At 43.1% G+C, this 66,074-nt stretch overlaps 2 protein-coding genes and 1 long non-coding RNA gene across 3 annotated transcripts in view; all 3 read right to left on the reverse strand.

The window, feature by feature from the left end:
• The window catches only part of PRKACA (protein kinase cAMP-activated catalytic subunit alpha), a 78,129-nt gene extending 66,555 nt beyond the window's left edge, over positions 1–11,574 (reverse strand). Inside the window, exon 1 of the mRNA XM_042449053.1 lies at positions 11,514–11,574. Within this exon, the coding sequence (XP_042304987.1) occupies positions 11,514–11,559 (46 nt within the window). The 5' untranslated portion in view covers positions 11,560–11,574. The remainder of the gene's footprint in view (positions 1–11,513) is intronic.
• On the reverse strand, positions 7,618–11,503 carry LOC121921260. The gene is made up of 2 exons (XR_006101884.1): positions 11,298–11,503; positions 7,618–10,205 (listed from the first exon to the last, which is right to left on the reverse strand). It is a non-coding gene; the product is annotated as an uncharacterized LOC121921260 (long non-coding RNA).
• A 25,014-nt stretch (positions 11,575–36,588) lies between the features above and the next one.
• ASF1B (anti-silencing function 1B histone chaperone) lies at positions 36,589–50,677 on the reverse strand. Its single transcript, XM_042449056.1, has 4 exons — positions 50,505–50,677; positions 41,767–41,882; positions 39,558–39,734; positions 36,589–37,618 (listed from the first exon to the last, which is right to left on the reverse strand). Exons 1-4 carry the CDS (start codon positions 50,611–50,613, stop codon positions 37,421–37,423), a joined length of 600 nt encoding a protein of 199 aa, XP_042304990.1. The 5' UTR covers positions 50,614–50,677; the 3' UTR covers positions 36,589–37,420.
• Between the last annotated feature and the right edge of the window lie 15,397 nt (positions 50,678–66,074).

A 66,074-nucleotide genomic window follows, 5' to 3' on the forward strand; every position in this document is an offset into this window, starting at 1 on the left:
CTATTTTGTTTTAACCAATGCTGTGAGCTGCCTTGAGAGAAAAGCAAGATATTCAATAAAGAAATAATGGATTACAGTACATTTTATTTAACAAATTCACCCTGGAGGGTAAACGGAAACAACTGACTTGCCCGGCTTCCAAGTTACCTTTATGACCACTGACTTGAATCTGAATCTCTTACAACAAAATGCCACCACTAGACCATCGTAATTAAAAAGGATCAAAAAAGAGATTCTGTGATGTGATAAGCTGTATGGTGTGTTTACCTTAAGTGATCTGGAATTTTAGATGGCCCTTGTGCATCCCTTCAGTCTTCAGATGCATTTCCCTATACAGTACATACAGGGAAGTACATAACCAGAAGGGCAACTTCAAAAGCTGTTTTTCTTGAGGGATGGGGCACTGTCATAAGAAAGCATAAATTAGAAGGCCTTTGGGGCATGGTCAAATGACTCAGTAGTTCACAGAAGATGGGTTTCAAGTAGGAGGTTTTTTTGAGGTACTTCTTCACAAGTTGAATTTCTTTTAATGGCCAAAGAAATTTCTTTCAAGAATGGTTTTGATATAAACCATTCCTCTAACAAAGTAGAGCAGGAACTAATTGACTCATGTGCTACTTTATCAGGAAAGGTTATAGCTGCAACTATGCAGACTATCACCTTCCTCAGAGGCTACCAACTATGCTAGTATCCAAGGCTTATACACTGCTCCCTCGGGTTACGAAATTAATTCGTTCCGCGGCCGCTTTCGTAACCCGAAAAGCCTTCGTAAGCCGAATTGCCATAGGCGCTAATGGGGAAAAGCCGCGTTTCGTGCGAAAAAGCGCCGAAAAGCACCAAAAAATTTTTCCGTAACCCGAAAAACATTCGTAACCCGGAACAATTATTTCCAATGGGATTTTTTCGTATCCCAGAAATTTCGTAACCTGGGTATTTCGTATCCCGAGGTACCACTGTAGTTGCCTACTTGACACTGAGACATAGCAGCCACTGGGTTTTTGACTGCTTATCTGGTGACTAAAGTAATTGCAGCATTTCAAAAAGTGTTGTAGTGCTATACATTGAGCATTTTACTCCTCATAGAATCATAGAATTGTAGAGTTGGAAGAGACCACAAGGGCCATCCCGTCCAATGCCCTGCAATGCATGAACTCTCAATCAAAGCATCCCCAATAGATGGTCATCTAGCCTCTGCTTAAAGACCTCCAGAGAAGGAGACTCCAATACACTCCAAGGGAGTGTGTTCCACTGTCGAACAGCCCTTACTGTCAGGAAGTTCATCCTTATGTTGAGGTGGAATCTCTTTTCCTGGAGCTTGCATCCATTGTTCTGGGTCCTGTTCTCTGGAGCAGCAGAAAACAAGCTTGCTCCCTCCTCAATATCACATCCCTTCAAATATTTAAACAGGGCTACCATATCACATCTTAACCTTCTTTTCTCTAGGCAGGGATGTAGCTAGGGTTTTAGGAAGGGAGGGGGGTCCAGTCTAAGTGCCACCATTATAATGGGGCTTGAGTGCGGCAGCACAGCAGCACACACCATTCATTTTTCTAATGAAAGGGGGGGGTCCGGACTCCAAGAACCCCCCCCCCCTTGGCTACTGTAACAGAAATTTCCACCACACTACGTCCCTGCTCCAGGCTAAACATCCCCAGCTCCCTAAGTTGTTCCTCACAGGGTATGGTTTCCAGACCCTTTACCATTTTAGTCACCCTCTTTTGGACATGCTCCAGTTTCTCAATGTCCTTTTTGAATTGTGGTGCCCAGAACTGGTCACAATATTCCAGGTGGGGCCTGACCAAAGCGGAATACAGTGGCACTATTACTTCTCTTGACACTATACTTTTATTGATGCAGCCTAAAATTGCATTGGCCATTTTAGCTGCTGCATTGCACTGTTGACTCATGTTCAACTTGTGGTCTACTTGGACTCCCAGATCCCTTTCACATGTAGTCTCATTCAGCCAGGTGTACCCCATCCTATATCTGTGCATTTCATTTTTCCACCCTAAGTGCAGTCCCTTACATTTCTTCGTGTTGAATTTCTAATCTATTCAGGTCATTTTGAATTTTGATCATTTCCTCTGGAGTATTAGCTATTCCTCCTAATTTGGTGTCATCTGCAAATTTGATGAGTATGCCCCCAATTCTGTCATCCAAGTCATTGATAAAGATATTGAATAACACTGGGCCCAGGACAGAGCCCTGTGGGACCCCACTGGTCACTTCCCTCCAGGATGAAAAGGAGCCATTGTTGAGCACCCTTTGGGTTCAGCCGGTCAACCAATTACAAATCCATGTAACAGTTGCCTTGTCTAACCCACATTTCACAAACTTGTTTGCAAGAATGTCATGGGAAACATTGTCAAAGGCCTTACTGAAATCAAGATACTGTATACCATATCCACAGCATTCCCTTCATCTACCAAGCTGGTAATTTTATCAAAGAAAGAGTTAAGATTTGTCTGGCATGACTTCTTTCTCTGAAACCCGTGTTGACTTTTTGTGATTATAGCATTGCTTTCTAGATCTTCACAGACTCTCTGCTTAATGATCTGCTCTAGAATCTTTCCTGGTATAGATGTCAGAGTAACTGGACGATAATTGTTGGGATCCCCTTTCCCCCCCTTTCTGAAGATGGGGACAACGTTTGCCTTCCTCCAGTCTGCTGGGACTTCTCCTGTTCTCCAGTTCTCAAAGATTATTGCCAATGGTTACAATATTACATTTGCCAGTTCTTTTAATACTCTTGGATGTAGTTCATCTGGTCCTGGAGATTTATATTTGTTTAGATTAACCAGTTATTCCTGCACTATCTCTTTACTTATTCTGTACTGAAATTCCCCTATTCTGTCCTCTGCTCCATTATCCTCAGGTTGAGCACCCTTTTCCTTTTCTGAGAAGGCTGAGGCAAAGAAGGGCTGGTTACAAACCGGCATTTGGGACGTCCAGAGGACGTCCCATTTTAAAAAAGGGGCATCTCTTCTAGACGCCCCTGGGCCTAATACGGACTCCGTCCGTACAAGATGGCGCCGGCCCTTCTACATGGCCAGCGCCATCTTTGCGTATCGGACGCTGAGCGTCCGTACGCGTCGCGTCCTTTGTGACATAGCAAGTGCGCCCCTGGCGCCTTGCTACTCGCAAACGCGACTCTAAAAGAAGCTCCATTTTGGAGCTTCTTTTTCGGTCCGCAGGGGAGCCGCGCCGTGTGGCGGCTCCGGCTCCCCCACGGACTAACCGGCGGCGGCGGCAGACCACCGCAAAGCGGCGGTTTGTATCCCGCCAAGGTGTTGAGTAATTATGCCTTTTCTCTGTCTTCTGTTAGCATTTTGCCATCTTCTCCATGCAGTGGCCCTACCATTTCCTTCTTCTTTCTTCTGCTGTGGACATATCCAAAAAAGCCCTTTTTATTCTTTTTAACCTCTCTAGCAAGCCTGAGTTCATTCTGCGCTTTAGCTTTTCTGACTTTACCCCTACACCTGCCTGCTATTTCTTTGAATTCCTTTTTTGTGATTCCCCCCTTTTTCCATTTCTTATACTGTACTGCACATGTTCCATTTAAAACTTACCTCAGTTGAGAGTTTCTTAGTCATCCATCCTGGTTTATTGAGACACCTCCCATTTTTCTTTCTCACTGGAACTGTTGTCCTACATTTCTCCCTATTGAAATTCAAGTTCTGGTCCAGTTCTCTAATTTGTTAAGGTAATTTTGAATTCTGATCCTGTCCTCTGGGGTATTAGCTCCCTCTTCTAATTTGGTGTCATGTGATAAACATGTCCTCTATTCTATCGTACAAATCACTGATAAAGATGTTGAATAGCAGTGGGGCCAGGACAGAACCCTGCGGCACCCCACTGGTCACTTCTCTCCAGGATGAGGAGGTGCCATTGTTTAGAACCCTTTGGGTTTGGTTGGCCAACCAAGTACAAATCTACCTATCTGCCGCATTGTCTAGCCCACATTTTACGAGCTTTTTTCAAGGGTGTCATGGGAGACCTTGTCAAAAGGCCTTACTGAAATCAAGATATGCTACAACCACAGCAATGCCTTCATCCACCCAGCTTGTGGCTTCATAAAAAAAGAAGGGGGGGGTTAGGGGCCGTGCACACCAGCCATAAAGGCCAGCCTGGGGGCGGAGCCAGAGCATCCACATGATGCATGCCCCAACCCCGCCTCAAGGTGGTGTGATGTCACACGCTGCTCCACATGGTGCGTGGCATCATGGTGCTGGGTCCACATGACACAGCACCAAAGGAGCACCTTAAAGTCATGGCGCCACGACTATCGTGCCTTTTTCAGAGCACAAAAAGGAACCGCTTTTTGCATCTTTTTGCACCCTGGAAAGGCCAAATTGGGGCCTCAGCGTGTGGTTGCATGACCACAATCTGTCGCAGCTGAAGGCAGCTACAGGCCACCCCTTAGAAGCAGGCTGCACAGCCCCTGTCTGGCATGACTTGTTTTAGAGAAATCCATGTTGAGTTTTAGTGATCATGGCATTCCTTTTGCAGTGTGTGCAACAGTCTATTTCATTATCTGCTTTGGAATTTTTGCTGGTATTGATGTCAGGCTGACTGGCTGGTAATTATTTGGGTCCTCTTTTTTCCCCCTTTATTGAAGATGGGGACATTTGCCCTTGTCCAGTCTGCTAGGACCTTTCCTGTTCTCAAAGGAATTCTAAGATTATTGAAAGTGGTTTTGAGATTACTTTTGTTAGTTCTTTTAATATCTTTGAATGTCGTTCATCTGGACCTGGAGACTTGAATTTGTGAATATCCAGGTATTCCTGTAACTTTACCTATTCTGTGATGCATTTCCCCTACTGCATCATCTGCTCCATTTTCCCAGGCTGAGCTCTGCCTCTCAGAGAAGATGGAGGTAAAGCTGTTGAGTAGTTCTGCCTTTTCTCTCTTAGTATTTCACCATCTTCTCTACACAACAGCCCTACTATTTCCAAATTGTCAGGCTGACTAGGTGGTAATTATTTTCAAAAATTTCAAAAAAAATAATAATCCCATTTTTGAAATTGGAGACTACATTTGTCCTCCTCACTTTGATTTTCAATATTACTCTGATTTCCTATCTTGCCAGCTTCTTAACTTCTTTCATGATAATAACCTTCCTGAGGATCTGTAATCGACATACCACTACAGTGGTACCCCGGGTTACGAAATTAATTCGTTCCGCGGTTAATTTCGTAACCCGAAATACCTTCGTAAGCCGAATTCCCATAGGCGCTAATGGAAAAATAGCTCTCTGCTGCCCTCCGGTGGCGGAAAATAGCGCCGCGGTTTTTTCGTAACCCGAAGAAACCTTCGTAAGCCGAAGCAATAAATCCCTATGGGATTTTTTCGTATCCCGAAAAATTCTTAACCCGGCGCATTCGTATCCCGGGGTACCACTGTACTCTCTTTTTCTTGTCTGCATCTTCTGAGAAAATTTCTTACTTGAAAATGTACAGCATTCCAAATATTTTCTCCAGTTTCAGGGAATTGTGTGTGTGTTGTGTTGTAATTCCTACTTGATGTGGATATACGTTGTTTCTTATAATTGCTGATTTTATAGTTTGTTTTATTGTAATTTTAATGTTGTAAACTACCTTAACATTTTCAAGACACAGTATATACTTTAAGAACATCTTTAGCCAAGATAACCATTGACCATGGTGGATGGGGACTATACAACTGCAGTCCAGTACACTCAGACAATACTCAACTGTCAACTACTGTACTAAATCGTATTAACTATATCAGGAGGTATGTATCCAATTACCACTTTGATTCACAATTGTTATTAAAGATTTAGTGGAGTTCACAAAAACGTTTATATTTGTACTGAGACAGTTATGGTCTGGGTTTTCTTGACCATTCTATTTTCCAGAAAATTCCATACTTGGTTTTTTACAGAGAACATTCTGGCAGCCAAAAACCACAGGCACCTGGATGTCCCATTTAATAATAATAATATTGAAACAGTGCTTCCATTAATTGCTGAAAAAGCTTCACAAGCATTATCTGTCCTCAATTGTTTAATTACAGCCATGCTCAATATAATTGAGTTCTGTTTGCCTTTTTAATGCTGCCAAAAATTACAGTGTGTGGGGAGGGGGAGAGACAGGGCAGGAAGAGGACTAATCAGGAGGGGGGGGGAATAGCAGCATAGATCCTTTGTGGGTCAGATGGCATATCTGCTGGAAATTTACAAAATAGCAAAAGAAGTACTGTACAGGTCTAACACTGTTTCCTCTATCACTACTCTTCAGATGCAAAAGCAGACAGCCTGGACATGTCCTATATTAGATATATATTGGGAGATCAACAGACAGAGAGGCAGGTTGGGTGTGTTCCCTGACAGGGCCAGAGCCTAAGCTCCAATTTTGCAGTTTTACATTTACATTTATACTATTTGCATGCCCAATTACCAACTGGATTTATCTCTGCAGTGTTTTGACCCACTGAATATATTTGTTCCATGGCAGTACGCAAAAGCTTCCAAGTCATTTCACCTAACCGAAGAGAGCCTGCACACTGTCATTTGAAGCAGTAACTTTAGAAATATTTCATATTCACAATCTGTAAATATATCTTTGGTTGCAAAGTTAGAAAACAGCTATTAGACCATTAAGACTAAATAACGTGCTTATGTGTACAGTAAATACAAACATGAGACTACAGCCCTGAAGGACATGCAGAATTCAATCACAATTACCCAAGTCAGGAGCCCTGGTGGCACAGTAGTTAAATGCCAATACTGCAGTGGTTAAGTCATCATTAAAAGGAAAGTGTTCACTCTTACTTTTCCACCTCTTGATCTAATAAACTCAGTGCCTGAACAATGTGAACACAATGGAATGGTGGACTATGCAAGTTCATAAACAAATAGAGTAACTTAACAGAACTGTTCAACTTCATGATTCCACACAAATGCATTTGTGTGAAGCTGTGCATGGTGCAGCATTTGGATTTATTTAAAAACTTAAAAAATATATGAATATTTCAGCATTTCATAATAATAGCATTAAAAAGCTGTACTTTACCTTTCAAACATTAAAGAACTAGTGTTTGAATTGACAGGATATCTAAGCCCCATAAAACCATCAACTAAAACTGTTCCTGTTTCTAATCATGTTGCCTTATTGCAGGGGTAGGCAACCTTTTTGAGCCGGGGGCCGGGTTGCTGTCCCTCAGACAATTGGGGGGCCGAAGCCAAAAAATTAAAAAATTTAAAAAATTTAAATATATAAATAAACCAGGACAAATGTAGGACAAAAATTTCAAATGGAAGACACTTTTTTTAAAAAAATGGAGGACACATGAAAAAATTTGCTGATTTTTTTAAAAAATGTTAATATAAATGCATGTTTCTGAGGCTTCTATAGACAATTGTCCCCCAAAGGCCCAGGTAGCAATCGGCGGCAAGACTGGGCTGGGGCCGGTCCCAAGGCCTTGCCGGGCCGCATCCGGCCCGCGGGCCGCAGGTTGCCTACCCCTGCCTTATTGCTTCTCACTTACCTATGCTTCCCCTCAGCAGAAAGTACCAAATTCCATAAAGATCCAAATATCACCAAGTAGAAAAAATACAACTGTGTTTATACAAGAAAATCATAACTGCACACATTATTAATTTCTGCAATTTATTTCCTTAAAAACAGTTGAATTCTCTTGCTATGGCAATAATATACTGTTTTGAAGTGCAGAAAAGGAATATTAATCAGGTCCTTGATGTTCAGGGAGCCCACAATATTGGCTCATGTTAATATTGGTCTGTCTTCTCTAAATTCCCAGATGTCATTCACAACTGTGATTTCAAATAAAGTGATGACTAAAACAGCAAATACTAAATACTGTGAGTCCTTCAGTACCACAGTAATAAATGGCTCTAGCCCCCGTGACATATCAAGTGGGCATGTCCAGTGGTGGTTGCTCTCTGGTTGATTGGATGTATTGTGGCTTATTAATTTTGCATTAGGAAAATATTTGATATTTGTATGTGTTTATGTATTTTTAAACTTTATTCCTGTAATTTGGAACTTAACCTGTGGTTATTTTGTGCTCGTGGTATAGCAAACAAACAAACAAACAAACAACCAAAAAACCACAACCAAAAACATATTTCAGGAATGGAAAGACAAATAAAATCCATTATTCAATGTTCAGAGTACCTTGCTGCTTTATCTATCCACAAATGTGCTCTTTCTAGATTCCATCTTCAAGAAGGTGCTTATATGGCTGTTCCATTGACAATATCCTAACAATCCTATGTATTTCCCTCCCTTTGCTTTCTTTTTCTCTTCCCACTTATTTTTTTTATATTTGCAAATAAAAAAATCAATAATACTTTTAAAATATATAAATAAGATAATGATAACTTATAAGACAGTGATAAAAGCAGCAAGTGGTAAACATGTTCTCTGCCTTGCCCATTACTCTTCTACATCAAGAATGAGGAATGTGTGGCCTTCCAGATATTACTAGATTGCAACTCCTATCTGCTCTAGCCAGCACAGCCAGTGACGAATGATGAAGAAGCTGCAGTCTAACATTTGCTTCACTAAACATCCTCCATCCCTGTTGCACAGAAAATTTTCAAAAGGGGCTATTTTAGTTTGAGTAGAACCAATGGGATGTTATTCACAAGGTAAAATAAGCCAGGAAAGAGTTTAATTGGGATTCCTGGACTCTGCTTACAATTCTGCAATGACATGCTGAAGCAAGAGCTAATATCCATAAGGCACTGAGAGCTCAGAAAGGGTTACCATATTGCTTCCTTTGTTCCAGGAGTCATAGAGGATAAAATGTCTCAGGTGCCAAGCCACAGCTTTAAAGTTTCCACATTCACTTACAATATGTTCTTCTTCTCGCTTTGAAGAACTATTGAAAAATGATAGACAATTCTATGTTTGAAAGCACAACACTGGCATCTAGGAAGCCTGGGCTGAATGTTCTGCTGTACTGTAGTCTTCTTGTTCCATCACATACACATTATTTATTACAATCATTTAGTCACTATGGGGTGAAACAGATGGGCAGAAGGGGTGGCTTGAAACAGACAGACTGAGGCCACAGCGAACACACACCACAGCCCCAATCCACCATGAAGCCAGCCAAAAAAGGAGTGGCAAAGATTCAATCCTTTTTTGGTGGGGAGAAGGTGACTTTTCCTGCCATGCTGCAGCCCCATTGTGGCTTCAAGGTGCTCTGGCGGCATGTGGCGTATAAATGGCGTGCCACCGGAGCGGCTTGAAGGCATCCACATTTGGGCAGGTACCTGACTTTTGGGCAGCTTCAGGGCAGCATGGGAGAGTGCAGTATATAAATGCCACACTCCCAAGCCACCTGGACAGCAGCTTTAAAGGGCCATCTGTTCCGGCCCTTCGTTCTTTCTTAAAAAAAGAAAATGGGCACCCTAGCCCAAGTCCAGCATGAAGAATGCTGGAATAGTCTACACACCAAGATATCAGGTGTTCCAAAGAGATCCAGTAGAGAGGCTAAAGAAATGTGACTTGAATCATCTAAGGTGTTTGCAGACAAGTGGCTTTTAGTGCCACCAGTCAAAAGGCATTGCATGCCTTTCTCATCTTTCCTGAACATGCTTTCTATAGTAAGAAAAAAAAAGTAGTAGTGGCACAAAAATGCGAGAGGGCTAAAAATGGGGCACATCACTGTTTGAAACCATCCTGTACAAGATCCTATGAATGAAGCAAGGAGATTACATCATAAAAGCTTCATCTGGAAGAACACACAATGGACAAGAAGGCATTCTGTATGCCCACTGCTTAGACACAACAAATCTAGCAAAACCCAGATTGACAAGAGGCCTGTATGATAAAAACACCTCAAGGAAACAAAAAAGAACTAATGGGGGGAGGGAAAGGAAAATGAGTTTTAAATAGTTTTCATGGAGTCCCATTCCAGTGACATCTGGCTGTCCTGCAAGTCTGCTGAAGCTACAAGTTCTTTCCTTCCGCTCCTGGCAAAGCAGTCCAAGCAGAACTCTCTACCTTCCATCTAGGTAAACTACATTCGGATAGTCTGCTTTGTTGCTAGTACTTCCATCTGAGGATCACTCTCCTGCCTGACCAAATTGCTGTTCCGTTCTGCAGCTTCCTTTGCGGCTGTGAATTATATCCATCTGCCTCTCCTGCAATAAGTATCCTTCATTTGCATTTTAAGAGGGACGGCTGTCTAGACGAACCTGTCATACCTGCCTAAAAGCAATAGCAAATGTGTTAGGATCAGTACATACATCTTTACCAGGCACAGTGAACTTAACAAACTCAAACAAAACAGCACATCCTACTGTTGATATTTAAATGTGTTTGAAATGCTACTGCAGGATAGTTACATATCAAATACAAACATTATAAAAGTTATAATGCCATGTTGGCTATACAGCAAAATACAATAACATCTAAAAGCCCTAAAACAACAATACCTTCATTGGCCAACCAAAATGCACAAAATACAAGCTGCAAGTTTTTGAAGTTGTTTTGTGGATTTTGGATGTTATTAACAGGAATGACCAGAGGAGACAGCTCCATTTAGAAAATCCAGGAGCAAAGGGGAAATAAGAGGCAACCTACCTGTGACTTATCCATTTTATATACCCCCCCCCCCCATGTATGACTACACAAGACACAAGTGGATCCAAGCAGACAAAGTCAAGGAAATTATCTAGGTAGGGAAGATAATACTGTTGGGAGAATATTCAGGAGAATAATATGCATGTGTGTGTTATTCATTATTATTATTATTGAGTGTATTACAGTATTCCTATTATCCATCTCACCACTGGGTGCCTTGGGAGTTTATTATTCATATAGAAATGTGTGTGTCTGTGTTTGTGTGTGTGCCAGTGCAACATATATAGATAGATATAGATAGATATATGGATGTAACATTCAAGGAAATGATCTGGGTAGGGAAGGAAAATACTGTGGGGAGAATATTAGGGAGTATATATTTATATATCCACACACACAGGCACACAATATATTGTTAATGTTGTTGTTGTTATTGTCTCTCTCCATCCCTCCACTGTGGTGCCTTGGGAGTTTATTACAACAACCGCAGCAACAATGCGCTACATAACATACATTACACAGAGAGAGAGAGAGAGAGATGCGCCCGGTGTGTGCCTAAACAAGGCCCACGTGGACCCAGGAGGCGAAGCATCCAAGGGAAGGCTCTTGAAAGGAGCATATGTTATGCCTCTCCCTCTCCCTCCGCTGGGGCCTCGGGAGTTCACTCTCCTAATAAATAAGGTACGGGTAAATAAATGTAATATATATTTACGTTACTTGCTATTGTTGTTAATATTTGTGAGGTAGCGGAGAGCGGGGCGGGAACTCCCAAGGCACCCAGGGCAGGAACGGAGGGAGGGTCCGGCTGGCGAGGCCAAGGCGAGGCTGCTGCTGCTGCTGCTGCTGCCGCCTCCGCTGCGCCTGGGCCCGAGAGCGTCCCCTCCCTCTGCCTGCCTGCCTGCCTGGGCTCCTTCTTCCCCGGCCCTCACTCACCGCTCTCGATCTCGCCGCCCTTCTTGGCCGTGGCGGCGTTGCCCATGGCCAGGCGGGGCCGGGCTGGGGCTGGGCCCGCGGGGAGGGGGCGCTCTGCCCGCCCGCTCGCTCGCTCGCTCGGTCCAGGCTCCGGCACAGGCTCCGCCGGGGCCCAGCCAGGCCCGATCCCCCCGCCCCTCCCCTGCCAGGCCCGGGCCACGCTCCGCCCACTTTCCGACACAGAGGCGGCGGCGCCTCGCACTCTATTGGCCCCCGCACACCGCTCTCCCACTCTCATTGGCTGCGGCTCAGCAGCGCGGTTGATGATTGGTTCTCTCGCAGTGACGACTTCCTCATATACGCGCCTCGCTCCGTCCCCTCCTTGCGTAAGAGCGTCGTGTACGTTCCTAGCGCCTCCTCCGATTGGCTAGCGGGGGTTATCTTCCCACTGGTTGGCTGGGGTGGAAGATGGAGGGGTTCAGCAGGGATCTATATTTAGAACGCTGCGATTGTCCGCGTTCCAAAGAATGTCCATTGTGAAATGGGCGGGGCTCCGGGTCGGAGAGGGAGGGGGCGTTGTGACGGGGGCCGAGAAGGGACATAAAGGCGGTGCGCACATTAAGGGAGCCTTCAGTGTCCTCTCCTGACCAGGAAGTCCCTGTTGCTTGTGGCTTTTGGCGGTGGTCTCGCCTGCTTCAGTGGCTTGAGAGTCGGACAGGGGCTGCATCCACACTGGAGAAATAACCTAGTTTGGCACCGCTTTAACTTGTCTGGTCCCCACAACATACTCCAACTCCCAGAATAACACTAGTGAATTAGTGAATAATACTAATGATACCAATAATACTAATATGCATCTGAGGGAGTAGACCTTTAGCCTAGGGACGCTCCTGCTGCCAGCTTCTTTCCTTCAGGGAGCCTCAGAGGTGCCACAAGAACTCCCTACAATACAGACTAAGAGGGCTGTAGCTTTGGATGTTAAACCAAACCACTGATAGCCCTTGCGGCGCAGTGGTTTCAGCGCTGGACTGTTAGGACTCGGGAGGCCATGGAAAGCCCCTCGAGGAAGCCACTCTCTCGGCCTCAGGGAAGGCAAGGGCAACCCCTCTGAACAAATCTTGCACAACCAAAAGGGAGGCTGGCTGCCTGGGGCTCAAGGCGCAAACACTCCTCGCCTTCCTGTTCTTCATACAAAGGACATGCGATTTGGAGAGAAGGCCTCCCTCCTTGGGAATTCACGCCCGCGTCACAACCACCCAGCCGGCATCCCAAAGTCCCCAGTGCTGACTGAGAAGCGGGAAGCAGGTGGGTGTGGCTAAACACGTCCTCCTTTTCCCGGACGTGTCCTACATTCCAACGCCTGCTTCTGTCCAAGAGGGATTCCAAAATGCCCTCCACTTTGAGCACGACGTGGGTTTACATCTATGGGAGTGTTTGGAGCTTTTATTCGCTCATGTCCCAATTCATTTAATCCTGTTTTAATGATGTGTCACTTTTCTGTGTTTTTAATGGTCTTCTTTTTTAAACGTTGTGAAGCCATTCTCGAGTCCCAGTTCAAATAAAGATGATGGTGATGTCGTCCTCCATTCATCTTGGATATTAGGACATCTGCTCAGCTTGGGCATCTGTGCTCCCCTTTCTGCCAATGCCAGCCTTGTGGAGCAAAGGATCCAGAGGATGATGTTGTTTTTCTCCAAGCAAGATGACTAGATTTCTCTAAGTCTGGCTCAAGCCGGAGGGAAGGGTTCCCAGATTACATAACATGGGGCTCTTATGTAAGGAGATGTGTGGAGGACGGAGGGAGGCATTTTGTGGCATAAACAAACGCTATAGCTCTATGAGGGATTGTGCTGAGCACCTTATGTAAACCATGTAAAGATTGTGTTGGAGAGCCCAGGCCCCACTCTCTTTGTATGCTAAGCCACAGATGGCCCTCCCTCAGCACACAGCCATTGCTAGGGACACCAGGCAAAAAGGATGAGCCAAGTTGTTGTGGGTGCCTTCAGGTCCTTTCTGACTTATGGTGACCCTATCATGGGGTTTTCATGGCATGTTTCTTCAGGGAGAGATTGTCATTACCATCCTCTGAGGCTGAGAAAGTGTGACTTGCCCAAGGTCGCCCAGTGGGTTTGCATGGCTGAGCTGGGATTTGAACCCTGGTCTCCAAAGTCATAGTCCAGTGCTCAAACCACTACACCACTGGGCCCCAAACTATGTCCCTTAAGAGATTTTGGACTTCAGCTCCCAGAATCCCAGACTATTGGCCAACATGGCTGAGGCTTTTGGGAGATGAAGTCCAAAATCTCTTAAAGGGCACAGTTTGGGGACCACTGCACTACACCATGGTGGCTCTCAAATGCTAATGTTTATTGTATGTATCATCTTTTCAAGGGCGTCCTAAAGTTTCCCACACTTGGGCCACACAGTTATTGAGAGCAATCAAAATATCACGATGGAGTGCATTTTGTAAATTCTCTACAGCTTTTTATAAGGGAGCAGGGATAGGTGTGTTGTGTGCCTTCCAAGCCATTTCTGACTTACGGCAACCCTAACGCAAACATATCATGGGGGTTTCGTGGCAAGATTTGTTCAGGGGAGGTTTGGCATTGCCTTCCCTTGAGAGTAGAGAGAGTGTGACTTGCCCAAGGTCACCCAGTGGGTTTCATGGCTGAATGAGAATCAAACTTTCCAGAATTGTAGTCCAATGCTCAAATCACTATGGACTTTATCGCACGTAGGTCCATGTGCTTCCATCCCAAAAATGGTTAAAGTGGTGGCATCCCTCAAAAGTAAGCCCATTTGCTATTGGTTATTACACAGAGAGCACAACAAGGGGTTAAAAGCACATTAAAGTGGGTCCAATGCGGATTTGGCTATCAAAAGGAGACAAAAATCCCCACTGCCAGCGTAGAAATACCTTTTCTGAGCATGCTCAAAACTGTCATTTCCACAAGTGCTTCCCCACATGCTCCAGGGAGAGGAGGGGATCTGGAGGGGGAGATCCTCTTTGCTACAGAAGCCCCAAAAGGTGTTTCCCTTTGCAAACTCCAAAACCACACACACACACACACACACACAGGGTCCATAAGCCTGCCTGATTCCATGCCCTCCTTTTTCAGGACATGTCCTCCATTTCTCCCTCCTGTCCAGTAGGACTTCCAAAATGCCCTCTCGCTGCTTTCTCCCAGCAGCTCTTCCCTTAATTAGAGGAGGAAAAGTAGCCTGGGAGCCTAAAGAGGGGAGTGTGTGTGTATCCCTAAGGGATGAGAGCATTCTCCCTCAAGTCATCTGAGGCTTGCGTTCCACACGGCTGGCATAACACGAAGGGAGTCAATTTGCAGACAAAATGGACACGTAAATCCAATAATTTTGTGAATTTACTCATTTCCTGATTGACCTCCCATTCTCCCTAGATTCGTTCAGATTGGGTGCAGCGTCATGTGAAAAGCAGCTGTGAATTTACCCCTAAGCCCTGGATGACCCTGTATTGCCACCCCTTTAAACTTCCAATTTTGCCCTGTGTGATAGCGTCCTTTGCCACTCTGGCTTTCTAGTTTGCAGTTATCTGTCCTCAAAGTAGCTTTGACTTGTGATGGCCCTAAAAATGATAGACTTTCAGAGAGACCCTGTTATGATTAGACCTGGCCAAGTCTGGAAGATTCAGGGCTATAGTTTCCTTGATGTGTATGCATATATGTATGTGTTACCTGTGGATTTATGAGATTCATATGGTTTTCTTAGGCACAAGGAAGACTCAGAAGTTGTTTTGCCTGTTCCTTCCTTTGAAATAAAGCCTACATCACCTGGCTGTTTGTTTGTTTGTTTGTTTGCAGTCTCTCATCCAAGTACCAACCAAGACTGACCTTGCTCAACTTCCAAGATCAGATGAGATCTTGTGCTCTTAGGGTATTTATCCCTGTAGTGCAGTCACCCTTTTCCTCTACTGCCTGGCACTCTCCAAGCATTATTGTCTTTTTCCAGTGAGTCACATCATCTTATGATATGTTCAAGGTACAACAGCCTAATTTTAGTCATCATGGCTTTGAGTGAGAGTTCAGGCTTGATTTACATTTGTGTGGTTTTGGTACTGGAACTCTTTTCCACTACCACATTTCAAATGAACTGTTTTCCCCAGTCAGTCGTCTTCACTAACCTTTTTTCATATCCATATATAGAAATCAATAATAGTGAGGGATGGATGATCCCAATTTTGGTATTCCATGATTTATCTTTGCACTTGACCATCTTGTCTAGTTCCATCACAGCTGCCCTTCCAGATTTTTGTCTTCTGATTTCTTGACTGTTGTCTTAATTTTGATTTATGACCAAGCCAAGGCTACTTATTATAAAAAAGTAAAACAAAGAGAAAGACCAAAATTTAAAACAGATGAAGAACTCAATGGCTTGTGCTGTTTCATGACATTTTGTTTGGTCCCAATAAAGGTCCAAAAGACACTGCAGAAATAATCCAGTTTGAGACCAGTTTAACTGCCCTGGCTCAATGCTAGGGAATTCTGGGAACTGTAGTTTTGGGAGACATTTAGCCTTCTCTATCAGAGAACTCTGGTGCCACAAGAAACTACAGTTCCCAGAATTCCCTAGCACTGAACCAGAGCAGTTAAAGTGGCCTCAAACTGGATTATTTCTGCAGTGTATTTTAGACCAAAGTTACTGATCAACTGTGTTTTTGTTTTTCTGTTGTTTCTCCCTCTGTACTACCACAGCCCTCTTAGGACTGAATTGTATTAGTGAGCCTGAACTAGAATAGTCCCACTAAATCCACTCTAGAAAGGCAAGTAAATATTTTTTTTAAATCCCATTGATTAATTAAGGATTCTGGCTTTTTGCTCCCATTCCACAATTCTAATTTTTTTGCTGTGACAGACCAACAAGGTTGTCCTTCTGAAAGTTGCAGTTCGTATCATGAACGGGTGAGGCACAATGCAGGGCATATGAGGTAGAGCATTTACAATGAGGTGCAGTATGTGTCTATAAGTTAAGTCTTTCACTATCTTTCTTCTAAATTCATTACTTTGGGGGGGGGGGGTTGTTGCTATTGTTGTTTTTAACTTTGACTTGAAATTTAATGCCAGTTACATAATGTAACTTATACAGTACTGGATGTACAATCTCACCAATACTACATTGTGTTCTTCACCCTGAGCCAAAAAGCCTTTAGCCAGAGAATCCTTTGGCTTGTGGGATGTGTTACTCAACAGCACATGGATTTGAATCAGTCCTCCACTCCCAATGGAAGGCTACACACTGTGCATCCACACCCTGTGACCCATACACTACACCTTTGCTATAGAGCATCCCTCTCCTTCAGCCCCATGGCTGACTTTTCCTGCTCAGGCATGTACTGTGTAAACAGTACTCAGGGCTCTGCTACTCCTTCTTCTCTCCCTTTTGCTCTCAGCTCTCCCTGGAGACTCTCATGGAATCAGCAAGCTCTTTGGCCTTACAGTGGCTGGATAGACTGAGTGATGGTCCTATACCCAGTACAAGTTGTCTCAGGGCAGCATACAAACAAAATCAATTGGAACAATTTAAAGCAATCTAATTTTTTAAACAGTAAAAGAGAATATAAACAGACTAAAGGGGAGCTGGGTATGTTTAGCCTGGAGATGAGAAGGTGATGAGGTGACATGATGGACATGTTTAAATATTTGAAAGGGTGTCATATTGAAGATGGAGCAAGATTGTTCTCTGGTGCTCCAAAAAAGTAGGACCCAGGGCAATGGATTGAAACTACAAGAAAAGAGATTCCACCCCAACATTAGGAAGAACCTCCTGACGGTAAGAGCTGCTTGACAGCAGTATATGCTGCCTCAGAGTGTGGTGGACTCTCCTTCTTTGGAGGCTGTTTTTAAACAGAAGCCCTTATCAGATGAGTGTGGAACTGGGGGTCTTCTGCACTGGGCGATTCGAATTCACGTTATTTCGCAAAGTACTGTCATACCTGGGAGTCCCTCCGCATTGGCAGGATTCAAATTGGCCAATCTGCATTCGCGCGAAGTGCATTCAGTGCAGAATGTTTGGTCACACCGGTGCTCAACATGAGGATTGGCCGATATGTATCAGCCGCCTCGCACATGCTCAGTGGTGCCCTGCATGGGTTGCGACTTTAAACGCTTCCGGGGTGAAAGGGGAGGTCCCGTCATGACAGCCCGGTAAACAGCTGGAGAGCCAGCTCATGCACATTAACAATCGCGATACAACGTGCCCTCTCTACATTCCTCTCTGTTTCCTCTCTACATTCCTGCTTGGTTTTAACGTTACCATGACCTTCCCTTGCAACAAATTAGCAATGCCCGGTTCTACGTGTGTGTGTGTGAGTGTGCGAGTATGTATTCTTGGGGGGGGGGGGGAGGAGCAGTTCCAGCGGCTGTCAAAGAGGCTGGATGGCCATCTAAGTAAATGGGGATGCTTTGATTAGGCCCCATTCATACTGGGGTAAAAGACATGGAGGGAACTGGGATGATCCGGATGCCCCTCCCCCGAATCGCTCCGTTAGCAAGTGCCCACTACAAATTGAAATCGAGTGCATTTTGACAGAAATCGAATGCATTCTGTAGATTGGCCGCTGCCAATCAAGCTATCGTCATGGTGACGTTTGCAGGGCATCGGGAGAAGTGTCCTCCCTTTTTAAAGAGCCAGGCACAGGGGTTTCAGCGGCTGAAGCAGGGAGAGAGATGCCTCTCACTCTCTCTCTCTCTCTCTCTCTTTTTATAAACCTGTGGGCTTTTGGGTCAGATCTGCCCCTGTCCCAGGCAGAGGATGGGATTGGCATGCTTTTTTTTTGCTTTTAAAAGCAACATTAGCTTTCCCTTTGCTTCCCTTCCTGTATCTGCTCAAGAAGACAAATCATTCGCATATTTGCTCAAAAAAAATTGGTAAAAATGTAACATTGATTGTTTGCAAAATTTGTAGCTTCTCCTTCTGCAGAAAGCAAGTGCAAGCCTGGCTCCATCTGCCTCTGGAATATAAACCATGCACATGTGCGCATGAATCGCGGCGATCGCCGCCGTTTCAACGGCCTCCTCCTCCTCCTCCCGGCTTGAGAGGCAGCCTAGGCTGGCTCCCAAGCCGGGAGGAGGAGGAGGAGGCTGCTGGAACCGCGATTCCAGTGGCCCCCGCGCCTCTTCCCTGCCTGGGATGCAGCCAGGGATGCCTCTCAAGCCGGGAGGAGGAGGAGGAGGCTGCTGGAACCGCAATTCCAGCAGCCCCCGCGCCTCTTCCCTGCCTGGGATGCAGCCTAGGCTGGCTCGCAAGCCGGAAGGAGGAGGAGGAGGCTGCTGGAACCGCGATTCCAGCGGCCCCCGCGCCTCTTCCCTGCCTGGGATGCAGCCAGGGATGCCTCTCAAGCCGGGAGGAGGAGGAGGAGGCCGCTGGGAACCCCCCCCCGCTTCCCTGGAACCGGCAAGAGGAAAGACCCACCGGAAGTAAAAATTGGAATCTGGGGGTCTTGCGATGGAATTCAGGACTGGGTAGTCACACCAGACCCATTCGCACTGAGATCGAACAGAGCCCCAATCCAGGATATCGCCAATCCCCTTATCAGCGCACTGGCCAACACGCTCCAAAAAGAGGAGCCAGTACGCATTCAGTTCGGCAGCTCGCGCATTCACGTGAGTGCGGATTGGGCCATTCGAATGCTGGTATGATGGTATTGTGCGAAATAACGTGAATTCGAACCGCCCAGTGCAGAAGACCCCCAGTTCCACACTCATCTGATAAGGGCTAGAGACTGGATGGCCATGTGTCAGGAGTGCTTGATGGTATATTCCTTCAGGGCAGAGGTTTGGACTGGATAGCCCTTGAGGTATTTTCCAACTCTATTATTCTATGATTCTAAAAGCACATTAAACAATTTAACAAGTTAGAACAAGCGAAAACCATTTATCATTTTATATGTACAGAGCTGGATGAAATAAATTTGACCCCCAAAGGCTTTTTTAAAATGTTGTAACTGTGTGTTTTAATGTTTTAACCAGAAAGAAAACAGTATTGTTGCCAATTGGACCTCCAAGGTAAGGACATCCCACAAAAGGGGCACCACAGCAGGGAAGGTCATCTCTTCACATAGTATATACTGCTTCCACTGGTGAGACACAAAGGAGGGCCCCTCCAGCAGACCCGAGTCACTGGGCAGATGTACAGTGGTGCCTCGGGTTACGAAATTAATTCGTTCCGCCATTCCCTTCGTAACGCGAAAATTTCGTAACCCGAAATAGCTTTCCGTTAGCGCTGGAAGCCTATAGCATTTGAATTTCGCGCCGAAATGAATTTCGTAACCCGAAAAATATTTCGTAACCCGAAACAGTTTTTGCCAATCCAACTTTTTCGTATCCCGGAAATTTCGTAACCCGCGCATTTCGTATCCCGAGGTACCACTGTATATAGGAAGAAGTGCTCCTTCAAGAGTCCCATTTCCCAGCTATGTCTGATTCTTGCATTACCTGACACTACCCTGAGCTATAGTCACAGAACACTTCCTTGATGAGTTGCACAGTAATTCCAATCAGCCCCAGCATGCATGCATGCCTGACCTAGGGTCCACGGGGATGCAAATAAAGACAGCACACAGTTTCACAATACCAACTCAAATGTTAGCAGTCTTTCTAGAGTAACATTGGGAAGTCTGTATGATAAGGAATGGCATGTGGATGGTTGTGATGCTAATCTGGAACAGGACTCCTCTGCCTTGGATAATGGCCACATGCAAAAGCATGGTGATTGTGGCCCATGGTGATTGGGTTATAGGCTGTGAAGGGAAAAATAAGGCACATGCATAGGAGAAAACAACAACCAGCAGCTACAGTCGATGAGACATTGTGTGAGTACTGGACTGAATTAGGTGTGGTTGGGGAAGGAGTACAATGGAAAAGTGCTTCCAAAGGGCAGGATCTAGAGCTCAACTGTAAGTGTCTCTCCCTGCTTTGTGTTGTTGCCAATTCTACTACCCTCAGAGCTGCTGTGAGTAGAGGCTGCTTGTCAAGCTTCTGCAACATGATCCTGCAACACAAAAACGGTCAAGACTGGTTAACTATTCTCTGCAGCAGGTGGACTTCAGTTCCCAGTCATTGGGCATGGATAACAGTAGAACATGAAAACTGTTCCTAAGACTGCTACAAGGACATGCAGTACTTACAGATTAATGTCCAACAATAGGCAGATTGTCTACTTGGGTGCTAAGTATAGAAAAGGTGGTGGTGGGGGGGGTTTGAAGATTGAAGAAAATTAACTTTGCAAGTGGTATTTTTTAAAAATTATTTTGTGCGTGTGTGTGTGTGTGTGACAGAATATGTGAATGCTTGTGTTTCCTTTTAAATTTGGCAAATTGATACAATGTGTGAATGCTTTTGCTACGTATGTGTATGTAATGGCATTCTGGGGTGGCAATCGGAGGGAAAGCAAAGAAAGAGGATGCAGAGATGGCATTCTGGGGTGAGGTATTATTATTATTATTATTATTGTGACAGATTATGCGAATGTTTGTTCTACAGGTTGATACAGAATGTGTGTGCTTGTGCTACATTTCCCTTTGGTTTGCTTGCTGCCGGCACAAGTCACTTTGCAAGTGGCATTTTTTAAAAAATTATTTTTTGTGTGTAATATGCGAATGCTACAATGTGAATGTTACAAATGTTTCCCTTTTAATTTGGCAAATTGATACAATGTGTGAATGCTTGTGCTACATGTATGTATGTAAGGAGAGGTGGCATTCTGGGGTGGCAATCAGAGGGAAAGCAGATGCAGAGATGGCATTCAGGTGGCCTCCCCTGCAAGTGACATTTGTTGTTATTATTATTATGGTGACATTATGTGAATGCTTTGGGCTGGAAGCGAAGGGAAGGGAAGAGGTTCCAAAGAGGAGGAAATGCTGGGCTGGAAGTGAAGGGGAAGCTAGAGGCTGGCATTCAGAGGGAAGGCTATGGAAATCCATGACCTTGAGGGAGTCACATTCTCTCATCCTCAGGGGAAAGGCAATGGCAAATATCCTTGGAACCAATCTTGCCAAGAAAACCCCAGGATGGGGTCGTTTTAGGGTTGCCATAATGTGTAATGACCCAAATACACACAACACATACACACCTGAAGGTTTTTAAATTTGACAAGTTGACAGAATATGCGCACAGTGCTGCCAATTTAAAAAAAAAAGGAGGGGGGAAAGTACCCATTCAGTTGGCCAATGGCTATAGGATATGTCACCTTTGACGAAAGCGGAAGTGAATTTGATTGACAACAAAAGAGGCTCCATTTTAAAGCGGTACTGCAAATGTGAATTTCAGAGGGGCAAATTGCCCTGATCAAGGTAAAGGGTAGTGGGCACTTGTAATTGGGCTGATTCTGTATGGGGGCAACCAGATCTACCCAGTTCTATCCAGTGCAAATGGACTAGTGAGAATGGGGCCTTCCATGCAAACGGTAGGCATGACCCTTCTCACCCATCAGGGACAGAAGGTGGGTATTCTTTTGCCTCCTAGCACATCTCTGTACACTGTACTTAAAATTGTTTGGCCTGCCTTGGCTTTTCACTAAAAGGAACAAATCTGACATTTAATGTTAACTATTTTGACTGCCTGCACATAGTCCTTAGTAATTTAAATTTGAGTACAAAGACAGAGTTCAAATTAGGCCAATAATTAACAACACATCTGAAATCTGAGCATTGAAATCCAATCAAGTTTTCACAAATTAACGCATTTCAAGCAGTTATGAATATACAACATTTTAAAATGGGATGCTAATTTCAAGTTGGACTCTAACAGTGCAAATTAATACAATTAATCAAACACTATTATTAAAAATTTGACTAGGGTTTTTTTGGGGGTTTTTTTTTGTTTGTTTTTGTTTTTGCTTCAGCTTTATCTCTTGGTACTTTCTTCATCCTCTTCTATGCTGTGTAGCATCAGGATTATTTCAAATGTTATAATTCCTGTAATTGAAACTAGTCTAATATTAGATTGGTACTAGTAAACTGTAGAGTGCCAGGTGGGGTGGCCAAGTGGTAATCTATTCATTCTCATAAATGAAAAACTGCAGTTCCATGCCTCAAATTTGGTCTAAAGGCCAGTGTGATGTAGTGATTTGAGCATCCGATTTTGGGAGACCAAGGTTCGAATCCTTATACAGCCATGGAAGCCTTCTTGGGCAAGACACACACTCTGCCTTAGAGGAAACAATGGCAAATGTCCTCTGATCAAATATTGCCAAGAAAACCATATAAAAGAAACATAAAGAAGACTCATACTGAAGGTACATAGAATCATAGAGTTGGAAGAGACCGCAAGGGCCATCCAGCCCAACCCCATTCTGCCATGCAGGAACTCACAATCAAAACATCCCTGACAGATGGCCACCAAGCCTCTGTTTAAAGACCTCCAAGGAGGGAGACTCCACCACACTCCAAGGGAGTGTGTTCCGCTGTCGAACAGCCCTTACTGTCAGGGGGGTCCTCCTAATGTTGAGGTGGAATTTCTTTTCCTGTAGCTTGCATCCATTGCTTCAGGTCCTAGTCTCTGGAGCAGCAGAAAACAAGCTTGCTCCCTCCTCAATACGACATCCCTTCAGACATTTAAACAGGGCTATCATATCACCTCTTAATATTCTTTTATCCAGGCTAAACATCCCCAGCTCCCTAAGTCGTTCCTCATAGGACATGGTTTCTAGACCCTTCACCATTTTAGTCACCCTCCTTTGGACACGCTCCAGCTTGTCAACATCCTTTTTGAACTGTGGTGCCCAGAACTGGACACAGTATTCCAGGTGGGGCCTGACCAAAGCAGAATAGAGTGGCACTATTACTTCCATTGAGCTAGATACTATACAGTGGTGCCTCGGGTTACGAAAGTAATTCGTTCCGCGGCCGCTTTCGTAACCCGAAAAGCCTTCGTAAGCCGAATTGCCATAGGCGCTAATGGGGAAAAGCCGCGTTTCGTGCGAAAAAGCGCCGAAAAGCACCAAAAATTTTCTTCGTAACCCGAAAATACATTCATAACCCGGAACAATGATTTCCAATGGGATTTTTTCGTATCCCGAAAATTTCGTAACCTGGGTATTTCGTATCCCGAGGTACCACTGTACTTCTATTGATGCAGCCTAGAATCGCATTGGTCTTTTTAGCTGCCGCATCACACTGTTGACTCATGTTCAATTTGTGGTCTACTAGGACTCCTAGATCCTTTTCACACATAGTCTTATTAAGCCAAGTGTCACCAATCCTTTATCTATGCATTTCATTTTTTTAGCCCTAAGTGCAGTACCTTATATTTCTTTGTATTGAAATTAATTTTGTTAGCTTTGGCCCAGCTTTCTATTAAGGTCAATTTGAATTTTCATCCTGTCCTCTGGGGTATTAGCTACTCCTCCTAATTTGGTGTCATCTGAAAATTTGATAAGTATGCCCCCAAGTATGTCATCCAAGTCATTGATAAAGATGTTGAATAACACTGGCCCCAAGACAGAGCCCTGTGGGACCCCACTGGTCACTTCCCTCCAGGATGAAAATTGTTGAGCAACCTTTAGGTTCAGCCAGTCAACCAATTACAAATCCATGTAACAGTTACCTTGTGTAGCCCACATTTTACAAGCTTGTTTGCAAGAATGTCATGGAGAACTTCGTCAAAGGCCTTACTGAAATCAAGATATATTATATCCACAGCATTCCCTTCATCTACCAAGCTGGTAATTTTATGAAAAAAAGAGATTAGATTTGTCTGGCATGACTTGTTTCTCTGAAACCCATGTTGACTTTTTGTGATTATAGCATTGTTTTCTAGATGTTCGCAGACCCTCTGTTTAATGATCTGTTCTAGAATCTTTCCTGGTATAGATGTCAGAGTAACTGGACGATAATTGTTGGGATCCTCTGTTTTCCCATTTTTGAAGATGGGGACAACGTTTGCCCTCCTCCAGTCTGCTGGGACTTTTCCAGCAGTTCTCAAAGATTAATGCCAATGGCTCTGAGATTATATTTGCCAGTTCTTTTAATACCCTTGGATGTAGTTCATCTGGTTCCGGAAACTTAAATTCATTTAGATTAACCAGGTATTTCTGTATTACCTCTTACTTATTCTGTGCTGCATTTCCTGTATTGTGTGCTCTGCTCCATTTTTCTCAGTTTGAGCACCCTTTTCCTTTTCTGGGGCCCCATTCCCACTGGCCCATTTACCCTGGATGGAACTGGGCAGATCATGATTCCCCCTCCCGAATCTCTCTGGAAGCAAGTGCCCACTATAATTTACCTCAATCGGAGTAATTTAACCCTGAATGCCATTGCAGCTCTTTGCGAATAGTACACATTTGCAGGTGCCAGTTTAAAAGAAGGCTCCTTTGCTGTCAATCAAATTCAGTTCCACTTTCGTCAAAGGTGACATTTCCTACAGCAATTGGGCAACCAGATGGGTGCTTCCCCCCTTCCTTTAAAAACAAAAACAAAAAACTGGCGTCAGTGTGTGCATATTTTGTCAAATTTAAAAACCTCCAGGGGTGTGTGTGTGTTGTGTGTATTTGGGTCACTACAGATTATGGATCTTACTCTGCCTCCATTTTCTACCCCAAAATGCAGTCTAATGCCATCTCTGCATCTTCCTTCCTTGAGACCTCAGAATGCCTCATACACATACAACAACAACAACAACAACAACAACAACAATAATAAATTCCTCACCTCGGAATGCCATCTCTGCATCCTTTGCTTTCCCTCAGCCACCCCAGGGTGGCTTCATAGCCCTCTTCTTTCCCCTGGCTCCTTCTTCCTCCTCCTCCTCCCCCCGTTTTTGCCCTTCATGGCCCCCTTCTTTCCCCTGGCTCCTTCATCCTCCTCCTCCTCCTTCAGATTCTGCCCTTCATGGCCCCCTTCTTTCCCCCAGCCCCTTCTTCTTCTTCTTCTTCTTCTTCTTCCTCCTCCTCCTCCTTCACCCTGATGAAGGGGACGCATGTTCCACCCTCCCTCTGACCTAAATCCCTCCCCTGAACTTGACTCGATCATGATCGGGGACAAGTTCATATTTGCTGGACCCGGTTTTCCTCAAAAGATACAGCTTAAAGTCTGCTTTCAAAAGACCCATGCCAAGGGGGATTTGCCCCTGAACAGGTGTGAAAGCCTAATTTTCGCTTGTGGAAGGAACGGGGCCAATATGAACTTCCCATGGTTAATCTGGGTTCTGATCTAGTGTAAAAGGGAAGTCTGAATGGCCCCTGAGAAGACTGAGGCAAAGAAGGTGTTGAGTAGATCTGCTTTTTCTCTCTTCTCCTCTTAGCATTTTTGCCACCTTTTCCACACAATGGCCCTACCGTTTCCTTCTTGTTCTTTTTACTGTCAACATACCCCCAAAAGCCCATTTTATTGTTCTTAACCTCTCTAGCAAGCCTGAGTTCATTCTCCGCTTTAGCCTTTCTAACTTTACCCCTACACGTGCTAGCAATTTGTCTGAATTCCTCTTTGGTGATTTCCCACTTTTCCATTTCTTATACATGCCCTGTTTAAAACTTAGCTCAGTTAAAAGTTCTTTAGTCATCCATCTTGGCTTCTTGAGACATCTCCTATTTTTATTCCTCACTGGAATTGTTTGAAATTGTGCGTTCAGTATCTCCCTTTTGAGAAACTCTCATCCGTCCTGAACTCCTTTCTCTTTTAGTATTTCTGACCACGGGATCACCCCCAGTATTTCTCTAAGCTTATTGAACATACTGTAACAAACAACTGAGGTAACACACAAAAAATTGAATTTGGAGGGGCCATGTCTCCATTCCCCCCCTCTAACAAAAATTTCCTCAGCAATGTCTAGGAGAGTGTTTCATGCATTTCCAGAAGTGAATGGCAGCAATTTTCACTCTTTGGCAGAGAAAGCTAAAGACCCTGTAAAACTACAAATTCCAGAATTCTATAGGATGGAGCTCCAGCACTTAAACTGGTGTCAAACTGCTCTATTTCTGCAGTGTAGATGCATGCTGGGAGGGAATACCCTCCTGTTTTTCACCTCAGATGGAAAAATATATTGAGATGGTTCTGCTTAGCTCCTTTGCTCATTAGAAAATGTGTGTGTGCAAGGACAGCCTCTGGCTTCTTGTGTCAGTGGTGTGGTGAATCTGTGGTGGTTTCTTCCTATAGAGCAGTGGTTCCCAACCTTTTCTATGCCCCACACTCCTAGGAAATCTTTGACTATCACATCTGGAAATCAAGAAGTCTAATTTCTAATTTTTGAACCATGTACAATACTGTGGGTGAACAGACTGAACTGTTTTTTAAAAAGCTTTTAATTCAGTGCATAAAATTCAAATCTAAATGGAACAATTAGATTCTAATTTATTCAGAAGAAAAAAAAAACACCTGAATGATGACTCCAGGACACAAGCCACTCTTTGTCATACCCTCTAAAATTCCATCTTGCACTCCCTGGGGCAGGGACGTAGCTAGGATTTTAGGAAGGGGGGGTCCAGACTAAGTGCCACCATTATAATGGGGCTTGAGTGTGGCGGCGCAGCAGCATACACCATTCATTTTTCTAATGGAAGGGGGGGTCCGGACCCCAAGAACCCCCCCCCTTGGCTACGTCCCTGCCTGGGGGTTCAGGCACCCAAGTTGGGAAGCCCTGCCCTAGACTAGCAATTATGCAAGGTGTTGGATTACATCTCCCAAATAGTTCCAACACCTTTGTTAACTCCCTTAAAGTCTGGGGGGGGGGTGAGGGTGAACAGAGAATATATTAACTGTAACCCTGATACAGTTGCTCCTGTGTTTATTGTGAATATATTGGTCCAAAGCACACTGCAGAAATAATCCAGTTTGAGACCATTTTAACTGCCCTGGCTCAATGCTAGGGGATTTTGGGAATTGTAGTTTTGTGAGACGTTTAGCTTCTCTCTCAGAACTCTAGTGCCGTGCCACAATAAACTATACTACTAGGATTCCTAGCACTGAGCCAGGGCAGTTAAAGCGGCCTCAAACTGGAATATTTATGTCATGTGTTTTGGACTATCATTGATATTTAGAGTTTTGAAAAGTTACCTTTTGGACAAATCCTCTCAAATTGCAAGTATAGCCACTGGTCATGTTGATGAGATTTTGGAAGATGGTATCTGAGACAGTAATTTTCCCAAGCTTTTATGTTCATGTAATGGATGGTAGACCTCATTAATTATCTGAGATAATTAACTGGGTGAGCTTGACAGCTGTAAGAATATTTTCCCTGAACACTAAAGGCATGGCTGCCTGTCATCAGCACTGGCATTGCTTTTAGTTTTGCAATGGCTGCTCCTCACTTCTATCACTACAGGATGTAGGGATACAGATTTTTTGGCTACAGTAACTCCAGCCTATCTGTTCCCTTATCGATCTTTGTAGTAAGTTTTTAGTGATCTTTGTGTTGTTTTTTTTAAACTGGAAGATGTGGCTCCATGAGGACACCAAGGTCACCAGTAGACTCACCAAAATGTAATTCTTCAGATTCTTTGCAAAGAATCAGGAGAGTCATGCTGGATTTCGGTTTACAGTGTGCAGATACACATGTTCAAAGTCTCTTTATAGTCCTTCATGATATTTGTCTCTTAATCAAACCTTAACCACTTTGATTTTACAAAGAAAGATGTATCTAGAATTGAAGTACCACCAAATAACTACAATAATAAGTTGTAGACAGCCTAGATGCTGACCTCTTCTTCACTCTGTTTGGTCCATCTGTTTCAGCCACCATGCATGTGCTTAAAGACTGAGTGTATCTGATTAACACAAATGGTAATAAACAGACCTGGCTCTGTCTCTCTGAGGTGGATTGCCAGCTAGATCTCTGCTTCAAGCCAGTATGGTGGTCTCACCTTGTGAAATGGTGCCAAGGAGACAGATATGAGACATAATTTATTTCCAAGAATTATGGCTCCTGCAGTGGGCACTGCCAATGAACAGACAAACCGATCTGCAATAGCGAGATCACGCACTGAGACAGTAACTAAGTATCTGATGAAAAGGAGAAGGATGTAGTTTCTGCTCAGAGCAGACTATGAAATCTGGAGTAGTGCCGTCAAGCTTTATTTCCCTGCAGAGAGGAGATTAAACAAAAACACAACTAAGGCAACTATTGTGCAGCTCTAAGATTCCGTTCTGTTGCTGTAAAATATTGGACTTTTGGAGCCATGCATACCTTATGTGAGCAGTGGGTGCTAAGAAGTGAGAACAGCCTTGGAGTCTGGAGCATTTGAGACCATGGGGAATCTTCCAGCCTCAAACTGGGACAGCATAACAAAACAGCAACTGTGGTTAATGCACTTAGAGGCAGGGCTTACTTCCAGAAATACTGTACATTCTCATGCTCCTCAAGGCATATGATAATGTAAGTAGGGGCTGTTTCAAATCTGCTTTCCTTTTGCTGCTAGAGACAGCCAATACTGAAATTAGTTAGAATTACACTCTCTATGTTGCAGTATTACCACAATTTGGAAATGGTATTTTTTGGATTACAATCCCCAGAATTACACCCTAGGGCTCTGTAAACTTGGGAACCACAGTTTCCTTCTTTTCATGTGTCCCTATGACAGAAAAACTTTCCAGGTTAGACCATAGCATTGACAATGGCCTGGAATGAAGGAATCAGAACTAATTATGTCTCCAAAGAAAACCAGGTAGCCACATACTTCAATATTAGACAGGCTCCATACACACAGAGAAAGAGAGAGCAGGGGAGGGGGCACACAACTGAAAGAAAGCTTTTCATACAGATACTAGTGCTCTCTTAATAATTATTGCAACTAGATTGCAACGCAACTGGTTGTCCATGGGTAACGAGAATCAGTTCTGGGGTTATTAAGTAGTTCTAAAGTTGATGGTTCATTTATTTTATTTTATTTTATTTATTATTTATTTACTGGCTTTATATCCTGCCTTTCTCCCAAAATGGGAATCAAGGCAGTTTACAATAATTTAAAAAGGATAGTTCACAAACAGTTATGTGTTGGTAAGTAAACTACTAAAACCTAGTGCTGTCTTAAATATAATATGAGCTATTATACCAATGCCACTGACACAAAACAGTGACCCCATTTGTTAAAGTAGGTGAAAGAGTTTGTTCATTCCAGTTTTGACTTAAATATCTGCATTTTAAAAATCACAATAAATAATAATAATAAAATAAAATTTTATTTATATACCGCCCTTCTTAGAATCAGGGCGGTGTACAGCAATTATACAACAATACAACAATGGAGCTATACAAAATTAGTTAAAAACAGTTCAATAAAAATAATAAAATTCATGCCAGCGAAACAGTGCTGACAAAGGGGGGGGGGTTAGGAAATATTCTGGTCAGGGGTAGGCCTGCTCGAATAAGTAGGTTTTTAGCCCCTTCTTAAATTGGGCTAGGGAAGTGGCTGAGCGGAGCTCGAAGGGCAGCGAGTTCCAGAGGTTGGGGGCCGAGATGGAAAAGGCTCTCCTAGAGATGGAAATATATTTCCCCTCTGGAACTCTTAACAATAGCTGCCCTGATGATCTGAGTGTGCGTGAGTGTAAAAACCAGTAAAAAAGTAGTAATCAGAAATGAATGAAACAAAACAGTAAAACTAGAATTGTACAACTGCCGTTTTTAAAAAACAACAACAACAAAGACAAATATTCACAGGCAACAAACAAGAGTTAGAGGAATCCAAAACTCTTAGGGATGTGGGACTGTCTTTGCTTGACACATAAAAGCTAATGTTGACAAAACACAGTGAACTTTCCTAAGTGCCACTGCTAAATAGGCCCTTTTTTCTTGCCAGAGAAAATGGTGGAATCTGTGTGAGAGACAGTGACTGAGGCACATTGTCCTTCCTAAATGGTACTCTTGCTTAGATATGGATAAAAAAAAATCCGAATCTAATTTTTGCATCCAGATTTTGATGTGAAAAAATTAATGCCCTCATACATGTGTGACATGATTAAGAGCTACAAAAATTAAGAAAGTGGACTCTTTAGATCGTGTTTTACATCAGTGTAAGAATTTATTTTTTCCTTTTTTTCCTCTTCTTTGGAATAGACATGTTTTATAACTGGGGAACTACTTTGGAGGTAAAATAGTTGGTGATGAAGTCGCAGGTGTACTAGTGAATGAGCATTGCAAAAGCTAACTAAAAACTATTTTAGATATAGTAAATAGTTTCATTATAGTCTTTGGGATTCCCCCCCTTTGGAACTACAGAAAGAAAGCTAGTTTTGGTTGTCACTTAGATTCCATACTTACCTGTACATCTGAAATATTAGAAATGTTCTGAAGTGCTGTACTAAGTATAATCTGAAAAAATGTAAATAGGACGAATGATATAATCTGATATGCTGGTTTTAAACCAAGAACAGGGAGCCATCCCCCATCCAGATGATGAACTACTTTCTTGCCTCTCCATTGTTGTGATGCCTGGGGCTAGTAAGAACTGGAGTTCAACAACTAGAATGCTAGTTTCATTCTTGTTGCTGTTGCTGCTGTGTGCCTTCAAGACGTTTCCAACTTATGGCTACCCTAAAGTGACCTTATCATGGGGTATTATTGGCAAAATTTGTCCAGATGAAGTTTGCCATTGACTTTCCTTGAGGTCAAGAGCATGTGACTTGCCTAAGATCACCCTGGTCTTCAGACTCACAGTCCCAACTCTCAAATCACTACTTTAGTTTAAATCTATTTTTAAGTGTCAAACAGTACAGATGATAATATATTTTGATGGTAAGTAGCCTCTTGGCTATACATACTATTAAATGGCAAGAGGGAAAGCACCAGTTTATATTAATGAAATAATTTTTAGGTGGGGCACTTTCATCTGCAGCTCAGATTCAAAGACATCTGAGTCAGACACCCAAACAGTGAAGAGATAATCCCCACTTTCTGCAGATTGCCTTTTGCATATCCTGTACCTCATGGGGAAAAAGACCCTCCATAGTTACCATAATCCCTAATTTTTCATGCCATATAGCTGGCAATAATTGAATCATAGATTTGGAAAGGGTTCCATAGACTATTGAGTCCAATCCCCCGATGAAGGAAATCAAGCTAGCATCCCCAGCAGATAGCTGTCCAGCCTTTTTAAAAAACATCCAGAGAAAGAGACCTCACCATGTCTCTAGGTAATTGCTTTCATTGTTCAACCACTCTTAATGTCAAGACATTTTTTCTAATGCTTAACTGAAATCTGCTTTCTTGTACTCTGTAACTTAAAATCATTTGGCTTGTCCTTGGCATTGTGGGTGCAAATGGTTATGTCTGAAATAGAGGACTGGAGAAAAATAATAAAAATAAGGTGTTTTTCCATAAGCATTTTCATTGTTTCTATTCAACTCTTCCTCATCTCTACCCCAACACATAGTTCAGTTTTTCATTTATAGTTTCCAAATCCTCTTGTGCCAAGAGCAGTTACATTTAGACATAGCTTAAAGGAAAGGTGACCTTGGAAAGGATTTTAAAGATCCTCTTTTCGTTTTCATTGACAAGGAGAAAAGGTTTGATAAGAGAATTTCTTGCTGGAGTTATTTATCCATCTGGAAAGCACTAATATAGGGAAAGCCTCCACTGTGTTGTTGACTATTAAAAGGTCATGCTAATTCTACCAGCCCCACTCCATCACCAAGCACAGCATATAAGCCATGTTGACACAAAACAGCAAGGCTCTAACTAGTGCAAACCCAAAAACCCTGTTGTGTAGCACAAGGCAATCCATAAATATTTTGCACCATTTTCTAAGGGAAATCAAACAAATTGATAAAGAGGCTCCAAATATATAGATCCACACCAAACACAGTGCCTATATTGTTTAATGAAGTAGAGCTCCTTCAGTGTGAACTGTATTACATCACTCTCAGAGGGACTGTGCCAATATAAATTTTTGCAGAAATTTGACTTTTGGAGGAAGGTTCACTTCCTTGATGATTTTATCCTTAACTGTTAGCAAAATTATTGTTAGCAAAATTATTTTTCCCCATCACCTGTACTCTTCCAATAGGATTAATAGCTGGAAAGAAAAGGAACATTGGCCATACCTGTGAGATATTCCTTTTTGGTTATGGAACCATCCTGATGTGGGTCACTGGTCCAATTGGATTAAAAACTAGAAAGAAAAGGCCCTGTGCCACATGCCTATCTGCTCATACTAACTGAAGGGATTCAGTATTTAAGAAGTTCCATTCCCCATCAGCTTTCTCTTTCTTGGATTCCATGCCTCAAAAGGAACCTTAAATGTCACTTCCAAAACAGGAGCCACCAATACATTTCCTTTTCCAGCCTTAATTACATTTGAGGTGCTTGAACCAGTTTTGCCTTTTATGGAGAAAACCTTGCTGGTATGAAGCCAAAGAACACCTTCTCTAAAGTGAGTTCCATATTTATAGAACTCTGTATATTGTACTCAACTCCTTGAATCACAGCTGAAAGCAAATTGGAGTCATCACACACTGCAGGGTACAAGTAGAATAGACTATAGCTAGTATCTTCTAGTAACTGAGTTGCTTGCCTTCTGGGTTAGCTGTGGGTTAGAAATGTGCTAAGAGTAGCCCCAATTCTTAGGTTATGAACTCATGAACAATTCTAGCAAATGTAATACAGTGGTACCTCGGGATACGAAATACCCAGGTTACGAATTTTTCAGGATACGAAAAAATCCCATAGGGATTTATTGTTTCGGGTTACTAAAGTTTTTTCGGGTTACGAAAAAATCCGGCGCTATTTTAAATGGAGCCGCGGCAGAGCCGCGGCTTTTTTCCCCATTAGCGCCTATGGGTTTTCGGCTTACGAAGGCTTTTCGGGTTACGAAAGCGGCCGCGGAACGAATTAAATTCGTAACCCGAGGCACCACTGTAGTCTGATCTCTGTAGGTCACATTGAAACCATATTTTGACCATGAATTTCAGGTATAATGCTAGAAAATAATATAATTACAGTGGACCCTTGTTATACGCTGTGGTTTGGTTCCAAGATCCCCCGTGTATAACAAAATCCGTGTATGCTGAAGTCCCATTAAATATAATGACATAGCAAAATGGTGTCCCTTATGAAAACTGGAAAATCAAGGTAAATTTATACTTTTTTGGAACATTTTCAAACCGTGTATGCTTGAATCCGTGTTTAAAAAATCCGTGTATAAGAAGGGCCGACTGTATAGAAAAGATAAGTTCAGGTGGAAACTAAAGAGTGACTGTATGCTGGAAAGGGAAGATGAAGGATATTGGAAGAAGTGAGAGACTGGTAGAGGCATCACAGAAGAAACTGTACATTTTAAGCAGTATTAAACGCAGTTTCAAAAGAGTGGCTCAGGGTAAACTTTTTTGGGGGGAATTATGAAATCCCTGTAGCTCACATGAGATTCTCAAGGATAATAACTTATTCCCCACCAAAGCAAACAAGGTCACTAACGTGTTTTCAGCTACACTTTTGCCACAAGAACAATTTTGAACTGTGATCAAGCAGAAAAAAATCAGTAGTGAAAAATAAATGTGTGGCCCAACCCAGGTAGTCTAGCCAATAAGCCTTTTGTCCTGAGGAAAACTCATTATGAGTATATGAATGCTAATTACTTGGGTGTTCTCAACCTCCAGGTCAGAGAATTTAAAAGAAAAATATTACTTGACACACAAAAGTATCTCTTCAGTTTAACAGATATTATTTCAAGTGAATTTGAAGGGGACACTTTGCTCCAGCTTTCTCTTTGAGGCAAGCTGTAGGAGTCCCCAGAAAAAGGCTCTTGGTAGTGATACCACTTAGCTTATTTTTAAGTGTGTAATTAAAACATTTATCAATTCAGTCACTGTATTCTGAAACTTTCCCCTGGTACAGTGCTTTTCTTATCTTTCCATTATGTCAGTTGCCATTAGATTGACTTTATACACTACACTATTTTTTTTTAAATGCACATTTTTGTATGGTATGCTTTTGAGTATTCTTAGACAACAACAACAATAATCCTGCCTCTCCCTATGGATCAAGGAGGGTTACAGTAACACAATTAATACAATAAAATACATAATAAAAACAAACCCAAAATACATAATCCCCTATCCCTCCACCATAAGCAAAACAATAAAAGTAAAAATACACATTAAAATAGTTAAAACAGGCGAACTGCAGAGTCAGTTTGGGGCAGAGAAGAACTACAGTTGGCCGTTCTTATACACATATTTTTTATACAGGAGATTCAAGCATACACAGTTTGAAAATGTTCAAAAAAAGTATACATTTCAAATATCAAACATTGATTTCAATTTTTTAAAAGGGACACAATTTTGCTATGCCATTATATTTAATGGGACTTGAGCATCCACGGATTTTGTTATCCACGGGGGATTTTGGAACCAAATCAAGTGACTGAGCCCTCCCTTCATGCCAACAACTGCCATCTTCCAGCCTGGAGGGAGTGAGGGGGATTGGGAAGGGGCTAGTTTTGAATTTTTATTCTTTATTTTTATTGCTGTAACCCGCCCGGATTCCTTGTGATTGGGCAGGCTATAAATAAATAATTTATTATTATTAAACCCCAGCGTATAACAAGAGTCTATTGTATCTGTATTAAAGTATGTGGTAATATGGTAATGTGTGTGTGTGGGGGGGGTCAGTCAGTCTGGGAAGGCCTGCCGGAAGAGATCTCCTCCGGCAGGTCATTCCACACTAGGAGCAGCAGACGAAAAGGTCCTCTGGGAAACCACAGTCAGACTGGTCTTCTTTGGCTGCAGTACATTCTTTCCGGGGGACTGGAGTGTGTAGGATGGATTGTATAGAAAAAGGTGCTCCCCGCATGCTGGACTCAAGCCACGTAGGGTTTTAAAGGTTAAACCAACACCTTGTACTGTGCCTGGAAATTAATGGGCAGCCAATGGAGAGATTTTAGGATTGGTGTCATATGATCGACTCTAGATTTACTGGCGAACCAATCTGGCTGCCGTATTTTACACCAATTGAAGTTTCCGAACGTGGCACAAGTAGCCCCATGTAGAACGCATTGCAGAAGTTGAATTGAGAGGTTATCAGCGTGTATACCACCACTTCTAGTCTGAAGCAGAGTCCTCCCTCCAGTCCATCTGCCTTGGTCCAGGCCTCAGAGGGAGAGAAGAATGCTGGACCTGATCCCCTCCCTCCCCCCCCACCATTCCCTTCTCCTTTTGTGTTGTGTCTTTTTAGATTGTAAGCCTGAGGGCAGGGAACCGTCTATTATCCCCTCTGTTGTAAGCCGCCCGGATTCCCAGTGATTGGGCGGCATATAAATAAATCCTATTATTATTATTATTATTATTATTATAGATCTCCCAGCTCCAGGTAGGGTCGCAGCTGGCATATCAGACAAAGCTAATAACAGGCGCTCCTGGCTGTCACATCTATCTGAGCTAACAACTGAAGGGATGGGTTCAGGAACACCCCTAAGCTACGAACACAGTCCTTTAGGGGAAGTGTGACTCCGTCCAGGACCGGTTGGTATATTTCCATATGGGGATTAGGGATCCCTATAGCGAGTACCTCCGTTTTATCAGAATTCAATTTGAGTCTGCTTTTCCTCATCCAGTCCATTCCTGCTTTAAGATATTCATTCAGAGGAGAGATACCATCCTTAGTCACTGCAGCAGTCCAAGACATGGAGAAGCATATCTGGGTGTCATCAGTGTACTGATAACATCCCGCCCCATGTGTCTGGATGATCTCGCCCAGCAGGCTACAACATGAAAACATGGTTTAACATTATGTCTGATCTAAGCCAAAGCCAAATTTTCATAAAATAAAAAATAGGCATTAATTTTATAAACCATAAGTGCAGATGTAAAACCATAGTATGATCATAAAACCTCTAAACCTAGTAACAGCTTGGTCAGACTACCACAGAAAATTGCAGGTTTCAAAGGCAAATCCTATCCCACATGTTTGACTTAAATTAATGTCACTTGATACCATGCTAAATCCCACAGATATAATAGAGAAGACTGCACACAGTAATTAAAATATGATTCACCATTCTTGATTTTAAAAGGAAAATATCCTTATGCTACACAGTAAGGCAACTTACTGAGCACTGACTTATCAAAGTGGACAGCAAGTTGGATCTATGAAAGTTTCTTTATATTTTCAGCCACACAAATACCACTCAGAATTCAAACAAGTTTCTTCCAAATGTTTTATTGGTTGGACATCCATTCCACAATGTGAACAAATATCTAGCATACATCACTATAATACCAGTGAGAGAAACAGACAGGCCAAGTACCAAGGCACTGTATGCTCTGAAAATAAGGAAGCAGGACATGAGGCAGGAAAGGGAAAACCCTCAATAATGCAGATATGACTCTGGGTTTGTTGAGGGCGCCTTTTGGGATATTGGTAGAAAGGGCAGTTGGTGCAAGGCAAAACAGGAGTTCTCAAAAGGAGTATTACAGGTATCGTGCAGTAATCATCCTATTATTGCTTCTTTCTCATCTTCGTACACCTCTGATGCTAAGCACAACTGCAGAATTGCTGCAGAACTGGTACAACTCCTGAGAAGAATTAGCTACGTGGCAGCAGCAACTCCTCAGGGCTTAGCTTTGTTGGAATGGAATGAGAAGATGGAAAGAAGAGAAAGAGACTGAAACTGTCCTAAAATGAAAGTGCTCACAATTCTCAGAAAATGGGTGCTGAGAGTAAAAGGCAGCCCACACTGCTCCGGACTTCAGAAAATATAGCAACAAATTCTTGTTTATTCAGTCAGCTGGATTCGATGCCTGCCAAATCCAAATCCTCATCAAGAAATAGTATGGCAGAACTACAGACCTATAGTCAGCAAGGAAGATCTGTCACAATCCCAATAGGAAATGAGCTCTGAAATGTCCGTCTATAGAGACATATTACTTAGAACTTCATTCATCTCCACTGGCCACATGTCTGCAAATCCTTCCCACATTTATCACACAAACTTTTCAATTGGCCTTCTCTATGTAGGGTTCCTAGATCTTTACACTTGGGTCACATACAGTCCATAGAATTCTCAGGCTGAAGAGCCACTGAAGAGACCAACCCTTTCATATATGCACAGTTGGGTGGCAGGAAACCATCAGGCTCTGGGTCTACATTTTCAATATTGTCCATCTGGTCTCTAGGACTATCCCAATTGATGTGGAAACGGGTGACTCGGGGATTGGAGGCCAGGATATTCCTCTGCAGCTAGAAGTAAGAAGAAGAATAGTCAAAATTATATAGGTTTATAGTGGATTTAGTTTTCTAGGCAACAACCTCTCAAATCCTGCAACAATTCCACAAATAGGGACAAAGGAGATTTTAAAAAGAATGCACTACTTTATAACAACAACAACAAATGAAACTGGTCATTTGAGTAATCCTTCCTGTTCTACTACATCAGGGTAATCCCTGTGTAAGGAACCTGCTCATATTTTACAGCTAGAAGAGAACTGGTTCAAGATATAGACATCAGTTTTAACCTAGGCTCCATCTTTGAGTACATAAAATGCTGACCTTACAAGATCTATTGTGATGTCCCATCAATTCCAATTTGCTTTAAACATTTGGAAAATCCCTTTGTGAGAACATGAGTTCTTCCAAAGGACAACCACAGCAGTGCCTCTCAAGCTTATGGAGCTGAGAAGAAAGCTTGTTGTGTGTGTTCAAGTCACTTCTGACTTATGATGACCCTAAGGAAAACTTATCACAGGGTTTTCATGACAAGGTTTGTTCAGAGGGGGATTACCATTGCCTTCCTCTGAGCCTGAGAGTATGACTTACCAAAGCTACCCAGTGGTTTTCCATGGCTGATTGGGGATTTGAATCCTGGTGTCCAGACTCATAGTCCAACGTTTAAATTACTACACCATGCTTGTTCTCATAGAAACATTATCAAATACATAAACTATACATTGAAATTTAGGCTCTCTTTGTCTTGTCCTGGGGGCAGGTAATAAACCGAGGACGAACTGAAATCACCATATGGCTTCCTTGATTGGGAAATGGAAGATCGGAATTTCTGCTAACACCTTTCTTATACCCACATACTGTTTTCTAGTACTGTCTGGTGCTGGATCTCAAGGGTAGGATCCTGCTTTTTGATATCTTGCATGTATTTTCTAAACTCTGAAATAGGGTTTGTCACGAGCAGAGAGTTTGCAGTCTAATTTCAGCTCTGCCATATCCTCAGCAGGCCACAGCATTGCTCTCAGTGGTAATCAGAAGTGATATTCTAGATGATCAGAAGTCACTTCTATTTACTTTTAGGCTGTATTTTTAGCACCAGGGGAATAGCCTTTAACTCTCAAACCATGCCTCCCATAGATTATTTCCAAATAATTGGTTTTGGGGTCTGGGCAGTAAAGGGATGCATGAGACCTTCTATGGTCCACTTTGCTCTAAAATGACGGAAATGGTTCACTACATACTGAGTCACACATAGCAATAAAGAAAGTAGGGTAGGAAAGGATACCTTCAAGACTGATTTATTTTCGAATAAGATTTTGTGGGTTACAGTTCAAATTCTCAGAAGCACCGATGGAGTACAACTCAAAGAGTAACCCAACTATTTCTCTGAAATTAGATACTGTAGTAGTTTTTCTCTAAACATAGAAAGCAGGTATACCACCTCTTCACTTTCAACCACACTATGCCTATTTACTGGATTCCAGTCTCTTTCAAAGGGAGGATGGACCCCACTTTCTATGGAAGTATTTCTTTATATTTTAAAAAATCACAGACCTGTCTTACACCCTTGCCCTGTTTTGAACCACTTACTACACTAGATCTATGATGATCTTCAATGCTTGACTTGCCTCCTTAGGACCTACATCCCTCCACTCCATATTCCTCCAACTTGTGAGAATAAAAGATGGAATCAAGGCTGACAATCTCTCCAATATCTTTCAAGAATCCCAAGGAAGATGCTATATATACACTATTGTTTCCCAACAGATTGAGCCTCAAGTAGTCCCACAAAGACACACAGGCCCACTCCTACCACCAGGCTGGATGCCTCAGTTCTCTCACCATTCCATGGAGTTATGCCAGCATAGTGTTACATTATACTAGCTCTCAATAGGATCTCAGCCTAGGACTCCAGAAAAAACACACCGGCCCTGCTCTTATCATACCAGTAACTCACCTGGGAAAAGTCTGGCTTGATGGGTGGGTTCTCTCTTAGCTCAGGATCCATGTATTCATTGTTAACATAATATCCAATACGGATGAATTCCTGTCCTAGGTAAGTGCAAGTGATAAGTATCACTGTAACTCCCACAGCATCACTCTCAGGGATCAAATCAGGCTTGGGGGCATTGGCCTGAGGAGGAAAAGGACACAAGAACAAAATTAATGACATTTGCATCATGACCCATTCCCTAAAATACTAAAGTTGTGTTTTTCTATTTGATTCTCATCTATTTCATGATACACATTAAGTAAAACTGAATAACTATCACTCCTAGGATTCTATAGACTGAACAGGAATTTAAACAGGTTTTGTAGCCCAAGCGTAATCTATTCACTACACTGCACTGCTCTTTAGAATATAACAGCATATAGGAAACAGATTTATAACAAGTTAGAACATTTTCCATTTAGCTGAGTATTACTGACATCAACTGGCAGTAGTTCTCCACAGTTTCAGACAGGGCTTTTCCAGTTTAACTTGGGCCTGATCTAGACCGGTGCTTTGCGTCGGCCTGGCCACGTACTAGGGTTACATGGGGGCGGAGCATCCGCATGCCCTGCAACCCTAGTACGTGGCATCGTCGTCATCATGGCGGCCTCCCATCTACACGGGGGTCGCCATGATTACATCACACATGTGCCGCATCCAAATGGCGCAGCATGTGCGTGACGTCTCCGTGCCACCCCAGGACACTTATGGCGGCCTGGGTGCAGCGTAGGAAGGAGCTCTGAAATGAAGCTCCTTTTGGGAGACGCCCCATTCCCGCAACAACCAAATGGCTGCAGGAACGATGCCAGAGAGAAAGGGGCTGGGTGGCCCCTTTCTCTCATGGCTTTGGCTCCCGGGGTGTCCAGGGGCATGAAGCTCCAAGGACACCCCTTTTCCGCATCACGGAGAAGTGACATTTTCCCGCTTCTTTGTGGTCTGGAAACTCCGAATTGCTGGTAAGGCTGCCCTGCCCCCAACCCAGAGATAAAAGGGGCAGTCTGTATCGCGCCTTGGAGATGCCAGGAACTGAATTGGGACCTTCAGCATGCAATGTATCTTTTCTTCCATTGAGCTATACAGAACTTGAGACGGGCTTATGTTGGAGAAACAAAGTCATATATGGCAGGACAATGAATATCAACAAGTTTTTGTTTCATAGTTATGTCATAACACAGACACACAGAGAAATATGTGCAGCCTAAGAAAACTATGCTAAAAGATAGACAAATACCCTCATTTCAGCCCAGCATGAAAGTAAGTTTTTGATACTGAAGAACTCAATTAGCAGATTAAAAGAAAAATATAGGTGAGGTTGATCATAAATGGCAGGCAAGTTAAGCAAAAGTGTGAAAAAACAGTGAACTGAGCCACTACATTTCTTTGGGAGAAATAATTGAAATAACAATAGGTGATCTTCTGTAAGACTATTGATTACAGCAAGAGTAGGGCAATCAGTTTGGGATGGTAGTCCTAACATCACTAATTTTCTTGAAGAGCCAGGAAGACAATATCACTCCCCCTTCACCTTTCCTACAATACAAAGGGATTGGCAGTACATAATAAAGAGGATGTATACGTGTACTGTATGTTATTACAAAACAAAACTGAACAAAAATGAAAGAGAAATAACTTTTAGCTATGAAAAAGCCTTCCACAAAGAAGAAGGGGCACCAATGTTTATCAGGTCACTGATATTATGATAAATAGCAAATGCTTCAGGATACAAATACAGTAGAAGCTTAGACTGGATAAAATACTTCAAAGGCACAAGATCTCATCTAATCTAGGTAGCTAAGCAGGGTCAGCATTGGCTAGGACTTGGATGGGAGAACCCCAATAAATACCAAGTGCTGCAAGCTATATTTTAGAGGAAGGAATTGGCAAAAACACCTGAGTATTCCTTGCCTAAGAAAACCCTATGAAATTCATGGAGTTGCCATAAATTGATAGTGACTTGATGGCAGATAAACACATAGATGTTAAAATAATTGTGGAAAACTTGTTGGATTCCATATGTTCTTGGATTCCAAATGCCACTATCCCCGACGACTGGCCACACAGGCTTAGTCTTTTCATTTAATCTCCTCTGTCTTCCTACCTTCCACTCTTCCTGGCTTTCCTCCCTCTTCTCCAAATTATAGTTTTGGAGTTACAAAAGTTAGTTAGAACTTACTTCAAACAAAAACATATGTCTCCCAGCTGGAACGGGTCCCACCAGCACGGAGTCAAGAACTTGGTCATATTCCTCACTCTCTGCAGAACCCACGTAGATGATCTTCCATTCCAAGTCTGAAAGATAAAGATGGTATACGTGCAGTCAGCAGAACTGTAGGTAACATAGTCCTAGATATCTGAAGGAAACATATTCATTCCCATCCTAATAAAAGAAGTCAATATTCTAAGGCAAAAAACTAAGTTACTATCAGTGTTTGGGGAACTGTATTCTGTATATCTATGTTTAAAGAATGTTCAAGAGCAAGGCTGAAGATGTGAGTAAACAACTGTCAGCAACTTTCATTCCCAATGAAGAGGAGCTCCTTTGAAGAACAGCTCTTTCTCAGTTCTGTCCCTTAAAAAAAACAACAAATCAGATTAATCAAGGATTCAATTTTATTTAGGGGAAGATATGCATTTATGTCTCCCACCCTGACAGACCATAATCTGGAAAGAATGGGAGCCCAGAGCACTTACATTCTAATTGAATGAAGCTAACAAATTTGATAGAAATTTTGACTTCTAGGCCTTAGTTTGTCATGTACAGCCTCCTGTAAGGTAAACAACCATTCCCCAATCTCTTGCCATCATAGGGAGCAAAATACATAATGTAGCATTCAGTGTCAGCTTGTTCGTTGGAAGATTTTTCCTAGGACCAGGATGCACTAACAGAAGAGATGCAAGTATTTTTTGAAGAACTGAAACGTGGTCTTGGATTCCAAATGCCATTATTTTAGTTAATTTATTATGAAAAATTTGTTGCCTTAAGGCTTTTTAGTTAATTTTTCAGTTCTTGTCACATTGTTTTTCACATCCAGTGCATATACATTGTATATTCACATATAATAGCATTATAACAACAAAGTATTCAGAATTCACTCTATGCATCTGAGGAAGTAAACCAAGGCTGCATCTGCACTCAGAAATAATGCAGTTTGACACCATTTTAATTGCCATGGCTCAATGCTATGGAATCCTGGGATCTGTAGTTTGTTTGTTTGGCACCAAAGCTCCCTGACAGAGGCAAAATATTTCACAAAACCACAAATCTCAGAATTTGTGGCATGGCAATTAAAGCAGTGACAAACTGAAATTATTTCTGCAGCAAAGATTAGCCCCAAGTCTATCAAAGCTTATGCTAGAACTTCTTTCACACAGTTAGTCTCAAAGATTCTATAAGATCCCTTTGCATACTACCAACTAAGTATATAATAAGCAGTTTTATCAAATTTCTATGGCACAAACCGCCAACCCCCCTGTCAGATAATCAGTCAAATCAATTTCTCTGCAAGGTGTTTCCCAATATTCTCTTTGGCCTTTTGAATAATTTCTTCTGTTATATCAAATATTAAATCTACCGTGTACTCCCTCTCTTCGGATCCTGGTAGATCCATGGTAGAAGGCAGAAATGCATTTCTTTCCCTAAATAAAGTTGGATCTTGATTCACCAGTTCCAGTTCTGGTCTTCTAATTTCTCCTAGAGTTATGGAAGAAGGAAAGCCCCCTTCAATAGATGTAAGACTTGCAGAGTAGTTGAGTTAATATGCAAGTCCTCTCACTTAATTACATGAAGATCCATTTTCTTTAGGGGAGCTGACCTGAGCAGAGCTGTCTATGAACTCACTGTAGAAGCTAGCTGAACTCTAATTGACCCACTCCCAGCAAATCACTAAGTCCCCTTCCCTGTAATCCTTAGAACAATTTGGTAGCTTTTTAAAAGTGTGCTTCCACTTTAAAAATGTAGGCAAACATCAAATAAGTATAATGTGAGGTTTTTAGATTTTTAAAGAAGTTCTGGCAAGTTGCCTGGAGCATGGGGGAGGAGCAATGCTGACAGCTAACCCAGAGTTCAGCTAGAACAAGTATACATCTATCATGCAAATTACAAAGCCGGGAGGAAGCCTAGCTCTCAACAGGGGTAAAGAATCTGCTGCAGCTTCTCTTTAAATATTATGCCTGTCTTCAGCCTTTATGGATCATCTCATTAGGCAACAGTCAGGAAACATTGTGCGCAATCTGCTATGATAACCACTGGTGCAGCTATGAAGGTTAACAGCTCTCATATGTGGTACTGCTAGTTATAAGAACTTATATCCAAACATCAGGAGTCACAAGTAGAAAAATGAAGTGTCTCATCTTTTTGCATCAAATGAAAGGAACTCTGGAGAAAAGAAACAACAAATCACGGGGATCTGCATGGAATCTCAGCTTTAGAACAGATCTTTACTCTCAAGAATGTTTATAGACCTGATGAGGGCAAATGTTGTTCCCATTTTCAAACAAGGAAAAAAGAGGACATAAACAAATACTGCCCAATCAGTCTGACATCACCATCAGGAATGATTTTAGAGCAGATCATTAAACACTAAACAGACTGACTGTAAGCATTTACAAAGGAATGTCACAAACACTAAAAGTCAGCATGGGTTTCTCAAAAACAAATCATGCCAGACTAATCTGATCTCTGTTTTTGATAGTTACCAGCTTGATAGACAAAGGAAATGCTATGGATGTAGCATATCTTAATTTCAGTAAGGTCTTCAACAAGCTCCCCCATGATATTCTCACAAACAAGCTAGCAATGACTGTTAGATGGCTCTCTAATTGGCTGACAAACTGAACCGGAAGGGTTTTCAACGACGACTCCTCTCCATCCTGGAGAGTAGTGACCAGTGGGGTGCCATAGGAGGATAAAATAGAGGTCATACTTACAAAATTTACAAATGACACCAAATGAAAGACAGCTAATACCCCAGAGAACAGGATCAAAATTAAAAATGACCTTACTAGATTAGAAAGCTGGGCCAAAACTAACAAAATGAATTTCAACAGGGAGAAATGTAAGGTACTACACCTAAACAGGATGGGGGACACCTGGCTTGATAATAATACACGTGAAAGTGAACTAGGAGTCTTAATAATTAACCATGAGTTATACAGCAGCTTAAAGAGCCAATGCATCTAGGCTGTATCAACAAAGGTACAGTGTCTAGATTGAGAGAAATACAGTGCATCCGTCATATGTGGCTTTCAGCAAGAGGCAATGGTGTGTGTGCACGAGCCCCATTGTTTTCAATGGGGCTCCACCATATGCAATATTTTCCTTACGCGGGGGTGGTCCTGAACGTATCCCCTGCGTAAGGGAAGGGTGCACTGTAATAGTGTGCAGTTCTGGGCATTACAATTTAAAAAGGATGTTGACAAGCTGGAACATGCTCAGAGGAGGAGGATTAATATAGTGAAAGGTCTGGAAACCATGCCCTATGAATAGAGGCTCAGGGAGCTGGGTATGTTTAGCCTGGAGAAGAGAAGGTAAAGAGGTAATATGATAGCCCTGTTTAAATATTTGAAAGGATGGCATACTAAAAATGCAGCAAGTTTGTTTTCTGAAACTTGAGATTAGGACTCAGAGCAATGGATTCAAAGTACAGGAAAAGAGATTCCACCTCAACATTAGCTTCCAGACAGTAATAGCTGTTCGACAGTGGAACACACACCTGTGGAGTGTGGTGGAGTCTCTTTCTTTGGAGGTTTTTTAAACAGAGGCTGGATGGTCATCTGTCAGGGGTGCTTTGTGAATTCCTGCATGGCAGGGGTTTGGACTGGATGGCCCTTGTGGTCTCATCGAACTCTATGATTCCAAATATACATTTTGCAGATGCAAGACTAAAATGTTTAATCGTATTAATGAAAGCTGTGATTTCCAGTATAGTGATCTGTACCAAACTGCATAATTGTGTATATGACTGTGCCATCAAAGAATACCATCTGCAGTGTGAAGCAGGTATTGAAAAGCATCCTCACTTTTCTTCTGTGACAGGGTTTTCCTTTTCTTATGCAGTTTTTCATGCTTGTACATGAAGAGGACGCTTTCTGCATAAGTACTTTATTTTAAAAGCCTGTCCCACAATTTTTTGTCTCTGAAGTGGACCACAGTTTAGCAAGCTCTTAATTTGCATATGTGCATGTTGTTCATAAGGAAATCAGCAGTTTAAGTTAAGGAGTTAATTTGCCTTGTAAATTTTCATGAGGATAAGTGTTTAGTAAGCTAAACCAGCAGCTTTCCATCAAATAAACCTGAAGCATTTTCTAACCTGCTTCCCTAATATAAAGATAATCCCATGCAAAGTATACTAGACAGTGGAACTCCACTGAATTTCAATTTCTCAGCCCAGAATTTAAAATTAAAAAGGCAAGCAGAGATGGGCAAGTACTATCAAATTCTGTAGGCCACTACATTATTAAAAAGAAAGAAAGAAAAAGAAACACCAAGTCTTGAAAACTGCAGACTCCCCCCCCCCCCCCATTTCATTTCTTCTGACCTCACTGACTACATTCCATCCCAAAGCAAAGGTATATTAGGGCGCACATTTCATATATCTGATGAAGTGGCCAGTGTTCATGAAAATCCCATGCAACAAGTGTGTTAGTCTTTAAAGAGCCTCAGAGGAAGGCAGTGGCAATCCCCCTCTGAACAAATATCCCCCCCAAAAGAAAAAAAAAGTGATAGGTTTGCCTTTCGTTGCTAGCTACTTTTGGGTAAATCTCAACTCATGGTGGTCCTCTGAATGTGATGTCTCCAAGTCCCCTATACTCTACCTCCCTGTTCAGGTTCTGCAGGCCCAGGCCCATGCTCTCCATGACAGAGTCTGTCCATCAGGCATGTGGTCTTCCTTTCTACTTCCCTCCACCTTCCTCAGCATCATTTTTTCTAATGAGTTGTGCCTTTGCATTATGTGGCTGAAGCATGACGGCCTCAGTTTAGTCAACTTGGCTTCATGGGAAGAGTTCTGGCTCCATCTGTTCCAAGGACCTATTTGTTTGTCCTTTTGGCTGTCCATGCAATCCCCAGTATTCTTCTCTGGCATCACATCTAATGAATTGATTTTCTTCCTGTTTTCTTCTGTTCAGCTCTCAGTCATATATGGTAATAGGGAATACAATGGGTGAACGCGTCTAACTTTAGTGTTCAGCTGCATATCTTTAGGATTTTGTCTAGTTCTTTCATAGTCGCCCTTCCCATTCCTAATCTTCTTCTGATTTCTTGTCTGCAGTCTCCATTCTGATCAATGCTTGATCCAAGGTATGGGGAAATCTTTAAATATTTTGATTTCCTTTTTATCTAGGTTTAATTTATGTAAATTCTCTGTGGTCATTATTTTTGTTTTAAGTTTTACATTATGGAATGGCCTGCCGGACGAGATCCATCAAATTACCAATCTAGAGAGCTTTAAAAAAGCCATTAAGACAGATCTCTTCTGGCAGGCCTTCCTGGAATAAAAATATCAGCCATGAAAAGACTTCCCATCTGTGAACTCTGCCCATATGCACTTATTATTTGGATTAGCTGGTTTTTAACATGTAGTTTTTAATCTTATACTGTTTAATCTTGTTTTAAGGGGGGATACTATAATATTTGGATGTATTTTAACTTGTTGTATGCCGCTTTGATTGCCTGACAAAAAGCGAAATAGAAATAAAATGTTTATTATTTATTATTATTATTACATTAGGCCTGAATTTGCACTTTCTTCAGTGATTGTGCCAAATCTGTGACACTTTCTGCTAGTAGTATGGTGTCATCTGCATATCTTAGGTTGTTGATATTCCTTCCTCCTATCTCCACTCTTCCTTTTTCTGTGTCCAAGCCTGCTCTTCATATGGTATTTTCTGCATACAAGTTAAACAGATAGTGTGAAAGGATGAAGCCTTGCCTGGCCCCTTTGCCAATTGGGAACCATTCTGTTTCTCTGTGTTCTGTACTTACAGTAGCCTCTTGTCCTAAATACAGATTCCTCATCAGGACTATCAGATGTAGTGGCACTCCCATTTCTTTGCCTTAGGGTTGCAAAAATTGGTAATGACTTGAAGGCACACAAGGGCTGCTAACAGGTTTTCTGCAATAGATGAACACTGCTATCCCTCTAGAAATAGCTAGAGTGGAAGTTACTAGATCTGCAGTTAGTAGTCAAATATTTTAAATATTGTAACAATCCTCACAGTTTGAAGGAACATATATGATCAGTTCTGAAGTACAGCCTTCCAACAATTATGTTGCTCTATAGCCAGAAATGCCCAGTGATGTGATGTGTCATTGACTTGATGAATCTCCCAGGACAGCATAGTATTTAGCCAACTAGCTACATCTGCAGAGTTTACCAAGACCAGTTAACACTTGCCTCTTTTACTGGATAGGAAAATTCCCTCTTGCTATAGGAATAGATAACACAGCTACTAAGGAGAAAAAGACATTTAAAATGTTGTTTGCAACGAGACAGTATGGCCAGGAGCAGTGCAAGTGTTTTGCAACAATATTACTCAACGTGATGATCTATGGACCAGTGCCAGTCCCCAGCCATTTGTTGCCAGTCCCTGGTGAGTTTCCAGGGAAAAAAAGAAACTGTAGGCAACGGGCACAAATATGGTACAATTCCCTGGCACATTCGGGGGGGGGGGGACTGCCAGTCTTGAAGGCACACAAGGCAATGGGCACAAATATGGTACAATTCCCTGGCACATTCGCAGGGAAAAACTGCCTGTCACCCACATCAGACAAGCGTAGTGGTTAAATGCCTGTACTGCAGCCACTCACTCACAAACTGCAAGGCTGCGAGTTCAGTACCAGCCAAGGACTCACGCTCGACTCAGGACTGCATCCTTCTGAGGTGGCTAAAATGAGTGCCCAGCTTATTGAGGGCAGTAGCTTACATATTGTAAACTGCTTAGGGAGTGCTTAGTGCACTGATAAGCAGTATAGAAATGTATTTGCTATTGCTACAGGGAGACTACATCCTTCTTTTGATAGAACTGCTGGCTTTGAGGTCACAAATTCCATCTTAATGATTCTCTTCTCCTTTGTTTCCCTCCTCTCAACTATCTTGTCAGTTAGACGAAAGAGTGAGAATGAACCCCACCACCTTCTCTTCAGCCATAGTCTTATGGAAGCTGCTGCATATTCCAGTGGGCCCTTTTTATTAGCTAGGGTTTGGTACCAGGAAAAAACCCAACCCCACGGATAACAAAATCTGCAGATGCTCAAGTCCCATTAAATACAATGGTGTAGTAAAATAGAGTCCCTTATATAAAATGGCAAAATTAAGGTTTGCTTTTGTGAATTTATATATTTTAGGAATATTTTCCAAGCCCTGGATCTTTGAATCTGTGGATATGGAGGGCAGACTGTATTCCACACCAGCTCCATACGAAGACGTGTGGAACCTGCAGGATGGTTCTGGTGTGCGAGTGTCAGTTTAATGGTGTCCCAATGAACGACTTAGGGATTTTTTAGGCAAGGAATACTCAAGGGCTGTTGACCATTGCCTTTCTCCAAAACACAGCCGGCAGCACCTGGTGTTTTCTGTTGTTCCCCATCCAAGGGCTGATCCTGTTTAGCCTCCAAGAACAGGTGGGATCTTGTGCCCGTAGACAGCACAGCTGAATGTTATGGGCCCCCAACTTACCATGAAGAAAAGGACCGTCAGGAGAGAAAGCCCACTCATGGACCCTTCCTCCCAGCTCCTTTTTGTTGCTGTGTGCCTTTCTTTCTGATTTATGGGGACTGAAGATGGTGTTTTCTTGGCAAGTTTATTCGGAAGGGGTTTGCCTTTGCCTCCGAGGCTGAGAAACTGTGAACCGCCCAAGGTCCCCCAATGGGTTTCCACAGCAGAGCTAGGAATCGAACTGATCTGTAGCGTGTTTTAGACTCTTTGTTCTTGTTGCTGTGTGCCTTTAAGGCATTTAGGTGACTCTACGCTCCAAAGTACACTGCAGAAACAACTCAGTTTGAGACTGCTTTAACCATCCTGGCTGAATGCTAGGGAATCCTGGGAAGCCATAGTTTTGTGAGACACCGAGCCTTTCCTTTCAGGGGAGTTTATCACAGGGGAGGAATCTCTCTTAATTTCGAATGAAAAGAAGGTGGGGCCAGAACACATTCACGTGAATTCGCTAGTTCAGCAAATTTACATGAATTCGAATTGCGTTCGAACTGACTTCCCATTGCCCCAAAATAGCTTGCCATTGATCAAAATTGCATGTGGTAGTCTATCACGCAATAACGTGAAACCCCATGATTGCGTTCAGATTGCCATTAGATTATACTTCCAATCTCCCTGGTCTGAGAGAAAACTCTGGTGCCACAAAAAGCTACAGGTCCCAGGATTCCCTAGCACCGAACCAGGACAGTTAAGGAGGTCTCAAACTGGGTTGTCTCTGCAGTGTGTTTTGGACCTATCATGGGCTGCATCCTCACTGGAGAGATAACCCAGTTTGGCACCGCTTTAACTGCTCTGGCTCAAGGCTATGGAATTCTGGGAGTTGGAGTTTGTTGTGGGGCCCAGAGAGGAGCCGCTCTGGGCCCACAACAAACTCCAGCTCCCAGAATTCCATAGCCTTGAGCCAGACAAAGAGTTAAAGCAATGCCAACCCGGGTTATCTCTCCAGTGTGGATGCAGCCCTGGTGTTTCCTTGGCAAGGCTTGGTCGGAAGGGCTTTGCCACTGCCGTCCTCTGAGGCTGAGAGAGCATGGGTAGCCCCAGGACACTCTGATGGATCGGATCCCTGGTCTCCAGAGCCGTAGGTCCAGCCACTGGAGCCCCCCCGGGGCTTCCCCTCCTTCCTTCCCGCCTCATATCCACAGGGAGGCGGAGATGAGTTCGAGTCGTGCGGCGTGTGTATACGTCTATTCTCCAGACTCACCGTGAGGCAGCGCCTCTCCGCACTCGAACTGCACTTGGAAGCGGAGCGGGTGGCCGAAGGGGCTGGGGTTCTCCAGCAACGAGACTCCCAAGACCGACACCCGCGCCATGGCAGCCCCTTCCCTCCTTTCCCTTCCTCGCCTCTTCTCTTACTGGCGCGCCAACCAACCGCCCTCCGCCCCCGCGCGCCACCGGCTCCATGATAGACCCGTGCCTCAGCCAATCCCACCGAGGCAGCCCCCCCCCCGCCGCCTCCGCCAATCCCCTTCCTTCGCGCCTCTGCGGTTCACGCCCACTTCGGCTCCAGCCAATCCGCCGCTCGCGTTTGGTCCCTGGCGGGAGCTGAACCTAAACAATCAACGTTCGACGACTCCGCCCCTCCTCCGTCTCCCACCCCGACCTCCGCGCGCCAGCCCAACAGCCAATCAGCGCGCGCGGCTGCAGCCTGGGTTCCGCGCGCCCGAAGGAAAGGCAGCCAATGGGAGTCGTCCTGAGAGGACTTGCAAAGGATGGCTTGGAACTGGGAGCCCCCCTCAGTCTTTCCCTCAGTGTGGGGCGGGGAGGAGACCCTGACCCTTTCCCACTTACGGCGACCCCATCAAGGGGTTTTGTTTTGGCTTTTTGTCTGGGGGAGGTTTTGCCATTGCCTTCCCCTGAGGAGACTTGCCTAAGGCCACCCAGTGGGTTTCCAGGGCTGAGCCGGGATTCGAACCCTGCTCATCTCCAGGGTCATAGTCCAACGCTGTGCCAGGCTGGTGTATGTTTATTTCGGTCCATGACTAGTAAAAAGGGAGCAAAATAATTAATAATAATAATAATTTTATTTGTATACCACCCTGTGGCGAACCAATCTGGGCAGTTGACAACAGTAAATATAACAAGAGTAAAATATAAAATTATAAACATTATAATCCCTCCCCTCCTTAAGAAAGTATTAAAAATATGACAGATTAAAAACACAATATCAAAACATAAAACATAATTAAAACAAACTAAAAACCCTGGTGTCCCTCTGGAGATCCTCAACCATCACTGAAGATGGGGCCACGAGAGGAAAGGGGATCAGGGAGCCCAGGCCGGGATGGTTAATCTGGAAAGGCCTGCCGGAAATAGGACAGATCATGAAACACAGCACATTAAAATACTCAATATTAAATGCAGAGTTAAAAGAAAGGTTAAATACTGTATAGAACATTTGGCATTACATGGATTTAAAAACCAGGACAAAATTATAATACCTACGCCAACAAGGTATTACTGCCACACAAAAACTGAGCCTCTGCATCTACAGAAGGAGCCAGTGTGGTGTCCTGGTTTGAGTATTATTACCATTACTATTATATTTATTTACATCCCGCCCTTCTCCCAAGAGTGGGACTCAGGGCAGCTTGCAACATTAAATACAGTTAAAAACATACAAAAACAATACAGTGCACCCTTCTTTTATGTGGGGGATCCGTTCCGGCCCCCCCCCCCCACGTAAAAGAAAAAGTGCGTATGCTCGAGCCCCATTACACGTACTGGGGCTTGTGCTCGCGGTGGGGTGGGGTGGCAGCAGCACGCATGTGCCATGGGTGTACATGCCTTCGTTTCTTCCGGTGCACACTGCCACTTCTTCCGGCACTATGAGGCGGGTGCATTGTAGATTAAAATAGGATTAAATTACTACAATAATTAAAACAAATTCAACGCTAAAATATCAAATACTTTAAAAAAGATAAAAATGCTTAAAATACATTAAGAGTACTGGGCTAGGACTCTGGAAGCCCATGCTTGGAATCCCTGCTGAGCCATGGATACCCACTGGATGGCCTTGGATGAGTCACTCAGTGGAAAGCAGTGACAAACACTGGGTGCATCTACATTAGAAATAATGCAGTTTGACACCACTTTAAGTGCTGTAGCCCCGTCCTATGGAATCCCAGGGTCTGTAGTTTTACAAGGTCTTTAGCCTTCTCTGCCAAATATTCCTACAGATTCCCAGGGGTCTGTAGGATGGAGCAACAGCAGTTAAAGTGGTGTCAGACTGCATTGTTTCTACAGTGCTGATGCTCCCTCTGAACAAATCTTGCCAAGAAGCCCCTATGATAGGTTTGCCTTAGGGCAGGGGTAGGCAACCTGCGGCCCACGGGCCAAATGCGGCCCAGCGAGGCCTTGGAACCGGCCCCAGCCCGGTTCTGCCACCGATTGCCGCTGGGGCCTTTGGGGGGCAATTGTCTATAGAAGCCTCAGAAACATGCATTTATATTTAAATTTTTTTTAAAAATCAGCAATTTTTTTTGCATGTCCTCCATTTTTTTTTAAAAAGTCTTCCATTTGAAAATTTTGTCCTACATTTGTCCTGGTTTATTTATTTAATTTTTTAAAAATTATTTAATTATTTATTTTTTGGCTTCGGCCCCCCAGTTGTCTGAGGGACAGCAACCCGGCCCCCGGCTCAAAAGGGTTGCCTACCCCTGCCTTAGGGTCACTATAAGTCAAAACAACTAGAAGGCACACAACAGCAATAATAATGTAGATGCTATCACAGAATTATGGAAAGAGGGCTGGTTCCATCATCAGGTAAAACCAGGGGTTTCCAACCTTTTTTACTCTTATTTCTATGGCAGAGCTCCTCAGAGGCCTACCCTGTGTCTTACAAGTTAATGGTGTTTAGGAGTGTGTGTGTGTGTGTGTGTGAATATATTCTTATTCTTTAATTTCATTCAATTTTTATTTCTTTCATTTTTCTAGAGCAGCCACGGAGCACCTGGGAAGTGCATGTGAATCCTCAAGGGCTCATTGGAGCATAGGTTGGGAACCACTGGGTAAAAAAAATGCCTCCACAGTCTCTTACTCAGTGGCATCACTGGGGTGGTGGTGCAGATCACACCAGGTGACACCCTAATGGGGCATGTGTGACACCACTGCTCCCCAGACATCTGCCTTTTGGCAGAAATGGGCTGTGGTGTTTGCTTGTGTCTCTTTAAGATGCAGAAGAAATAGAAGTTTATCGCACGGGGCCTAAACCTGTTTCAAAGCGTCCCCAGAAATGGCGCCCTCTGGAACAGAATTGGGACGCAATGGGAACGCGCCGCGGCGGCGTCTCCCCATGCGATAAAGTCACGTTTTGGGCCCCATCCGGTGCCCATCGCGTTCCATGCACGCGCCTGCTCGCCCCCGTTAGAACGCGCTGGGGACCGGTTTAGGCCCCGTGCGATAAACTTCATAGTGTGAGTAGGGTGAGACTTAGGAGGAGAAAAAAGGAGATACGCCAGGTTTTTTTAAATTAAATTTTCCTTTTTTAAATTAAAAAATCATATTACCAAAATTAAACTCCAAACACATGGAACTGTGTATATGTAAGGCTCTGCATATGATATTGTTATTTAAAGGTACTGTATAATTTTAATTTTATTAGTTGTTTATGTCACAACTATTACTATTACGATCACTAGACTCACTGGGACTCAGATCCTCTGCAGGGGCTCTTGGGGAATTTCCTGCTGCATTGGCAGGTGATCTGTTGAAGCCCTGGTTGATCTCTGGAATAGGGAAATGGCCAGGCGGTGGTTACAGTTCCTCCAAAGCGTCCTCTCACACAAAGTGGAGCCAGACATGTACCCTGGTTTACCAGGGAGCTGATGGTGATGAAACAAGTAGGACAGAGAGTGATAGTGGTGGAAGACTCAGAGTGAAACTGACTGAATACGGGCTAGAATCCACTGGAAAGCCTATGCTGTGGCAAAGGTGGCAGCAAAGAAACTATACTTTTTCACCACCGTTGCGTCTGCACAGTGTCATCCAGCAGAGCTGTTTCGAGCTGGCAGGGGCTTCTTACATTCTGCCCCCCAAGAAGAAAACAAAGACCATTCAACATCTTACTGTGAGGAATTCGCAATACACTTTGCAGACAAAATCACTCAGGTTCGCTCTGACTTGGATACTGTTGTTGTGACAGGTCCAGTGGATGTAATCATAGCACCTGCTTGTCCCATATTATTGGATAAGTTTCAATTTGTGCAGCCTGAGGATGTGGATAGCATCCTTGGAGAAGTGAGAGCCACCACGAGCATACTGGATCCTTGCCCTTCCTGGCTTCTGAAAGTGGCTAGAGAGGGACTGGCTGGGTGGGTAATGGGAGTGGTGAATGCTTCACTGCAGCAAGGCAAATTTCCATCCTGTCTAAAGAAGGCTGTGGTGAAACCGTTACTGAAAAAGACCTCCCTGGATCCCACCCTTCTAGATAACTATCAGCCAGTCTCTAACATTCCCTTCTTGGGCAAGTTTCTGGAGCAAGTGGTAGCCTTGCAGCTCCAGGGATTTCTGGATGAAATGGATTATCGAGATCCATTTCAGTCTGGCTTCAGGCCTGGCTATGGCACAGAGACAGCTTTGGTGGCCTTGGTGGATGACCTCTGTAGGGACCTGGACAGGGGGAGTGTGTCCCTGTTGCTTCTGCTAGATCTGTCAGCAGCTTTCGATACCGTCGTCCATAGTATCCTTCTAAGCCACCTTTCTTGGATGGGATTTGGGGGCATTGCTATGCAGTGGTTCTGGTTTTTTTTTTCCTGAGGAGCGGACTCAGAAGGTGGTGTTGGGGAACTCCTGTTTGGCTCCTTGGCCTGTGGGGTCCCTTAGGGTTCTGTTTGTTCCCTATGTTGTCATCCGGAGTTTTGGGGTGTGGTGTCATCAGTATGTGGATGACACCCAATTCTATCTCTCCTTTTCATCTGACTCCAAGGAAACCGTCTCTCTGCTGAACCAGTGTCTGCTGTCAGTAACGGACTGGATGAGGGCAAACAAATTGAAGCTTAATTCAGACAAGATAGAGGTGCTCCTAGTTGGTCGTAAGGCAGATCACGGAATTGGGGCTGTGCCTGAGCTGGATGGGGTTACACTCCCCCTGAAATCTCACACTCGCAGCTTGGGTGTGCTTCTGGGCTCAGCTCTGAGCCTGGATGCTCAGGTTTCAACAGTGGCCTGGAGTGCATTTTCACAATTAAAACTAGTGTGCCAGCTGCTCCCATTCCTTGACATCAGACCTGGCTACAGTGACACATGCTTTGGTTACATCCCATTTGGACTAATGCACTGCACGTGGGGCTGCCTTTGGAAATTGTTTGGAAACTTCAGCGGATCCAAAATGCCGCAGTTAGAACGCTGACCAGAGCCAGTTATAGGGAGCGTATAACTCCTGTGTTGAAACGGTTTCACTGGCTACCGGTTCTGAGCACAATTCAAAGTGCTGGTCATGACCTATCAAGCCCTACACGGCTTAGGTCCAGGCTATTTGAGAGACCGTATCTCCTCATACGGACCATGTAGAGCCCTAAGATCCTCAGGAGAAGGTTTTCTCTAGGTCCCAGCATCATCCCAGGCTTGTTTTATGAGGACACGAGACAGAGCCTTCTCAGTGGCTGCTCCCCTTCCACGAGAGGCTAGGCTGGGTCCCCTCCTGCTAGCCTTTTGCTGGCAAATAAAGACATTTTTATCCCAGCAAGCTTTTTAAAATCATGCAGGCCTGATTTTATTGGAGGCTGGGGGGCTGGTTTAGATTATTTTTAACATTGTATGTTTTAAATTTTGTATGATGTATTTTTTAAAAAAACTTTTTACTGTTTTAATTGGATAATTTTAATTGTTTTTTAAAGTGTTGTTTTTGGGTGTGTGTGTGTGTGTGTGTGTTGTGAACTGCCTTGGGTCCCAACTTGGGAGAAAGGTGGGATAAAAATAAACAAACAAACAAATAAATACTTAAAATACGTTAAGTGATATATGGGAATTACGATCTATGAGTAACATTAGTACAATGAGCCCTTGTTATCCGCTGGGTTTGGTTCCAAGATCTCCCAGAAATACTAAAATCCATGGATGCTCAAGTCTCATGAAATGCAATGGTATAGTAAAATGGTGTCCCGTATATAAAATGGCAAAATAAAGATTTGCTATTTGGAATTTATACTGTTTTTGAATATTTTCAACCTGTGGATACTTGAATCCATGGATAAAAAATCCGTGGATAAGGAGGGTGACTGTACAAAAAACATTACTAAAGATTCTGTATGGTGTGGTATGGGAGGAGGTCAGTGGGAGGAGGTGACACTATGAATTACCACACTGGTGACCCTAGTGACACTACTGCCCATACTCTGATGTTTTGGTCTACACCTTTCACAGTCTCTTTTTTCCATACTGTCGAGCTGATGGGAGTTGTAGGCCAAAATATCCACAGACCCAAAGATTCTCCATCCTTGGTACAGAGTGAGGTATTACTTTGAGCAGGAGATGTTCAGTGAAAAGGCAGGATAGAGATAAAGACAAAGATGTTGGGGGTTATTAAAGGGAAACATTCGGGAGAGGCTTCAACCATAGCAGCTGTGAAGAGCTGAGTCTAGCTCTATATAAAATTGCTGTGGTGAGGAGCCCTTAACTCCCAATGCAATTGAATTTACTTTTCCTATTCTGCTAGTTGGGGAGGGAGGGAGGGAGAGGATAACAGTCTCTTTTTCACTGCCCAGCTGATGCTGGATGTCTGCAAATTAAAGCTTGTGATAAATGCCAAATCTCTAGAAACATGATCTTTCTATACACTGGAGCTCCCGGTCCAATTAAAACTTTGGTGGTCTCAGATGGGAGCTGCTGGTCCATGCAAACCTTTCCCAGGCTTTAAATAGGTCCTGATACCTGATTGGAAATGAGAATAGAAAACCCCTGTGGCCAGGGAGGATCTTTGCAGTTTAAGGTTCATCACTCTTGTGGGAAAGCCAGGAGTTCAATCCAGAGGGATATAGTTCTGTTGTTCAGATTGTTTTTAAAAAAACACAGGCTTATTTTTAAAGAAATAAAAAAAAACTAAACCCCACCTTTAAAACTGCTATGGCCCACAGATGCATGGGAATGCCACAGTTCTTCTATTACCACTAATTGATTGAGGATATGCAGCAGGCCCTTGGTATCTGCTGGCTCCAGGACCCTCTGTGGATACCAAAATCGGTGGTTGCTTAAGTTCCATTAAATACAATGGCATATTGAAATGTCCCTTCTATAAAATGGCAAAAACAAGACTTGCATTTGGAATTTATAATATTTTTGAATATTTTAAAGTTGTGAATAGGTGAATCAGTGGATAAAAAATTCGTGGAGGCAGAAAGCCGGCTGTATTGTCTGTGATACTCTATATAAATGTTGGTTGAATTTCAGGACTATTTAGAAGATCTTTAGACTGGATTCAGAAACAATGTGGACTGTATAAAGTAAGCATGTGTGTGTGTGTTGTGTGTCTTCAAGACCTTTCTGACTTATGGCAACCCTAAGGCAAACCTATCATGGGGTTTTCTTGGCAACATTTGTTGAGAGGAGGTTTTGCCATTGCCTTCCCCTGAGGTTGAGAGTATGTGACTTGCCCAAGGTGACCCAGTGGGTTTCTCTGCCAAGCTTGGAATCGAACCTGGTTTCCAGAGTTGTAGCCCAACACTCAAACCACTATGCCACACCGATTCTCAAAGTAAGCATACTGATTTAGAATTATGCATATTGCTGTGTGCCTTCGAGTTGTTTCTGACTTATGGCAACCCTAAGGCAAAAATATTATGACAAGATTTGTTCAGAGGTGGGTTGCCTTTGCCTTCCTCTGAGGGTGATTTGCCCAAGGTCACCTAATGAGTTTCCATGGCTGAGTGAGTCTCCAGAGTCGTATTCCAATGCTTAAGCCACTACCCCACATTGGCTCTAAACATGGCCAGCAATATATTTACAGTAGTTGGTTTGCTGGTTCCTGAACATGTAGCACTGGCACACAAAGAACCCCTGAGTGGGAGCATCACATACTGATATGGTCACATTGCCAAAGTAGGAACTGGTATCTGAAAAGTAGTAAGAGAACGACCTACTAAACCCCTGAAGAGTGAATTTTATCCAATTTCATATTCAAATCAGGCTGAAAACATCTTCTTGGGAAGGCATTTCCTCCTGTACCTAAACACCTGTCTACTTTTAACAATTTCTAATCAATACTTCAACATGCCACTATCATCTTTTCATTCCTTCTCCTTACTAACAGTTGTGTTTCTACTTGTGAGCATTCAATATGCTCTAATAAAACTCTCCTAGGATTTCTGGGATGAAAGGGAATGTGTGGCCTTCCAGCAGTTTTTGGACTGAAGCTTCCATTATTTCTCAATATGTGGGGATAAACATGTTTATGTAGAGATGGGGATGGAAAGTTCTTGATGCCAGAAACTGAATGTCTAAGGCCATTATTTTCAGTGGATTTGAGGATGTTTGTTTGCATAAGATTCAGCCGTGGGAGTTCAAAGGCTGTTGCCACACTGCGGAATTAATAGTTTGCCACCACTTTAACTGTCATGGTATCATCCTATGGAATCCTGGGATTTGTAGTTTGCTGTGGCACCAGAGCTCTAACAGAGAAGGCTAAATATCTCACAAAACCACAAATCCTAGAATCCTATAGCACTGAGCCATGGCAGTTAAAGCTATATCAAACTGCATTAATTCTGCAGTATAGATGCAGTCAGAGACTGTTTAGTAAGATTGGTGGTTGATTGTAACCTTGTGTTAAAGTACTCTGTGCTTTCTTTCTGTCATGTTACCAAGTTATAATCTCGCTAATTACTGTACTGCGCTCTCATGTCCCACCCTAAAAATTTTAAATTAGCTGGGGTGGGTAGGTTCAGGATTGATTCTGGGCACTTCTGTTAACTACAGAATTAATATTGGGGGAAGAAATTACTTGTCTAGCACATTGTGTTTCAGTGAGATACTTGTTGTGTTCCACCTTGTGCTCCCATATCTTAGTGTGGGGGTTTGAGAATGATAGATACAGATCAAGTATTCATACAGGATCCATCCCAATCCTATCCATGTTCATTCAGAAAGAAGTTCCACTGATTGCAATCTAATCATCTCATTCCCAGATAAATATGTTTGGAAATTCTGCTCACTACCCATTATTCCTGGGCTCCATAGTGAAGTAACACTTGTTGTACCTCAGTTTTCAAGCCTTTCAGAATCTTAAGTTGTATCTACACTGTAAAAAGAATGCAGTTTGACACCACTTTAACTGTCTTGGCTCTATCTTACAGAATCCTGGGATCTGTAGTTTTGTGAGGCATCAGCACTCTTTGGCAGAGAAGACTAAAGACCTTTAAAACTACAAATCCCAGGATTCCATAGGATGGAGCTACAGTACTTTAAGTGGTGTCAAACTACACTATTTCTACAGTGTAGATGTATCTATACTTCTCTGTTCTTATTGCCTATTTGACTAGAATGGCAATAAAGTCAGTGTTGTGGTCTCACCAGCAGAGAGCAGGAGACCTCTTTATCTGGGTGTCTGTAATATCATGTAGACAGAATCTAGGCTAGGGCTGGTTAAGGGACAGGACATATAGAAAGGTTTCCCAGAGGTTCCTCCTTGATTGACACCAAGATGTGTGTATGATAAGAGATGTTACAGATCTGGTATTCACATATGTACAAGCACCTTTGTGCAGGTGGGAAAATGTGTACTTGCATGGAAATATAAAAAGGCTACATAGGCAACAATATACATGTTCCTCTGGGTATGACATCAGATACTTTCAGCTATGCATGCCCACATGGCTCTGCACACGTGTGCCTGCAGGAACCAGCATGCAAATATGCCTCCCATATGAACATACCCTTTCTCACACAGAGGGATTTGCGTCCTCCTGTAGTGTGTTCCTATTATGTTAATGGCAGAAATAATCTTGCTTATCTCTAGAGAAATCTTGAAATTCCTCTGTAGTGTTTGTGGTAGTAATGATCATAATTGTTATATTATTTATATAGGCCCCCCACCTATGCCAATTGGTGCCTGGAGGCATAAAATAAAAATGCAACAATAAAATACAGTACAGCCACATTAGAAATCTATTTTTAAAATCTTTTTAATAAAGAGATAGTATGTGATAAGACATATGTTTCAAATCCCTTATAACCTAGCAAAGCTACTTGTGGCTAAAAGCCCTTCAAGAGAGAGAAACCACAGACTTGTAATGTCTGCAGGTAAGTGGTTAGATGGCAGATGGTATAGTCCAATTAATATCTTACCACAAACAAGCAAACAACATGTGAAGAAGCTCCTGAGCATTTCATACACTTCCCCACATACCCAGCATTGTACAGCGACATAAGACAAAGCCATCCAAATGCACTCAAACATGCAATCAGAGGACAGTGCATTCAGACATACTTCTCAAAAGCTGGATCTCCACTCCAGGACCCAGCTGTTACGAAACCCACTAAAATGTACTGAGTTGCAGCATGAAGGACTCCACTGAGTTCAGCTGCTTCCCACTAGCCTCCCCTAACTTGATGCCTTCTAGATGTGTTGGACTACCACTCCTATCAGTCCCAACCAGCATGGCCAGTGGTCATAGGTGATGGCAGATGTGGGTCAAAATATATGGGGAGTAGCAGGTCTGGGAAGGCTTGGGTGGCATGCGCCAGAGGTTGCTGTGAGGAGAAAGGCTACCCATGTGGAACATAGAAAATAAAAGGTGTAATGAAAGTCAGACATTCTTAGCAGCATTCACTGTAGTGCTAGAGATTTAGCAAAGGAGAAGAAAATGGGAGAGAACTAAAAAAGCAAAGTAATGGAGAAGACTTTAAGAGAAAAACTGGCAACCGAAAGAATGTGGGAAGGAACATGAAAAAGACACGGAGGGAGAGATGGTGAAGCATCCACCCTGCAAAAATGCAGTTTTAAAAAATTATGCCCAAGTGGAATGCAAACCATGCTACTTGGAATTCGCTGCTCTCTCTGACAAGAAGCAACACAAAATTGTCAGACGTATTAGGTAAACAAGACAAATGGGAATAAAAGTCCTTGGGAAGAATAATTTAGAGACAAGCCAGATACAATGGATTATTATACACCTTGTGAGAGAGATGTCCTGGCCCCTTAGTTGTAGATTGCTCTCCCATTGCACGTTAATATGCAGATATAAGGCAAGTTCTCACCAAATGCAGATTAAGAGATCTATAAACACCCTACAAATCTTGAAGTGGTGGGATATGTAAACTAGAAATGCTAGAAAAGAGAGCAAATTGTACAACTTATGAGTTCCAAGGGCTCTGGCATTACAAGAAGGCTACATCTGTCACTGAAAGGAATTAGCTTTCTTGTCAGGCTGGAATGGATCTGGGATATAAGAGAAAGGCCTGTGAAATGGCAAATAAAATCCACAACCCAGTTCTTCCCAGCCTGCAGCCCATTCTTGTCCTTAGAAGTGCATGCATGCAGTCACTCAGGCTCCTTATCCCATACCTTGCCAGCTGCCCCTCTGTGTGGTATAATTAGCTGTAGCCTTGCAAACAGAATCAGATTGTTGTCGGCATCACTAATAGCTTGGAATGATGTCAGTTTGGAACCATTTCAAAATCATCACAGAGTGGAAATTGGAAATTCTAATGAGGAGCCTGTAATTTTGCTGTTAGATATAAGGGGAAGGGCAATGTGAGGATTCATCTACTTAGGGGATTTGACAACACACAGATTTTCAAGCGGTGAAAAAGAATGGTACATGTCCATTAGGGGGCTTGGAAATTCACCCTACAGTTAGAGGCAATAATTGGAAGCCCTCTTTGCAGACCAGGAAGAAATATCACCTCTTGGAAAAGCTTTATTTTTAGAGCAGGGATGGAGAAAGCTGTGGCTTTCCAAACGCTGTTCAGCGCCATCAGTCTTAGCCAGTAGCCACTGTGGACAGTGAAGAGGAGGAGGGGAGGAGGAATTCAACATCCAAAGGACAAGGGATTCCCTACCCTTGCTTCAGTCACTACACCCTGCATGAGGTTCTGTTAGGTCTCAATGAACCTCACGAAAAAGCTTTGGCAGGTTTTGGGGAACATGCTTTCCTCATAGAAGAGAGATGCTGTGCATTGTGTCCTTGAAAGTTTGTTCCCACCCACTTTATTAACACACTCAACACCAGAGCTGGGAACCAAACCATCTAGGTTGTTGCTGTGTGGAGAGGAGTGCTTGGCCTAGGGATGTGCCATGCTCAGCATCTGCATATAAACTGATGCAATTGATTAGACTAACCTTCTCCAGCATAATGCTCCACCTGCAATGATTTGGAAATATAAGGGAAGTACTGGATTGGGGAAGTGCTAGGTGCCATAGAGGTTTGAGTGTCGGTCTCTGGAGACCAGGGTTCAGTTCCTAGTACAACCATGAAATCCATTGGGTAAACTTGAGCAGATCACATGCACTCAGCCTCAGAAGGCAAAAGCAAACCCCTCTGAACAAATCTTGCCAAGAAAACTCCATAATAGGGTCACCTTAGAGTTGTTATAAATCAGAAACAGCTTGAAGGCTGCTCTGTATCAGAAAAGTTCAATTTTTGGATTACAAATTACATGTCAATGAAATGGGCATACTAAGTAGGGGATTATGGGGGATGAAGTCCAAAAAAGATAGACATTCCCAAGCTCTGATGAGATCATAATGCTCTGGCACTCAGGACCAGTCATACAGTGACAGTTCGGATTCAACTCAACCAGGGCACAGTCATCATAGAATCATAGAGTTGGAAGAGACCACAAGGGCCATCCAGAACTCTTAATTAAAGCATACCTGACAGATGGCCATCCAGCCTCTGTTTAAAGACCTCCAAGGAGGGAGATGCCACCACTCACTGAGAAAGTGTGTTCCACTGTCGAACAGCTTTTACTGTCATAAAGTTCCTCCTAATGTTGAGGTAGAATCTCTATTCCATCAGCTATTCTGTCTTTAGACTAGCCATTTTGAACAGATTTCCCTTTAGACTGTTGTCTACATTGTCTGTATTATTTCTGCAGGTTTCCTATAAGACAAGAATCTTCTGCCTACAGGTGCCATGGGCTCTCTGTTGTCCTGTGATACAGCAGGGCAAAGTCCAAGGTGGATGGGTGGGGATCTCCACCTGTCATTTGGTATAATTTAGCGTACAGCTGAGGGATGTGTGGCCCTCCTGATATTGTTGGACTTCAATGCCCATCAAGTCCAGCCAGGGTGGGTAGTGGTGGAGAATGATGGGAGTTTCCCACATGTTTCCCAGCCCAGGATTAGCAGATGACATCACGTAGCTAGCAACAAAATGGAATTTAATGATACTGGGGTATTACTAGAGGTGTCAAAGGCAGCAGTGCATGATCCCAGTTTCCAGGCTGCCTCCTTGACTTGCCAGCACCAGAGGACAGTGCTTTTTAATAAGTCCTTTCCCCTTGAGAGCCATAGTTCCAAGGGTCTCTCCCAATTCACAATACTTCTTTGGCATGCCAGAACTTTGGAAACCACAAATGAAAAGAATATTATAAAATATTTTTTAAATGATTGAAAAAAATATTTCTTGGATAGCAGGAAACCCTGATGAGGAGGATCCTGGACTGATGATAATGTTTGGAATGTATTTTGCACAACATTAACACATTGTATTTTTGTGCAGGAAACATAATTTTCTATGCAGAAATATTTTCTAGGAGGAAAATGCACTTTCTTAAGCAAACAATTGTTTTCTATACAAAAATACCACACACAAATTTTGCATAGAATAAGTCCCTAACTGCAAGTAATCATTGAAAGCTGCTCAATTTTTGAAGACTTCCTTGCAGCACAAAGAAAATTGCTAAAATTACTTCTCGCTTCCCTCAGGAATATTACTGAAGATTTATGTCCCTCTTGAAAATAACCTTTATTGACTAACCAAAATAACGGTATCACTGATGGATTTTTGTTTCTATTTGTTAAATGCCCAACACAGCTTCTCCTGCATGTTTTTTTTTTGGGGGGGGAATAACCTGTTATGGATAGCAAATTATTTGCTATTAGTTCCTTCTAAAATATAATTAAGGGAAACAAACTTATATAACAGTCATATCTTAATGAGGGATAACATCCCCTCTTTTGTGTTGTAACTGTATCTTTTAAGTGTTTTTTTTAAAAGTGAGATAACACCCTGATGGTGAGATGTGGCTTCACCAAGTGGCAAATGGTCTGTGGACTCCATTAAGCTGGATCACTTTGAGTTTGTAAATACCGATGAAGTGGACAAGCTCCTTGGATGTGTAAAGACAACGTGCTCTCTCGATCCCTGTCCTTTGTGGTTGACCGCCCAGGGAGGAGATGCCGTAACTACATTGTTACGATTCCGGGAGGGAAAATTTCCATCTAAACTGAAATTAGCAGTGGTTAAACCGCTGCTGAAAAAACCCTCCCTGGACTCCCTGGTGAGAAACAATTATAGACCGGTCTCCCTGTTGCCATTCTTGGGCAAGGTGATCGAGAGAGTGGTTGCCTTCCAACTCCAAGCTGTCTTGGATGAAACTGATTATCTGGACCCATTTCAAACCAGCTTCAGGGCGGGATACGGAGTTGAGACTGCCATGGTCGCCTTAGTTGATGATCTCCGTCTGGGCATCGACAGGGGAAGTGTGACCTTCTTGGTGCTCTTGGACATCTCAGCGGCTTTCGATACCATTGATCATGGTATCCTTCTGGAGCGCCTGGGGGAGCTGGGCATCGGGGGCACTGCACTCCAGTGGCTCCGATCCTACCTCTTGGGCTGATTCCAGATGGAGAAGCTGGGGGACACTTGCTCCTCTAAGAGGGAACTGACATCTGGTGTCCCTCAAGGAGCTATTCTGTCCCCCATGCTGTTCAACATTTACATGAAACCGCTGGGAGAGATCATCCGGAGACATGGGGCACGGTATTATCAGTACGCTGATGACACCCAAATATGTTTCTCTATGTCTCCGACTGATGCAGTGACTAAGGATGGCATCTCTCCTCTGAATGCCTGCCTGGAGTCGGTAATGGGCTGGATGAGGGAAAACAAACTCAGACTGAATCCAGAGAAAATGGAAGTACTTGTGATAGGTTCCTTGGGCCTAAGGAAGGAAATTTGCCAACCTGTCCTGGACGGGGTCACACTTCCCCTGAAGGATGAAGTTCGCAGTTTAGGAGTACTTCTGGACTCATCCCTGCAATTGACAAGTAGATGCGACAGCCAGAAGTACTTGCTATCAACTTAGGTCTTACAAATCTGTGGTTTCCTACATGGCTTGGGCCCGAGTTACTTACGGGACCGCATCTCCCTATATAATCCACCCCGCACTCTTAGAACATCGGGTAAGAACCTATTGGAGATAGCAACCTCTAAGTATGTTGCTACTTCGCAAAGAGCATTTTCAACAACAGCTCCGAGAATCTGGAACGGTCTCCGTGAGGAGATAAGCTCGGCGACCTTGTTAGAAACATTGAGAAAAGTGATTAAAACCGAGCTTTTTAGCCGAGCATACCCCACCTGATATGATTACCCCCCTGATATGAATGACTTGTCCTATCTGTGTATGATCCCTGCCTTGTTTGTTGATGCTATTGTTACTGTATGATGTTGTATATTTTATTGTTTTTAGCTGCTTTTAATTGAATTTTTATGTAAACACTTTGTGCTTTTTTAGTCTGTAACCCCACTTCGATCCACTGGGAGAGGCGGGGAAACATAAATAAATATTATTATTATTATTATTATTATTATTATTATTATTATTATTATTATTA

This window comes from Sceloporus undulatus, chromosome 2, assembly GCF_019175285.1.
Source record: "Sceloporus undulatus isolate JIND9_A2432 ecotype Alabama chromosome 2, SceUnd_v1.1, whole genome shotgun sequence".
Classification (NCBI taxonomy): Eukaryota; Metazoa; Chordata; class Lepidosauria; order Squamata; family Phrynosomatidae; genus Sceloporus; species Sceloporus undulatus.

Excerpts from the sequence above, each read along its gene's own strand:
- ASF1B (XM_042449056.1), bottom strand. The coding sequence starts at position 50,613 with ATGGCGCGGGTGTCGGTCTTGGGAGTCTCGTTGCTGGAGAACCCCAGC. Across the intron at positions 39,735-41,766 it reads GACATATGTTTTTGTTTGAA|GCCAATGCCCCCAAGCCTGA; the intron begins GTAAGTTCTAAC and ends TTTCCTCCTCAG. Across the intron at positions 37,619-39,557 it reads TCAAGCCAGACTTTTCCCAG|CTGCAGAGGAATATCCTGGC; the intron begins GTGAGTTACTGG and ends TCTTACTTCTAG.